At 38.9% G+C, this 72,089-nt stretch overlaps 1 protein-coding gene across 1 annotated transcript; it reads left to right on the top strand.

Moving 5' to 3' along the window:
- Window positions 1-24,726: 24,726 nt before the first annotated feature.
- On the top strand, window positions 24,727-44,022 carry CD55 (CD55 molecule (Cromer blood group)). Its single transcript, XM_069459498.1, has 9 exons — window positions 24,727-24,952; window positions 25,752-25,937; window positions 27,776-27,967; window positions 28,561-28,660; window positions 29,848-29,933; window positions 33,929-34,120; window positions 39,827-39,970; window positions 40,991-41,071; window positions 43,958-44,022. Exons 1-9 carry the CDS (start codon window positions 24,865-24,867, stop codon window positions 44,020-44,022), a joined length of 1,134 nt encoding a protein of 377 aa, XP_069315599.1. The 5' UTR covers window positions 24,727-24,864.
- The last annotated feature ends 28,067 nt before the right edge of the window (window positions 44,023-72,089 follow it).

Raw genomic sequence — 72,089 nt, 5'->3', positions numbered from 1 at the left:
CCAATCAGTGGATGAACAGATAGAGAAAATATACAATAAGAATATTATTCAGCCTTAAAAAAAAGAGACTCTGTCATTTGCGACAACGTGGATGAACTTGGCATACATTCTGAGTGAAATAAGGCAGGTACAGTAAGACAAATATTACATGATCTCACTTACATGTGGAATCTAAAAGAGTCAAGATTGCTTTTAAAAGCTCCTCTCCCTTGTTCTCCACATCTGTGTTCATTGAACAAGGACAGACAAAAGTGTATCAAATGCATCCTGAAATAATTCCTTCACTGCTTCCCACTGTGCAGGCAACAACCATTGGGTTTCAACTTGCTACCACAGTATTTTTTTGTTCATCATCTTTATCCTATCACTCAGGACACACCCATTTTATATAAAATAATGTTTTCATCCTTCATATTTTGCCAAACCAATGAATACCACCAAATCCTCAGCTTCCTATAAACACCTGCTAGATATTTCTGGAATATCTTCAGAGTATTCTGCAAAATGTCAAAGAATAATACATTTAGTCATCGAGAACCTGAAGGACAGGAACCCAGTCCAAAAACCCATTGACTCTCCTCTTTGCACGTATGCATTGTAGAATATAACCTGGTGAGAGCAGAATAGTTCACTCAACGACTTCTGTTCTCGTAGCTCTCTGAGCTACAGGCTAGAACCAGGGTGAGGCCAGTGAGGCACTTACCTTGGGCATAAAATTTAAGGGGGGTGGGGCATCAAAACTCAGTAACCGAGGTAAGTAATATTTCAGTGTACTATTCTAACACATTAACTGCCATGAGAGTTGTATCTAACTCACTCTAGTTTTGACCCCAGGGCCGTGTGAAGCATATATAAAATCTTACTTGTTGATGTTCTTATTATTACAATTAATATTGACAATTTAATTGTAAAAACATGGATTAAATGAATACAAGTCAATAAATGTCATGTTTCTATTTATGTTTACCTTTAAATTACACTCGAAGTTTTTATTCTATTTTTGTAATACAATGCTGTGCCCCCAAAGAAAAGTTTCTGTTCTCTGTGTGGCAGTCAATGTGTTAAAAAGTCAAAATTATAGTCCCCCCAAATTATGATGAACAGTTCTAGAAGGAATTGATGAGACTAATAACTAGTAGTAGATAAAAATAAACATGAATGAGTAACCAATTCAGTAATCAATTTATGAGAATTGATGACTCTATATTATAAATTGTGGGTAATGGGTTGGGAAATGAGGATTAAGAGGAGTAAAAACAACAACAACAACTACAACTAGGATTTCAAGCCTGCTTGGAAATGGCACCATTACCAGGATAATGGACGCCCATTTGGGAGTAAATTAACAGTTCAGTTCCAGACCTATAAAGAAAAATAAAAGCAGCACTTAAAGAGTTTTATATTGAAAGGAAGAAGAAAAGTAGGATAATACATGAGTGGGCACCAGGTCAAACAAAATTGATTTCAGGTTCTAGAATGTTTTAAAGTCAAGGAAAGGCAGTTAATGGTAGGTATATGGAGGGACAAAGCTCCAAAAGGAAGCCCAAGAGAAAGGAAATGAGAGAGGTATTGTTACATGAGCTCAGGGTGAGACGCTTGAGTGTGGTTATAGACATAGAAACAATCTCAGGAAGGAATCTGGGTGAGGCAACACTGACCACATTCCACATCTACTAAGTAGGAGGTGAGATTACCCAAGAATGGGTTGGGTAAGAGGAGCAGAGTCATGGCTTAACTCTAGCAAGAAATGATGGGAAGTGCCTTAGAGAATACACAGACTCAAGAAAAACGCATAACCTTTGTCTTGAAAAACAGATAAACTACAGGGAAAAAAAAGATTAAGAAAAAACAGAGGATTTGTATTACAATCTCAGAACAAAAATTGGCCAAATACTTTAATTTTTGCTGTCTGGTGTCTATCTCCATAAAAGCTGTTTTTTTCCTACCACTTTCTTCTTTCCTCTTTCGTGGGTTACAACCTTTTCTCAGAAGGGACTGTAGGTTGGAGTCAGGGATGAGGAAAGAATATACCCATGGGGTTCTGGACAACTCTTCCTCTTGTTGCTTCCCTCAGCCCTGCTTTCCTATCTTAGACACTGACTTCAAACCACCAGTGCTGATTTTCCTCGTGGGTGGCCACTGTTGATCTTGTGGACTTTGCCAGAGTGCTGCCCTGGTCACATGTCCCACAGTTCCCATTCTGCTAGAAGTTCCTGTTCCATACATTGCTAATCAATAACCCCCCCACTGAGATCCCCAATTCCCTCTGCTTCAAGTGGATGAACATTTCTCCATGAAGCGTCATATCTTTAAAGTCCAATTTAGATAATTCAACCTCAGGCAATCATATCTCTTTTGATCCTTAAAAGGTAGCCCTGCTTTTTGAAAAAATCTAGCCCCTTCTGTCTATGAACAAATCCCCCTAGAGAATGAATCTGAGTGAGGAATACTTGTATTAAAGCACTCTCTCATACAACTTGAGCTCTCCTCATGCCTGTGATCCGTGCTAAGGGCAGCCTTCCACTTTTTATTTAGGTTTTTTTTTTTTTGTTTGTTTGTTTTTTTTTTTTTTTGAGACAGAGTCTCACTCTGTTGCCCAGGCTAGAGTGAGTGCCGTGGCCTCAGCCTAGCTCACAGCAACCTCAAACTCCTGAGCTCAGGAGATCCTCCTGTCTCAGCCTCCCGAGTAGCTGGGACTACAGGCATGCACCACCATGCCCGGCTAATTTTTTCTATATATATTTTTTTTAGCTGTCCATATAATTTCTTTCTATTTTTAGTAGAGATGGGGTCTCGCTCTTGCTCAGGCTGGTCTCGAACTCCTGAGCTCAAACGATCCGCCCACCTCGGCCTCCCAGAGTGCTAGGATTACAGGCGTGAGCCACCGCGCCCAGCCTATTTAGGTTTTAAATGTAGGCATCCAGGTACCTCAGGAGGTCAAGACTCTCTCCTCCCAGAGTCTTAGATCTCCATCATTTTCAGCATGTGGCTTCCAAAGTCACCATATTTATTTGCATCGAGCTGTCAGAAGGAGAAAGAGAGCATGTAAAGAAGATAGACCATTTCTTAACCACCTCTCCCTGAAAGAAGCACACCTCACCTATGTTCACATTCCCTTGCCTTTGAAGCTATTAGCACAGCTGCTCCATGGCTAACACTGCTTTCTAAGGAAGGGGATCACAGGTATTTGGTGTGCAGCTAGCCATTGTAGTCACATATCAAGTGAGGCAGATTTTCATGACTCTGGATCCTTCCCAAGGGCAGAGTACATAGACATAGGTACGATACTAGGGGTGATCCAGTTAGGAAATGGCAGGGCACATGTGGCAGAGGGTGGGCAGAACTGCCTGCTTGACATCTCTATCTGGGAAATTTCACAGACACATCAAATTTAATGCGTCACAAAAGGAGTCCTTTACCTACTCTGCCTGCAATGCCCAGCCTATAGCCACCGACTCTTCTCCCTAACCATGACCATGTAAGTAAATCTCAGCCAGGCCCAAGTGAGAATCCTAGGGATCATCCTTGATTTCTTCCCTTCTGGATTCTCCATTTAATCTATCCTCAAATTCTGTTGCTTCCACCTCTAAAATATATTTAAAATACTTTCACTTCTTTCTATCTCTTCTGCCATTTCTCTAGTCCAAGCCACCGTGATCTCTGATTCATATCTACAACAGCCTCATAATGGTTCTCCCTGCTTCTATTCTTGCTTTCTTTAATTCATTTTCTACAAAGCATAGCAAGAGAGCTTTTTAAAAGGTAAATTTCATCACATTAGCCTGCTGCTTAATCCCCTAATATTAACTTTCCATTGCACAACAAATTCCAAACACCATAACGTGGGCAGCGAGATTTTGCAAGATCAGAATCCTGTCCACCCCTCCAACTTTATCCAGAACCACTCCCTTGCTTGCTCTTGCCATACTGGCCTTTCCTGTCCTGAAAAACTCCCAGCACTTTCCTATCTCAGGCCCTACACACGTGCTACTCCTCTTGCTTTGTAGTTATTTTCCTCTCTCTTACCTGGATATTTCCTACTCATCTCTCATACCTTAGCTTAAATGCCACTTCCTCAGAGAGCACTTCCATGACCAGCCCAGCCCCCCTATCTACGTTATCTTCTCTTGGTAGCCTTCATAGATCGTCATTTGTAACTTGTTATTTATTTACACATTTCCTTGTTTAATATGACTCTTCTGTTAGACTATAAATTTCATGAAGGCAGAGATCATGTCTCTTTTCTCTTTTTTTTTTTTTTTTTGAGACAGAGTCTCACTCTGTTGCCCAGGCTAGAGTGAGTGCCGTGGCGTCAGCCTAGCTCACAGCAACCTCAAACTCCTGGGCTCAAGCGATCCTCCTGTCTCAGCCTCCCGAGTAGCTGGGACTACAGGCATGCACCACCATGCCCGGCTAATTTTTTCTATATATATATATATATATATATATATATTTTTTTTTTTTTAGCTGTCCATATAATTTCTTTCTATTTTTAGTAGAGATGGGGTCTCGCTCTTGCTCAAGCTGGTCTTGAACTCCTGAGCTCAAACGATCCGCCCACCTCGGCCTCCCAGAGTGCTAGGATTACAGGCGTGAGCCACCTCGCCCGGCCGTCTCTTTTCTCTTTGAGCCATATCCCAGCACTTAGCCTAACACCTGGCACCTAGTGAGTACTCAAGAAATATCTGTTACAAGAAAAAAATGAATGTGCAGATTATAGGGAACTGTTGAAAAACATGGACTCAGGGTTAAACTGGGAATTGTGTAACTCGAACAGATTGAGAGAAAAAAAAATTGAGACACCAGAGATCCTGGTAACAGTCAAAAGTTGGTTCAGTGGTGGTGGGGAAGTGGCGCAACTGTGGGTAAAGACAGAAAGAAGCGAGGGGATGGCTCAAGAGAGGCACGTGGAGATGGAATTCCGGGGCTTTGAGATGATTAGGGTTAGAGTGGACATGCTGGTGTCAAGTGCAGAGCAGATGAAGATCAGTGAGCTGAGAAATAAGAATCGGGACAATAAGGTGTCAGAAAGGCCAACACAGTGGATGCAAATAGTCTTGGCACCTGGGGGGGGGGGTGCTTTAAAAAGGCTGTTCCATGAAATAAATGATAATAGCAGGAATCTGGATGGAGGAGAAAAATGGGAGAGCAAATCCCAGTCAAAGTCATGGGGATCATGGATTTATATTTTGGAAATAAGTAAATGTAGGAGGGGCTGGGTGGACTGAATAAAATTAGGTTGATGGGCTAAAAGGCACAACAGGATATCAATTTTTCTTCCACCATAAAACATGTGGGAGTGAAAGGTGGGGATTCCCAGGAAAGGGCAGCCAGACAGGAACGTGGTGACACCTTGGTTTCTGCTTTATCTGTAAGATAAGAGGCAAGACAGGCAGACGTGTTCAACAGGCCAGGTGTGGGAGTGGGCCTCGCAGCTGGAGAGCAGGTCTGGAGTCACTTGGATTATTCTAAAGGGAAAGCAGGAGTGATGGTTTTGGTGGGTTTGTTTTCAGTTCTGTTCTTTTTTTTTTTTTTTTTTTTTTTGAGACAGAGTCTCACTTTGTTGCCCAGGCTAGAGTAAGTGCCGTGGCGTCAGCCTAGCTCACAGCAACCTCAAACTCCTGGGCTCAAGCGATCCTCCTGCCTCAGCCTCCCGAGTAGCTGGGACTACAGGCATGCGCCACCATGCCCGGCTAATTTTTTTTCTATATATATATTTTTAGTTTTCCATATAATTTTTTTCTATTTTTAGTAGAGACGGGGTCTCGCTCTTGCTCAGGCTGGTCTCGAACTCCTGACCTTGAGCGATCCACCCGCCTCGGCCTCCCAGAGTGCTAGGATTACAGGCGTGAGCCACCGCGCCCGGCCCAGTTCTGTTCTTTTTAGGAAGTAAGAATAGATAGCAGAAATGAAAGAAACTGAAGGCTTAAGGAGTAGGCTGGGAACAAAATTCAGCATGAGGGCAGAAAGGAAGCAGAAAGTTTGCTGTGAGTGGCAGGGAAATGGCAAGTTGATTCATGGACACATAATTTATTGGAAATAGACACTCCCTGTGAGTAGATATTCAACAGCTAAGCAGTAAATGTTTTCTGAAGCTATTTCCTTTTCTGATGAACAGAAAATATTTTGTTTGAATTCATGTTTATGAACTCTGTGGGGTCATGGGTCATATTCTGCTGTTCTCAGGTTTCAGAGGCCAGACATGAGAAATAACGCCTTTCATTCCAGCTCAGTTGTCACCGTTTTCAAAAGAGGAAGCTCTTGCGGTAATTCGACGGGTTCCATTTCCTACTCATGAGCTTTCTGACATTTGTCATAAAGGTAGAATAACTGCATTTGGAATGACAAATATACCCACCCTCAGTAATAAAAAAATATCAAAGCTTCTATTTTGGTAGCTTGACCTCGTCAATTGCAAGTCTAATTTCTCCCGACTCCCATCTCTTCCTTGCAAAGGCTTACCCAAGCTTATCAGATAGATTCAGGATTCTGTGTAGGTTTGGGCAAGCTGATCTCATGAGAACATAGAACAGTAAAGACTGCTAGTGGTGGAAATCTTATGCAAATAAATCAGTAGTAGTCATTTTGTATTAAAAATATAGTAGTAGAAAAGTCAGCAAGCCTCTTAGCTTTAATAAGCACTCTAAAGACATAAACTCACTGATGAGCTACTGGGAAAGGAAAAATGAGGTAGTTTTCAATGTTAATTTGGGGGTGAGGGATCGCTTATCCAGATTTTTATAGGGCAAAGTGCAGTTCTTGAGTGGCTCCATGTCCATACTCACTCTCACTGTATGGACATGGGAATGTCACATTTATTAATAGTTTATGATATTTTATGTTATTGAATCTTTACGGGATGAAGGCATCTTCTGGTGTGTGGGTTGGGGGAATCTCACCTAAAGGGTGAAGTCATTCGTGGCATCCATCACTTGGCTAAAATATGTGTTTCCAAGGCCAGAGCCCTGCAGGAGGCCCTGTTGGTGCTGGCTAGGGAGGGGAAGAGGTAGGCCTCGGTGGATGAGTGGAAATCTGTCTCTCTTGATCTTTTCCACAATGTAGCCAAGATGTCTAGCAGGAGTTTCAGGATGTTCAGATGATTCCCTCCTTAGGAAGCTGAACCAGAACTTTGGAAATACAAACACAGGTAGAAGGCTATAAATTTGTGCCAGCCATGTAGGGTTAATTAAAACCATCTCAGGGAGAACATAAAATAAAACAAGGTCTATAAGCTCTGGGTGCACACCAGCTTATATAAAATCAGAAATTGCTATCTATGTGCCAGAGAGTTTTCATGTATTTATATATTTTATGCTCCTTTTATTTATCATTGTTTCACTCAATATTTAGAAAAGCTTTGTGAAAGTTACGATCTGTCTATATTTGTGTATTTGTATTTGTGTCTACACTTTGGCCAAAATTAAAGGGCACAGAGTTTAATCAGGGGTCAGTACCGGGTGGCAGAAACAACTGAAATGTGAGAGCCTTAGCATAAGGTGGATGGAGAGGCCAGCTGTTGGGCCCCATTGGAAGATTCCCTTATAAAAGCATAGAGGTGCTGCATTTCCTTTTACTAAGGGATTTGGTTTTCCCTTTCCAGGCAAACCGAGACCTCTAAAGTGAAAGTGTCATTACATGGTCAGGACTAAGATTCATTGCTGACCTTTTAGTTGTTTTCATTCCAGGATACCAGGTCATCAAACAGCTGGGTGAGTTGACCTCTCCCTTTCACAGTAAAGCAACCCTGAGGGATTCGGGCAGTAGTATTTGCCATCTTATTTTTGCAAGAAACATTTATTATGATTACAGCTGGTCTTACTGTCAGTAGTTGCTTATCCTCAAATAAAAAACAGATATATTTTCATCTGGACTGGGCTAATGCTTGAATTACTGTCATTAACAATGTATTTGTGTTAATCATCACTCTTTTTCTGCATCTTCTTAAAAAGATTTTTCCTCACAGGGGAAAAGTTATCAAATCTCCTTTGCTTGTAACAACAAGTGCTTTTTTTTTTTTTTTAAATAATCAAGAATAATGTTAAATACCGGCCAATTTATGGTAAAGGAAGCAACAGAATTGCGAGCAGGAATGGAAGAGTATGTGAGGTGTACTTAGGACAAACTTTCCTTAAGTCTAGTCTGCCTAGAATTGGTCATAGTTGTTTTTTTATACCAAATTTCTTTTTTATAAATGGGAACAACCTTTAGATTGCAATCAGAATGACATAGGAAGAATATCATTTAATAAGCGTTTAACCCAACTTTTATCATAATTTATGTAACCGCTATATTATCTGTTTTACTTTGTTTTCAATGTCACTGGAGCTGGAAAATAAGTTCTGTCACCTTCCTTCCTCTAAAGGTTGTTGCCAGGTTAAAGGATGAAAATTGAAAGAGCAAGTTGCGTGTCTCATGTTGAGAACCTTAGTGGCCTGCTCTTCCCCAGACGATGCCTGTTTGATTTTACTGCAGTCAGTCTTGGGGAGATTAATAGCCAGAGCCACGAAAACAGTTTGCTAGTTGGACTCCAGAATGTAAAACGTTGAGGGAATCAATGGAGTCTGAGGGGACTGATGGAAGGGAAGGGAGGGAGAATCGTTCATTAAACAGGTATTAAAGAGCATTTAATATGGGCTTATGGAAGCAGGTGTCACTAGGACATAAAGGGAAAGCTAAAACGAGCCCTCCACCCTCTCACAACCCAAATCCACTTGGACAGACAAGATATCAATAGCAGAATAATGAAGTGGAAGTTCAGAGATGTTTTGGTTGAATGTCCATGCTGTATATAGGAATTGGGGGCCTAGAGAGACTATTTTAGTTGGAAGACTTTGTGAAGGAGGGGTTTTTTTTTTTTGGCCTTGAACTTTACACTTGATAATTGCCTCTTTCCCTTGATTGTGCCTAAGAATTTTGAATATTGTAATTTTTTGAGACTCCTCTTAGTTCAACTAAAGACAGAACAGAAGCAACATGGCACTCCTGTGGGTCAATGGGATGGGTGGCAGAAGATTACCTGTCACTGACATGATTATTTTACGTTTACTGAGCCCTGTTGATGCTCAAACCGCAGGGGGAAAACACAGTTTTTGTCTTCTGAGGGGGATTCAGGACAAAGCAAAAATCTGTCTTTTTTTGACTCTGGTAATATAATTGTATACAGCTGGAGCTTTTCCATCTCAGCTTCATCCAGCTAGGCCTTGAGCTCAGCCAAAGGCATTTTAAGATGCCCAGCAGTGTCTCTTTCCACAGTTGGGAATTAAGATCAGATGCTTCTCTGTATTTTTCACAGGAACCTCTTCCCGTGTGAAACTGGGCAGACTTGAGCCTTCCAAAAGGCATGTTCTCCAGATGCTAGAAAGAAATATGCAGAAAAGGAACATAACTCCATGGTGGGCACAGCAATGTGAATTCTACAGATGTAGAGAGTGAAAGAAGTATGGAAAAAACACAACAATGACTTGCCCAGCAGAGGGAACGCCTGTGGATTCTTTCTTACTTCTAGAACAATGATTGCCACATGGAAGTAATGATCTCACTGGTATCTTAGTTCTTCACTGTACACCTGCCTTTATCTTCCTGTGTGATTTTCTCCTAGTTCTAATAAGGAAACCAGGTAGAGGGTTGAGTTATTCAGATGTGTGTACTATGCATGGTACACTTTATAACCACTTTCCCTTAATAACAGGTAGCTCTGTGCCTCTCTCCCCACCTTCACTAGCAGCTCATACTTCTTTCCTGTAATTTTGTTGGCAAGCCCCAGAGCTATGAGTCTGCCAGGAACACATCAGGTTCAGCATTGACTGAGCCACTGTGAGATGCCTGGTTTAAGTGGGCCTGGTTGTTTTGGCCAGAATCTGCCCTCCCCGAAGCTTCCCACTTTAAGTATTTGTGGTAAGGGATTTCTCAGGCAGACAATAAAAAATTTGCAGTCACGAGAAAATGCATCAGTGAAATGGAAAGATGGGTCACTTGGACAGTAATTTCTTTGTGGCTCAGAGTCAACAGTATCCACATTCTCAGCTTTCCACTTCTGGCAGTTAAGACTGCAGATCCCAAACATGGCTTCATAAAGTATTTATACAGACACAATATGGGTGTGTCTCTCTCTTTAAATTCCCTCCTACAGAGTGTTTATTTCTCCTTACTTGTTCTCTTCTGGATTTTGGTATATCTGTTTCAAAGGATTACAAATAAAAACCAAACCCTCTCCATGAATTAGCCTTTTATAAAAGTCACAGATTTTTTTTAAGGAAAAGATATTCTTCCTGCAGATTTTCATCTAGTTTACAGATTAAAAAGGACTCGCTCAGCACAGTTGTCTCGGGGTGGGCTGGTCACATTCAGGACACCAGAAACAAAAGGAGAGTGCTATTTCTGCTGTGAAATATTTTATCTTCTGACATTGCATCAGCTTGCTTAAATTAACAAGAAAATGAATGTTTTCATGCCATTAGTGTGTATAGCTTCTTCCTTCTCTAAACTAATAATGCTTCTAGACTTTGCAACAAAATTCATCTGCAAAGCAGAAAATTTGTTGTAGAATGGAGAGAGGTTCCAAAGTTATTTGGTGCTGATAGCATGGATCAATAGCCATCACCTGGTGTTTGTACATTGCATTACTCCGCTTCATAAGGACTAGATATATTTGGGCATTTGGACATGATATCATCACGTTATACCATTCTATACTCCTAGATCAACAGGGAATTTGGTAACATATCTTCTGCCCAAAAGACCCATTCTCCCAATAAAAAATAAGTTCACTACCAACTTTCCCATCTTTCCAGGAATATTTTGGGCAGAACATCCTATAAACTGTACAACAGTGTATGGGCCTTGATGTATCTAAAGATTTTTCAGAAGCTGCTATTTAATACTGGCATGATTCTTTCCAGTGTTCTGCATCAAAGGTCATTAACTAAAGGTGATGATGATGATGATTCAAGGAACCTCAAATTTGTGATGTCAACAGTTACTCCTGAAATTGATGCTCCAATCCCCGGGACACTCACGTACACACGGTGCACTTGAGCTCATGGTAAGAGTTTGAATCCATGTATCAGCTTCAGGTTAATTGAAGACAAAAAAACTCTTCACTCTCCCTTAAATCTTCCACTCAGGCTGCTGCTGAGCAACCTCTGAGGATCCCAAGGGCCGAGGCGGCCAGCGGGGCCAGGGAAGCCATTTGGCATATACACCGTGGGGAATCCACAGAGCAGACAGCCTGTAATTCCCAGAGTGAGAGTACGAGAGGGAAAGGGGAAATAAATAGATCTCGCTTAAAGTACATTCTAACCAGTCACAGCTCCCTCTGGAAGAAATCAGCTCAGAATGTCCCTGGGAGTTGAGTTGAGTCCAGTGATTACTGCACGAGGGTACAGCAAACATATAGGTCGGGTAAAATTTGGGTAAGATGCTCTTAACACCACCAAGGTCATTGGCCCAAACAGGCAACAGACTGGAGGAAACTTTTACAATGTGGTCTGTGTGTAAATGGGAGATTTAAAGTTTAACCTTTAAAAAAATTGTCCCCAGTGGTGACCCTCTCCTGAGCCAGTTGAGAGTTGCCAAGCAACAAGAGAAACAAAGGCAAGTTCCAAGAAGTTCATTAAAATCCACAGCCGCAGGGTTTTACTGTAATGTTCTTCACCCTAGTGGAAAAGACACCTAATCAGAACTGATAGCTCCTCTCTGGTTCTACCCTCAGCCCTCTCTCCTCTGAGCTGCAACTCACTCTGGTTACACTGTTAACTTCAGCACGACATACATTTTGCCTTATCAGTAGCTTTTAGTATATCTGTATGTTTCCCAATTAGATCTCTGGCCCTTTCAAGGCAGAAACCATGTCTTACTTTTCTTCTCACTAATACTAGCTTAGTACTTAAAACAATTCTTATATCTTCCTGTACATGCTAGGTTGACAATCAATTGAATGTTCACTGCACATGAATGATCTCTGCCTATGGAAGGAAGTTCTAGCTTTCCTTTAAGGCCTGTCTCAAATGCTCCCTCTTTCAAGAAGCCTCTTCTTACCTCTAATGTGCTCTGAATTTCCCTCTGAATTCCTACAGAATTTTCTGTCTCTCTTTTGTGAAGCTTACTTTGCCTGTATTACAGACATTCTAGTTTGACCTTAACTGTGTGCTCTTTCAAGATAGGAACAAGGTCTTACTTAACTCTTATTTCCTTGGATACAAAGACTTTTACACAGTCTTGCTCATTCATTGTATTAATTCACTCCACAAACATAGCTGAGGATCAACTACGTGGATTCTGTTCTAGGACAGCAGATATAAAGCAAATAAAATAGACATGGTTTTTATTTTCATAGAGCTTAAGGTGTTAAGGGGAATTTGGACAAGTAAATAGAAATTAAGTCTCAGTGCTTTGATGAGGAAGTATGCAGACCATGAGATCACTTGATCTGATTCGGGGATCAGAGAAACTTCCGTGAAGAAGTCTGACACTCACCCTGAGACCTAAAGAGTGAAAAGAATATATTTTCAGGCAAAGACCAGGAAGTGGTGAACACAGTCAACAGACTGGAAAAACCAAAGCACAGGTGGGTTTCAGCTTTGGTTTTTTCAGCTGCTGTAAAATGAAATGATGGGATCAAGAAAATTCTAAAGTGTCTTTCATGGCTGTAATTCTATTATTCTTTGGCCTTCCTAAAGGTCAAAGGCCTTCTTTGTCCTACTAGTTAATGTGAGGTTTGATACCAGAACTCACATCTCTTGATTCTCAGCCCAGGACTTTGGGCTAGGCCAAAAGTGCTTAGGAAGTGGGAGAACCTTGCTGTAAGATAAATGAAAGTTCCATTTGCGCAAAAATGTCCTTGTCCTTTTCTACTGGCAGCATTTTCACACAGGCCTAAAATCTCAATACAATGGCCTTGGCAATGTTTGTTCAAGAGTGCTTATGCATGAATAAGGATTTCCACCTTCAGACATGAAAGTGCTTTCACAGTTGCAATTGCACCCAATTCCTGCTGTTGGCTCAGTTCTCTTTCACAATCCTCCATATTTAAGCTTTTCCTCGTGCCAGAAGAAACACAGCTTTCCCCCTCTTAGACGTCCTTCATTTCTTTTTAGTTGTTTGCTCTGTTAAAATAAGTCAATCTTGCTTTCCAAAAGAAATATTTACACTTGGAGTTCCAATATTCTGTCAAAAGACAAAATATACTACCTAGCAAAAGAGCAAATTATACCTGTAGCATATTAGTGTTAGAAGCCAAGTATTTCTATTTGTGGTTGCATCGGTGTTTACATGCCTCTGTGTACTTTATGGTTGATTTCTTTAAACTCCAATTTGATCTGAAGTCCAAAGTGGCCTCAGCTCCCTCAAGACATTGGGGCCTTATTTTGTTCCAAGAGACAATGCCATAGCAATGTCATGTTTGCCTGGTTACAAGGACTTCCACAGAGGCCAACATATTCCTGGCAAGGTTTTAGCAGACACCGAAATAGAAATAACTATAGCATCACTATAATTTGATTCTTCTTGCTTTAGTCAATGAATATGGATGTATTAATATATAGTAAATCCCTATTATTTGGATAAGAGGGAAATATACTTGACTAATTTTTTAAAATGTTGGCTACATTCTATTTGCAGTAAAGGTAAAAGAGCTACCTTTGTAGGTGCTATTTCATCTATTAAAATATCTACCATTTTATTATATTTATTAGATTATAAGCACCTTGAGGTGTGGAGCTTGTTCTTATTGCCTTCATTCGGTACATGGAATAGAAATTGTTACAGCAGGGGTGCTACATGATGTGTGAGCCACACAGATGCTGAGAGGACTAGGACAGATGACAGCAGACACTATGGAGTGGAAAAATTAGAGGCCTCCAGGACATGTTCAGAATCCAGGTTCTTTTAATTACAAACTTTGCAACCTGACCAATGCATCAATGTCTTCCTATGTAAAGTGGTGATAACAGTAGTATTCTCAAAGTGTTATTGTGAGGACTCATTGTGACGGTTAAATGTAATTCTGCATGGATGTGCCTTGCATAGTCCTGGGCCCATAACAGGTGCTAAATAAAGTTGGTTAAATCTCAACTTACTGAAGTTAAAGGCACATACTGAAGAATGGGCATGAGAAGTTTCTTGGATGAAGAAAGTGCTGAAGAATAATTATCAGAAATAAGGAGGAATGTAACCTTGTCGTTGGGATGAAGGAGGCTGGCAATATCTCAGAGGTAAATGAAGACTGAAACAAGAAGGAAAGAAGAGGGCAAGCTTGGCAGGAATGCAAAGTGAGTCCCAATGAGGGGCTGCAGGGGTTTTAAGGGTTCTATGGATCTTCATTCAGTGAAACCGTTTTCTGCAAGACAAATTGATATTTGAATTCATGGTAGTTTTCTTTTATCCTTATGTATTTTTTAATCAAATGATACTAAAAAGTAAAACTCCTACCTATGTTTAATACTAAGATCCAGGTTTTGACACTCAAAAAGGGTTGTGGTATAGGGCTAGAAACCACTGGTTCAGAGTGACAGCAATTGAGGGAATGACTGTAAAACCTCGTAGAAGACCACACTGGCCCAAGAACATCCTTGAGTCAACTTATGAGAGTCAGTGTGTTTCCCAGTAAGTCCAATAATACATTTTCATAAGAGCATGCACAAATGATATGTAAACTTGTCATATTTATGTATGAAATTTTAAAATTCCCCCATATCAACAATGTGGAAATGGTGTCACATCAATTTTTATAATATATAGCAACCACACACAGGGCCATATTGAGGCCAAAAATGGTCTTAAGACAGAACAAACTGAAACTTCACACAAACGGTGGTCAGAGGGAGTAATCAGAAAATAGTGATACTGAAAAGCCCAGAGTGCAGAAGGGGAATCCCTGTCTGTCTCTGTCTCATACAGAGATGGGCTCAGCTCATTCCTCTGAGCTACAAAGTTGTTTGTTTATTTTGCACAGGTCCTAGCAAACCACAGTGGGAGTTTCTGGTCTTGCAGTTAGAGCAGGCAGTTGGGAGTCAAAAGCTATGGGCTCTGTTAGCATGTGTAATGCTGTTAATGACTCCTTTTCTCCCTTCTCTTAGCTTGTCTCTCAGTTAGAAATGCAAAAGAACTGCTGCCTCTCCAAATGTTAAGCTTCTTTAATGAGGATGTGTTTGTATGCCAGCAGGGAGGGGACAGACCACACAAATTATGGAGGAATGTTAACATTAATTTTTTATAACACTTGTGGTAAACATCAGCAATACAGCTCTCAGCAGGGATGACAGATAAATGACAGAGTCCACACTTACTCTGCTAGTCATAGGTAGACCAAGAACTTCCAGGATGAAAAATATTAATAAATGGACATCTGTAGGAGGCTCATTTGAATTCCAAAGGGACTAGATGGGAAGCTCAGGAAAAGGAGATGAAGTCAAGGATTGTCTGCATTTGTCAGAAGAAAACACAAAACATACCCAATACACAACTTAGGCAAAGTCAACGTGGAGACTGTTTACATCTTCTTTCTCTGCTGCCTCAAATACTAATTGAAATCTTACGATCTTCTGTGCTTTGTGCTAGGTCTTAGATTCCCAGGGGGAACAGACCAGACATGACCTCTTCCCTCCTAGACCTGCTGCTGCTCCCAGTTATGTCCACACATGCATTGCCTGGGGACTGAGGAATGGACTCCATGGCCAAACCAAAGCCCAAACTGGGGGGTGGGGGTTGAGCTCCCTTACATTAGAATGGATATTTACCCAGGTTTGAGGAAGTAGGAGCTCTCTGAAGGCAGGACTGATCTGCAGCCATGTAGGACAAGGGACCAATGCTACTAACGCGATCTGTTCGTGAGGGCACAGAAAATAATTTAACGTTTTCCTTGTCTTCTCTTGGACTATGGTACAGTTATGTTTAGCAAGAGTTTTTTGTTATTGTTTTGTTTTTATTTATTTCTTTTAAAAAAACTTTCTGTCATACAATAAAATCTCTATCTACTACCAACTCTTCAGAATAATCTGATATATCAAGATGGCTTTACATGAGAATGTTGCAAGGAATAAATGGATGAAGTTAAAGAAAGAAAAAAAAAGGAAAAGTGTGGCCTGCCTCATGAACGTGAACTCCTCTGACGAACCATATGCGTGACTGGGAGGAGGCCGGGGCCCCTGTGTTCCAGGTCGCCAGCAGCAAAGAGAGACTTGTCCTCGGTGGAGTTGGGAAAGGTGAGAAGCGGGCAATGCACAAAAGCAGCTCACAGGGGCCTGAGACAAGCCTTCCTTCTACAACACTAGGGAAGTGGATCTTGAAGAGTCTGTTTGTGGGGAAGCCAGGTGCTTGCCTTACATCTGCTAATTAGAAGGGGAAATCTTCTACCAAGGGTGAGAGCAAAGTGTGTTGCAGGAAAGGGTGGAGACTTGAGAAAAGGGCAAAACATATGAAACAGGTGAGGTGGAGGATGGGAGAGAGAGTTGATGAAGAAACATGGGCAGTACTAAAAGTTCAGTGAAGATGGACTAGTGTCCATTGGGTTCTCTTCTTTTCTCCAGCAGAGCATCTGAAGATTCAGAAATGGGCAACAGTGGGTTCATCCAGTTTCGGTATTTTGCCAGGCAGGAACAATGGAAGAACAGCAAGGTAGGAAAGGTAAGGGCATTGGAAAGAAAGAGGGAGAAGTGAAGGGCCATAGAATGTCAATCAGGAGAGGAAAGAATGAGGACAGACAGGAACTGAGAGGCAGACACAAAGTAGGAAATCCATGAATTGGAGGTCTCAGTGAGGACAAAGAATGGTAGGTTGAAAGTAACTGATTAAAGATTATGCTCGGAGAATCTGATGTCTGAAAAACATGTTTTCAGAGTGGGAGCAATTCCAAGTGACAACAAGTTCCAGGGTGTGTTTATGGGAATGAGGGGTGGAAGTAGAGGCGGTCACTGGAAATGAGTAAGTCAGGGATGTAAGTGCCCAGGGTGACACACAAGGATATGATGTCACCCTAAAAAATGGGTGGATGTTGGATAGACAGGAAGACTATAAGTGTACCAATCTTTCATGAATCAAGAGCAGTGGTGAAGAGAGGTCCTTAACTGCCGGCAAGCAGCAGCTCAGAATAGTAGGATAGTAGAGCTCAGAATAGTATTGTCCCTATCTCCGTAGGAGCAGGGACACATTTTCACCAGTGGTAGAAGAGAAATGATCTGAAACTGAAAGTGTGGAACAAACAGAGTTTCAATTTCGTAATAGAAACCATAGAATTGGTGAGGCTGGGTTGGTATTTTTAAACCTTTCCTTTTAGAAAATCTTAAATGGAAAATGAATTAGCATCTTGTGAATGGCATGTAATTCTCTTGCTTGCATATTTTCTTTGAGTCATGTTTTCTGACCCTTGAGTTGATGTTAGTGTTAGGCTCTCTACTGTCCTGCTCTGTGCCTGGTAGAATGGATTACTTATTTGTACACATCTATCTATCTATCTATCTATATAAAATTAATATTATGATGGAGCATATAATAGACCGTGTCTGGATCCTATGACTCACAATTCCTAGGAAAGACTGAGAGACATTGAATCACTCATTTATAGCTAAGCGATCTGTTACTGTATTATTTTATTGTTATAAAGCTATACGATGATGGCTATTATGTATACAACCCCTGAGACAGAGATCACTAACAAAATGAAAGAGAACTGAACCAAATCTCTGTCCTTGGCAGCTTCACTCATTTATCCATTCATGCATATGCTTATTGAATGTATCTCATATGTCACATACTGCATTAGTTGCTAGAGATATAAAGATGATTAATTTCTAATCTTTGCCCTTGAGAGGCCATGGTCTAGTGGCATAAACAAATAATTACATATCTTTGTTAAATGCTGTAACAGAGTATTGTACAAGGTGTGCATGAAGGTCATGGAACATTTCATGAAGCTGGCAATAGTGAATCTGCATTCTAAAGTCAAAGGAGTTAGGCAGGTATGTACGGGAATGGCATCGTAGGCAAAACGCAAAGCAGTTGAGGTGAAAAGAGCACAGAACATAGAAACGTGCAAGTTCTTCAGTGAGGCTTCAGCACAGTGTGTGTAGAGGGAAGCAGCGAGTGACATAAATGGGAAGGTAGACACAGAGCAGATCCGGAAGGGCTTTGAATGCCTTGATAAGGGGTTTGGATTCTAATCTATAAAAAGTCAAGGCTACGCAGGATTTCAAGTAAATCTTTTTAGATGGTAATGCTAGGAATATGGATGCGAATGGAGTTGGGGTGAGGGTAGGGGGAAGTCAGGCCAGATTACTTAAGAGAGTATTACAAAAGACCAAGGCAGGGGTGGCGGAAAAATGGTGTGGAAAGAAAAAAAGAGATAGAAAAAAATAGGAGGTGTTTAGGAGGTAGAATTCCTAAGACTTAGTGAAGGAAGTGCACATTGGGAAGCAGAGAGAAGTAGAGTAATTCTAAAAGGACTCTAAGAGTCTGGCCCACATTTACTCTGTGTCTTGTGGTCCATTAATTATGATAAGAAACGGCAAAGGAAATGAAATTTTGGTTGGGGGATGAAGAAGAGGCTAGAGTGGCTAGTCAGGGAGGAAGATGAAAATGATATTTTTCTGGGGTGGATCTGAGAGATGGCTCTGACAACTCCCAGTGGTGGCCTCTGTTAAGTAGTTGGTTATGTGGATCTGAAATTCAGCAGAGAGTTCAGGCTGAAAGTATAATTTAGAAGCCATCATCTAAGTGTCCACCAAAGATATAAAAGTAGATAATTACCTAGAAAGAAGGCACAGAGCACAGATGTTCAGCCTAAAAGCCCAAGATGAACTTTAGAGTATCCATGAAACAGATAGAAATGAGATTATTATTTTTCTTTTATTTCCTTCATACTACTTTGAAAGTTTTCTCTGTGAAAGAAAAACAGAGAAAAAGAGAAAGTATTGTAGGACAGAAATGGATGCTGTAGAAAGTCAGATAACGCACAATCTTCATGGGTGAAAGACAATAGGAGTGATGGAGCATGAATCTTCCAAAGGAAACAGCCCCTACACCACTCTGAGTGATCGTTAGGCTGGCATGGCAGAGCCCCAGTGTTGCCAAATCTTCTGATATTCTAAGAGAAACTATTACCATGGTGTTAGGAGAAATTTGCAGGTTTTAAAAGCCCTGTGCATGAATTCATGTATTCAAGAAATATTTAGTGAACATCTACTATGTGCTAGGCACTATTCTAAAATATGGAGATTTTTATGGTGAACAAAGAGACAAAAGTCCCTCCTCTGGATGAAGTTCACATTCAAGTGTGGGAACATATACAATAAAACAAAACAAATGAGTAAAATCTATACTGTGTGATGTGGAGAGGCAAGCATTGAATACATATAAAGCAGGGTGTGGGATAATGATGGAGTGGGTTGCAAAATCAAATACAGTGGCAAAGAAAGGCCTTCCCAAGAAAGGAACATTGGAGTAAAGGCCTTGGGGAAGCAAAGAAGTGAGCCACACAGATACACGTTTTCATAGTCACATAAAGAGAAAATAGCAAAGTCAAAGTCTCTGAGGTGGGACTTTGCTCAGTGAGTTCAAAAAGGCCAGTGTAGCCAAAGCAGTGAGACCAACAGGCAGCGTCTAGGGAGGGAGGTCAGAGAAGTAAGGGAGAATGGGATGCTACAGGGTCTTGACGGCCATTGTCAGGGTGTGGGCTTCTGTCCTACATGAGCTAGGAGGCCACTGGTACAATTTGAGCCGAGTGACTCTATGCTTGCTAGGTTGAGAACATAGGAAATAAGGACAGGGATAGGAAACCTGAGATGAAGGTGCTACTGCAGTCACCCAGGTGAGAAATGACAGCTGCTTGGACAAGACTGGTCCAGTGGAGGAGGGGAGGCAGGGTCACATTTGGGCTGTATTTTGAAGACAGAGACAACAGTATTTGCTACTAGATTCTATGTGGGGTATGAGAATAACCAAAGCATCCAAGAAGTCTCTCAGGTTTTGGGCCTGACCTGGAAGGATGGAGTTACCAGTAACCAAAATGGATAAAACTATGATGTTGCGGGAGGGGTGTGAAATACAGGAGCTCATTTTGTTCTACCTGTTAGGTTTGAAATGTCTATTAGACCTCTAAGTGGCATTGTCAATTAGGCAATTGGGTATATATGTTTAGCATTCAGGAGAGTGATCCAGAATATATAATTTGGGGATTCATAGCGTTTAATACCATAAGACTGGATGTTATCAGGGAAGTCTCCATAGAGAAGGGAACAGGTCAAAGGGCTGAGCACTAAAGCACTCTTTTTAGAATTTGGGGAGATGAGGAGGAGCTGGCAAAGCCAACTGAGAAGACACAGCCAGTGAAATAGGAAAAAGAACAACAACAACAAAAACCCAGGAAAATGTTGTGTCCAAAAGAAAGTGCTGTAAGAGGAAGGAAGAAGTCAACTGGGACATTTGCCTTTGCCAGGCCCAAGAAGCAAGCACTTAGCAACGTGAGGATCCTTAGTGGCCTTGGAAAAAGCAGCGTTAGTAGAGTAATAGGGGCAAAATTCTGATTGGAATAGGTTCAATTAGACCCCATAAGTACATACAAGTCTTTTGAAGACTTCCAATGGAGGTAAGAAATGGGGCAGTGGCCAAAGGGAGAAGTAGGTCAAGAGATGATTTTTGTTTTTCTTGAAGATCAGAGAAGTAACAATATGTGGGTATATTTGCAGGAAAGATCCAGTTGACAGAAAGAAGCAATGATGCAGGTAAGAGAGGAGACAATGGCTGGAAGAATGTCCTAGAGTAGGAGAGATGGGATGGGACCAAGTGACTGAGTGGATGGGTTGGAGCCTAGGCAAAAAATGCAAACCATGTTCTGGATCCTCGTCCAGGCTGCCAGTTTGCAACCTCTGCTCATCGTATCTTCTCATCCTGAAAATATCCTGGACATTGTGGCTCCTTCACAGCAGAAAAGGCTTCATTTAGAAACACTGAGATACTACCCATATTCAGATTTTCTTCAAGGTAAACACTGCCAAACTGAAAGACACTACCCATCATTGGTGGGGTTCTAAGAAAATCATGTGCTCTGGAAATGTTCAGTAGATTTTTGATTTGGAAGAAATAAAGACAAAGCCTAAGTTGACCTCAAATTGTACGATCCACGCTAGAACGGTTTACATTTCTTTTCACTGTTTTGGTGTTAGTCCATGAGGAGTAGATAGCCATAGCATGTCGGCTACTAGATTAAAACTATCGGTGTCTCTCAAAGAAACTGATTTGTCTGTTAAGTACACGCTGATATCATCACACAAGAACTCTTAATTTGGGAACCCCTGTTGGAAACTTAGACTCCAGTCACATATTTGAAATGGTGAAAATACTCTTTTTCAAGTAGCACTTCAATTAGAAACAGAAACCTTAGTGCTCTGGATACAGATTGAGCAAGTGTGAACCTTGGCAACCCTTCTGGATGGGCTGATTCAGAGAAGGAAGACACAGTGGGTCAGCACGCCCCACTACTTTACCCATGGGAGGCACTGGCATCAAATGCCCAGTGGTCCTAGTTCCTTGCACAAAATAGGAGCATGATCAAAAGTTGCTTATTTAATGATTAAAAATTAGTCCTATTTAACTAGTTCTGTTACCTCCATCAAACTCTGGGCCTTGAATTTTCATTTCATCAAGTGATTTTATTAAGAACTAAGAAATGTGACTAGAATCTGAAAGTTTTTTTTTTTTTAATAACTCACAAGTTAATTGGCCTTGTAGAGGACAAGTATTGATGCACTTTGTTGCATTTTAGGTAGCATTTTGGATAAGAAGAGCCCGCTCTCCAAGCTGTTTGAAAGGAAAGAGCTGATTCACAGTTTGCCTTATTTGTTAGATATTTCTATCCTAGGGGCAAAAGAGATTTTTCTTATGCCTCTTCTCTCTATTTGGAAAAATCCAGTTTGTTTCAAAGTGCCTAACTAGATGCTAAATAAATATTATATGATAAGGGAGTCTCTGTTCTTTGGTGATACTAGAGAGCATTACATAAAATGGGTAAGTAGTAACACATATATCTCTGTGTGTGTGTCAGCCTATATATAGTGATATCCATTTAAACACAAGAGAATGACAGTAGCAGAAGAGATGCAGACAGGTGGTTGGATGGTTACTGATTTAGTGGAGTACAGAAAGTCAAAATCTACCACCTGCAGCAAGTCTGTTTATAGTGCAGAACCCCAGAAAGCCTGAGGAATTAGAGGCACCAAGAACCTCTGAAGTTGAGGATGAGGGATTAAACTGAAAATAGGAGGCTCCGTTGAAAGTTGATATAAAGTAGACAGACCCAAGGAGCCTTCTCACATGCAGAGCATTCAGGTGACTCTCCTCCCCTACCCTGAAAGAAGGCAGGAGTACTAAGTGGAAAAACCAAACCAGAATTAGTTCCCAACTCTAGGATGCCAGAGAGTGAAGGCAGAGGGGCAGGAAAGGCAAACATTGAACGGTGAGACCCTTGATTCCTCGTGAGACTAAGATCCTGGAATTTTGGTAGCAAGGCTTATACCACTCTGTTCCACCCCAGGCAAGACTTTAGAGGATTTCTTTCCATGGAAATAAATGTGTCTGAGAGAAAATACTTTCATATGATAACATATGGGGTTTCTTCCCACACTGTCAAGTTCCCAAACCAATAATCCTATACTCAAGCCAACCAGGAAGCCAGTCTGGACCACAGGTGTTTGAGGTTGCTGTGCGATATGATGACACCACTGCACTCTAGCCAGGGAGACAGCAAGACTCTCTCTAAAAAAAAAAAAAAAAAAAAAAAAAAAAATCCACAACAAAGTGTTTTGGAAGGTGAATGCTTAGAAAATTTTGTGTAGCTAAGCTAGGTGATAGAGATAAATTTTTTTTGACACTTTACAGATATCATTATTTTCTCTAGTTAAAAAGCTACGACATTCACTTAATAAACACTTAGCATTAAATGGCCTCATTGTTAAGTATTCCAACAGCTCCATAACTGGTCTTGATCTTCAGTTACTTTTCATAATGCCACCTTGCCTTTCATACCAACTCTATGAGCCCACGTAGGAATGAAGACTACCTGTCTATAATGGCATGGCAGAAGGGAGTGATGGTTAAGGTTATGAGAGGATCTTAGCATAAGTAAATGAAGACCTGGTACCACTTCTAAAATACTGCTGGGCCCTGACATAGTTTGTTTATAACAAATATGGGAGTAAAAGATATTTTAATATCAAATATGAGGATCATACTAGATGGTTTTAAAAGCACCTCTCCCCCACCCCGGCAACTTCTAAACTCTAAAATATTTCAATACTGTTAGGTTTCTATGAAAGCCTATAGGATGTCCCTTTCCTGGAATCCCTGTAGGATTGATTCCAGCACTGGTCCGGTTCAGTAAGGTAAGCATGAGTCAGAGAAAACCCTATTTTTGGATACTGTTGTTTTCCTCTTTATGAAGGTCATACTAACCATAAGAGGTACCAGGAAGCATTCAGGAAAGAATAACATGATAGGATATAACAGACACTCCCACAGCTGGGCTGTGGACCAAGGCACAACTCCAAGTGAGGGATTTCACCTACCCAGGTAAAGCATTTAAGGGGAAAAGAATCTAGTCAAGGACTCTGTTAACCAGACCTAGGTAAATTATTAAAGGGAAACATGTTCTTGAGCTATTGTCCACGAAGATGAGCAACCCATCTTGCCATCAGTATCCTTTAGCATTTTTGACAAGGGCAGTGCTGGGCTGAACAGACCTTTACTCTGACCAGTACTGTATAGATGTGTGGTTCTCAAACCTAGCTGCACAGTGGAGCACTGTAAATGATCCTGATACCCCGTCCCATTCCCAGAGATTCTGATTTAATTTGTCTGGGGTGCAGCTTGGATACCTGGATTTTTAAAAAGCTCCCCGTGTGATGCTACTGTGTGGCCAGCCTTGCAAACCGCAGGCTGTTCTTAGGGTCTTGTAACAAACCTTCCTCTTAAAATCCACCAGGGCAACCTTTAGCCTTCTGGGGCTAGTTTGTTTTTATTGTCATCTTCTCCCACCTGTCGCACACAAACCCTCCTGGGGTGGAGAATTTCTCTCTGCAGTCAGACTAGAACAATCCTAAGGTGGAATTCAAGAGGTGTCCTTGCTAAATAAGGAGAACCCAGGTGAAGAACGTGATTCCCACCCAAACATGGTATGAACAATGATCACTCCCTGCCCGGAGGCAGGACCTGCTTTCTTAGGTCGTTTTACACTCGCGGTTTTTAGATGATGGAGTGTCTTAGCAGACAACGCATTCAGTCGTTTTTTCCCCAACCCTGACCTTGGCAGTTGACAGACCTCCCAATTGAAGGCACATGGCCCTGGGTGGTCACCTTCTCTCAGCCCCTGAATTTCACTGCTCAGCTTCCCTGCACTGTGGCGCGCTGAGGTCCCCTAAAACCAATTCAGAGTCCAGGTAGACGATGCCTGCGTTATTTGAATCACTGGCCTCTCCCATGTCCGCTCCGGGTTGTTTTTTTTTTTTTTCCCCTTAGCAAGCAGATATTTATAATACCTATCCAGCCAGCAGCTCATTGCAGGCCCCACCAAGCAGTAGCAATAGAAAGTCAGCGTGTCTGGTACGTGAGCGCTCTCCCCTGGTCCCGGAACCAGTCTTCGGGAGTCCGGGTTCCCCGGGGGCGGGTGACGCGAGAGCCTCGCCCAGCGGCTCTGACTTCAACAAACCCCTCCTCCTTGCCCCACCCTGTCGGTAACACGGAGCCCCGGCCCTGCCCAAAGCGTTAGTACAACCGCCCTCGGAGGGCTACTCGGCGGTGCTGTTACTCTTAGCTCCTCGCTCCCGCTGGCTTCCTCTGGCAGCAAACTAGGCGGAGTCGCGGGGCCGGGTCCCTGCTCCCGCCATGAGTCTCCGGCGGCCGAGCGCCCCCACAGTGCTGCGTCTCCTCGGCGGTCTGTGCCTGCTGCTGCTGTGGCCACCAGCTGCACAGGGTGAGTGGGGGCCCAGGGACCCAGCCCGGTCTCTTCAGCCCTTGGGCTCCGTTTGGGGTGGGTAGGAGGGGTTAGGTCGGTCTCCGTGACTACGCAGAGGGGCTGGGGACCTGGGAGGTAGGCACAGTGGACATCGGTAATTGTTCCCGTAATCCTCTAGCTTTAAGGCTCAGGGCTCCTACTTTTTGGGACCAGCAGAGAAGCTCCGCTGCCAGCCAGCTTTTGGGAGATCTTGCTGTGCGGGACGCCAGCTGGCGTGGCTTTAGGGGTAGGCGTGGAGGGTTAAGGAAGCGTGGGCTGAGTTTGCCTAGTAGCCACACCTGGGAAGGGCAAAAGGGAGGGCTCAAAGAGGGAATTCCCACCCCCCAACAAGCTGGTCTAAAAGGGTGGGAGGACAAATAGCTGACCACTCCCGCTTCTCGGCCCAGAGTCTAGTCAGGTGCCACTCATGGGTCTCCCAACTTTCCTGTCATTTCCTTCAGGTACAGCATACCAAGGGATCGTCTGTCTTAGCGTGTGCCTAGCAGAGGTATCTACGTGGACACTGGATAAATTCTAAACCACTTTTTTTTTTTAATAACGAAGGGGGAGGGATTTATTTACTCTGGGCTTAGTCTTCAATTATTTGACAAGACACGAAGCCTAGCATGTTCTCGATGTTTGTCGGTTCAGCACTGGGTGGAAATACTTTATGTTTATCAAAAGCCATTGTTGCTTCCTTTATTCTAAGTCTTGGGGAAACAGTGTTGCCATGCATTTAAAAAAGGTATTTCCTTCAGTTCTACTTTTTCCTGCCTAGGTGACTGCGGCCCTCCCTCAGAAGTACCTAATGCCCACGCAGACTTGAGAGGTTTTTCAGGTTTCCCTGTGAATAGCACGGTAACATACAGATGTAATGAAGGCTTTGTAAAAGTTCCTGGCCAGACAGACACAGTGATCTGTCTTGAGAATGATCAGTGGTCAGAGATTTCAGAATTCTGTAATCGTAAGTTGTTTTTGTTTTTGTTTTTAAAGAAAAATTGTGCAATTGGAATGTATCTTGTTTATTTTTATCTCTCTTTGGAGTGATTGGTAATTGATAGTTTTCTAGCATTATTAAATCACAGGGGATACCAAGTTGATAGTTAACACTCCAGCTAATTGAAGGCATTACTTTCATGAGAACCCCATGCCTCTTCATTAAGAGTTTTTCTTCCTAACAGTGTATCTCCTGAACAGGCTAACAGAGCAAATAAACAAAAGGTACTGCTTAAAGAGTAAATTATGAACATATTTGGCAATTACCTTGAGACACGTAATGTAGGTGATCTGTTTTCTTAAATTTCATTTTGTAAAGTAGGACTTACCAAATCCAACTCTATGGTGGCATTTTTAAAAAGTCTGAATATTTACTTTAAAATCTGTTAGAATAATTTGTACATATTTATGAGGTACATGTGATATTTTGACACGTACATACAATGTGTAATGATCAAATCAGGGTGATCAGGACATCCATCACCTAAAACATTTATTATTTCTTTGTGTTGAGAACATTCTACATCTTCTGATTGCTGTGAAATATATATATGAATTTTAAAAAATGAACGAGAGGCCCAGTGAAGAGTCGTTATAGAGTCAACACAGTAATGGTGTTCAATGCTAACATAGCCAATAGAAATAAAAGCAATGACGATTTCTTGGTTTGGGTAAATATACATTGCATCATCCAGACCTCATGGGCCCTTTTGTTCAGTAAAATATATGTTAGCATTATCTTGGAGGAAAAAATCTATTATACATACAGTCCTCCATTAAGTTTGTGATATACAAGTAAAGATAAAGATAAGACTTAAAAAAAAAGATAAGATTTGATACCTGCCTCTTAATAGCTCGGAAGCTACAGTAAATATAGCAACTTGCCACAAATACTTTTTGAAACCATGTGTGAAATGGGCTTTAACTTTTTATTTATATGTATGCATGATAGAGACAGTATGATGAAGTACACAAACCTTTACACATGTATCATGTTTCAGAGTTTATAACGCTTCCACATGTTATTTTATCTAATCCTCCAAACCACCTCATGAGGTTAGTAGGGACTCTTATCCCCATTTTAAGGTTGAGAAAACAGGTCTCCGGAAGGTAAATAACTTCCTCGAGATCAGGAGCTTTTATGCCAAAGAACCAAGGCTCAAACTTAGGCCTTTTGACAACAAATCCAGGGCCCCTTCCACTCTACCATGCCTTTCTAGATTCACATTTGCCTGGCTGTTTACAGTTTGTGAACACTTTATGTACACAATTGGCTCGTCTGATCCTTGTCCCCATGGCTTCTTGGGGGGGGGGGGGGCAGTTAAATGAGTTTATGTGTAAAACATCTAGATGTATTCAATAAAATTAGCTATTGTTATTACTCTTATTGCTGTTGTGCCTAACGTTGGTCCAGGGGTCTGGAAATATCCATTCTCATCTATCCCTGTATCTTGTGGTGCTCTGTAATTTCTTAGGGCAGGTAAGGGAACCAACATTTATGGAATGCCAGAACTGTGCCAGGCAACTTAAATGGTTTACATTTTTTTGAAAAGTGGGGATAATAACATCTGTTTACCAAATATTCTTCCCAGACCTCTATAACTAGGCAATAAAGTATACATGTGAATACATTTGATACATTGCAAATGCCGTAGTGATATAAATATACTTAAATACCAAATATGTGCAGAGAAGTAAAGAAAAGGGAGGGATTTAAGGTCCAGATCATTCCAAATAGTTAAACATAGATTATAAAATAAAGAGTGATACTACTTATTTTGTTGTTGCTTTTGTTAATACTTTTAGGTAGCTGTGATTTTCCAACCCAGCTACAGTTTGCAATGCTCAAAAAGCCTTATAGCAGCCAGAATTATTTTCCAGTCGGGTCCACTGTGGAATATGAGTGCCGTTTGGGGTACAGAAGGATCTTTGGTCTATCACGAACACTAACTTGCCTTCAGAATTTCGAATGGTCCAAACCAGCTGACTTTTGTACAAGTGAGTATAATTTTTAAAAGTATCCCCTGTGTTGGAAACTTGGCGCCCTGCCTCCCAAATAAAGTATTCCCAATCTTTGGTGTTTTGGGGCAATAATACCTCTTCCTTTGTTAATACTAGAACTCTATGTGTATATGTTATTATTTAAAATGACTCTTATAAGAACCGTGATTATTTTAAATTCGACAAACTAAATATTTATGTGGTAGAAATATTTATGCACTCACAAATTTCACATGTAATTAGTTTGAGGTTACCCTAAATGAAATAAGTATATATTCTTCATCTGTTGCTTTTTTTTGAATCTTACAAAGGTAAAAATAAAGAAGTCTAAGCATACATAGGAAATCTCAATGGTTGAGATGATGAATTTGCATATATGTGCCTGATAACTTTTTCAAACCTTTTTTTCCAGCTTTATTGAGGTATAATTGACAAATGAAAATTATATTATTTAAGTGTACAACATATATGTTTACATTGTGAAATGATTACCATAATCAAGCTAATTAACATATTCACTGCCTCACATAGTTACCTTTTTGTCTGTGTGCCTGATAATTTAATGAAAAAATATTTGTATTCTTATCTAGAAAAATCATGTACTAATCCTGGAGAATTATTAAATGGTCACATCAATGTAACAACTGACTTCTTATTTGGTGCAACCATCTACTTCTCATGTAATACAGGGTAAGTTTTAGCATACTAAAACTCTTTATTTAAGAAATGAGAAAACAAATTAGGACTTAAGATGAAGATTGTTAGTTTCATGACTGGCATTCACAAGCAGGTAACAGCAAAAACAACCCTTCTCCTGACAGATTGTTTGTCATGAACTCATCCCAGTTAAATTTAGTAAAATGGGGCAAGAAGGGAAGATTTCTGAGATGACCAAATTCTCTAAATTGTTAGATTTCAGTACATATGTGATTCAATATAAAATTTTACAGGTAGAGACAGAAATTTGAGTGTTGATGATACTTGCCAAAATAATCCTTCAAGTGTTAAATATGAAACCAGTCTTTGAAGTGGCCTAAATAATGAATTTGCATCTGGGTTATTCCATATGCAGACAAACTTATGAAATATCATAGACCAAAGACATTTATTCCTAGTGAAAAAGTATTCTAACCTAAGTTCTTTTAAGTTCTCTATGCAGGGAAAAGGAACTCATTGAGTAACATCAATGTCTCAGACACTGTTGAAATGTTTACATTTATTTTCTCATTGCATATATCCATACTGAATTATGCTAGTTTACTCTATGTGTGTCCCTACTATTTATGAAATAAAAATATCAGTGTCACTAGTCTCGTAGAGTAAACACAGATGTCATTTGGGTCATTAGCATAAAATCTCGGGCTAGGCATGGTATAATCCTAGGACTTTGGGGAGGCAAATTGGGAGGATCACTTGAGGCCAGGAGTTCAGGACCAGCCTCAGAAACATAGTGAGACTGTCTACACATACACGCACACACACACACACACACACACACACAAAATCTGGGAAGTACTCTGAACCCTTTAAATATAAGTCCATTCTATTATTATATGAAGCTTGCATTAATCTTTTAGAACTCAGAAATATAAAATAGTCAATCATCTATATCATTTAATAATGTTTTAAAACACTTTAATATTTTCTAACGTATACCCCATGCACATAAAAAATTGTTCTACTGTTTTACCCTTTGGTTGTCACCTTCTTAAACTTAGTATTTTCTTTTCCTTTAAATTGCTATATGGACTTGTATCAGCTATTCTTTTGTATCCATCTACTGCATCAGTAAATATTTTAAAATAATATTCTGAAGAATTGGAGGAAAGTCAAATGTGTGAATGTAACACACTCTTCTTCTGTCCCTATTGCTTTAGGTACAAACTAGTTGGTGCAGAATTTAGTCACTGTGTTATTGTGGATGATGATGTTGGGTGGACTGACCCACTTCCACTTTGCACAGGTAAGAGTTTTTAAAAATCTAAGCACTCAGGTTGTGGGGCTGAATGATAAATAATAAATTACTCTCTGCTAATTAAGAATTATTCACAGTATATTTGTAGCACCCTCACTTTTCATTGTGTGAGTGTCTTTGCAAATTTAAAGACCTTTTCTAGTGATGTTCCTTAAGGTATTAGCTATGGAGATAAACCATTAAGCTTTTCTGAGTCCCATTTTCTTACTTATAGGATGAAAATTGAAACCAAATTAGGTTTGTATTGTGCTTGGTCATTGCCTATCTAACCATTCTCTCTAAAATCAAGTAAGTTCCATAGGGGATTCCCACCACAATTTTATGGAAGAAAATACTATCATTCAGACAGTCAATGTCATTTGACTCCACATCCTAAAATAATGTGGCAATAGAAGGTGTTTAAGCTAGGATTCTTACTTCAAACCCATCATTTTTCTAATACCCAGTGATATCTCCGTGCATCTTCTTAGGATTATAATTATCAACTGAGATAATTATCTAGAAGTGTTTTAAGTATGATATATTTTTTTCATTAGAGTAGTAAGGCTATACAATAAAAAAAAGTATGGTTTCTGCGCTTGAGAATCTTCTCAAAGAAAGATAGGACACAGAAATAATATCATAAATGGATATATCCAGTCAAATTTATGTCCATTAGAGACACATGTCTCCTGAAAATTGAGAGAAGAAAAAACATGCAAGACTTTTAAATGTAGGTTTATTTCTCCCATCCTTTTTTCTTTACACTCAACTTACCTTTCTGCAAATGACTTCTGAAAACCCTATTGTCAAAATCATTCCTACGTTCAAGTTTTTTGTGTTACTAGGAATAGGAAGCTTGAGTAGAGTTAGGGTAATTCCGTAAAGAATTTATTGATTGACACTGTATAATAGGCATCATTTGTGGTTAACTGATATGAAGGCAAATAAAAGGAACCTTGCCATCAAGGAGTCTGCTGTGACACCCACCATGTGCCCCACCCTTCTAGATCTATTGCTTCTCCTTTTTTCTCATTATGGTTGTTTTTAAATTGTCACCATTACTACCCATTACTGCCATTCCCATATCCACTATCCAGTAAAAGACATTGTCAATGATAGTAAATTAAAGATGGAAAGCAAGGAGGAGCTGGACCATATTTGTTTTTGTCCCAGGCAACGTGTCACGAGGTTCAGATGAGCAGTCTCCCATCTGAGGCCAGTATTTTCACCAGCAACTGGTGTCATGAATTTCATAGGAATGTGGACACCAGCATATATTGTAGCACAAAAGAGCTTTTGCACTGCAAACCCACTGTGTTTTTGTGCTTGTCTGCATCTAGGCCACAGTTCTCCTCCCTGTTTGGTGTCTTGAACTCCATGGTGTATATCCTGATGTTCATATTTTCCTCCTAGACTCTTCTATCCATCTCTCCAACTCAGCAACCACTGACATCTGCATTCTGCAGGAAAGAGCCCCTTTTCCGAAGCAACCCCAGTGTCTTAAACTGTCCCTAGAAAGCCCTACTTCTTTTAGGATCTTACATTTTTGTTTTGGTCATACCAAAAAGATTGAGTGGAAAGTAAATTCTTAATGAGCTGCTTTACCTCAAGTACGCAGCCCTGGCCTATAAGCTCTTGAAGTTGCATTGATGTCCATGTGTGAATATGGATATGAAGATCAGGATATAAAGAAGGGAAGAACAATGCACACGTTCAAGAATTGTCCCTAGTTATACATCAAACAGAGGTGGTAATTGTTCACCTCTGAATGACACCTCACTATCAGAAGGACCCATTTTCTTATCTCTCTGCCAATGTTTTCTTTCTCCAAATTACTTTCAGTGGACTGCTGGTACCTGCTAGGCTGGAATGACTTCCTGGTGTATAGGGACCATCATCCTAGACCCCTCTCTTTGTCTTAACTCCCACATGTAATCACTAATTCATTTTGCTTTATCTCCTCAATATATTTTTCAAACCTATGTTTTACCCTCCATCTGTATACTTCTAACATAGTTTATCATTCCCCATCTGGACTATTGCAATCAGGGCCACTGCTGATTATTTTCAGGGCCCACGCAAGAGTTTAAATAACCCATCCTCCCTCAAATAGCCCTCCCTCTTCCCCCACTGTGAGGGGTCTTCGGTATATCTAAGTCAACAACTCTGCCTACATAGCCAAGTCATGTCCACCATGTCCCTCATGATACTCACCCAACTCCATTGTCCTTTGGGTTAGAGGTGAGTATATAAGCAGTATAGACCACCCTCAATAACATGGACCCAGGGAACGGACCTCTCAGGTACTGGAAGGGGTGTTGGCACAGGGAATTCTGGGTGCTAGTTCCTGGAGCATATTCTGGAATGGAGGAAGGGGTGGTAAGATGGGCTCTCATGGAACATATGCTCTCAGCCCTACAGATGTCCCACCTACTGGGGAGAGACACAGCCAAGGCAGGGCCAGGGCACAGCCTTTTAAAGTGTGGGGCCTGTGGAAGGAGTCTCAGTTGCCTGTGTTCAAGGGTGATACTGAGGCAATGGCCTCATTCTTCCATTAGGTTAAGGTTTCATTCATATTTTACCCAAAGTGATCTATCTGAAACACAGATATGACTTGTCTCTCTCCTTCTTAAAGCTTATTAGTATCTCCCATCACTTACTAAGTCAAAACTCTTTAGTGTATTCTACAAGGCAGCCATGGTCTACCTACTTCTCTGCACTCAGGTTTTGTGTTTTATCCATGCAAACTGCTTATTGTTTTCCATGGACCTCGTGCTTTGCATGCCCCTGCATGATTCCTTATGTTGGTGTGTCTGCCTGGAATGTTTTTCAGCCTCTACTTGGCTATAATTTCCTCATTAAGAGTCAGTTCTAGTCCTTTAGGAAGGCTTCCAGGCTGGTTACTTCTACGATAACCCTCACATTTGTGTTGCAATTGTCTCTTTGAATCTCCTTCTGCACTGGATTTTAAGATAGGAACTCTATCTTGTTCAGTTTTGTGCTTATATTTATAAAACCATGCCTGGTATGTATTATGTGCTCAGAAAGTGTTTGTACTGAACAGATGGTATGTGTACAGTCCCTGCACACTCTAACTTGGTATAAATCAGAATAGCTCCTTATTTTGATCAAAGTCTTAAGAGTAATTTATAAATTTGCTAGTATTCTCTTGGTACTTAGGTACATTTGGTGTAATATAATTTGGCGTACACATGTGATTGCATTGCATTCCTTCTTAAGAAAAAAACAACTTCATGACTCTAGAGAATTTTGAGCCATTAAATTTCTTATCAGGGCAACTGCCAGGGAGAGGCCAATTTTTACAATATCACTAAAGCATAATGTTTGTGTTTATATTAGCACTTCAGTTGCTCAGTAAGATTTATTTTAAATAAAAGTCTCTTTGAGTCAATATGTGCTAAAAAATGTTGCTCTGGAAGTCAAAATGTAATTTTGACATTTAAGATCTTTTTTCTGTCCAAAATGTTCTGCATGGATTTCTCAAGCATGCCACTTCAATTCCCAACACCTTTCATTTGCATCATTTCCCCTGGGAATGAAGAGCAGTGCTCTCTTCTCTGTTCTCTGTCAAAAGAACGGTACCTCTTAGATTTAAACTGAAGTTTAAAACCATTTCCTCCCTAAAGTCTCTCTGACAGGTCTACTTTGGAATCTCTGAACTCCTGCAGTATTTTCTTTTTCTAGCATCATTTTGATATGTAACATGTTGTAATTTTTGTTTTCCATGTGTATTCTAAATCTTATTTCTGTGAATTGGTCTCACATTTAGCATTCACGTTCTACATTTGCATTCAAAGCTTCAAATATACTACCAGTTACTTCATAGGCATTTATAAGCATGTTTTCTTGATGATACTGACTTTAGAAAAATGGTAGATTTTGATTTTTAAATAAAATCATTAACATGTTTTAGTCTGGTTTGTAAAACATACCTTACCAATTTTATTTATTTAAAAGATGTTGGAATTTTTTTTTTAAAGAAATTCATTGTCAAGAACCACCAAAAATTGAGAACGGAAGAATAGTTCGAGGAGAACGCGACGTTTATGTATATAATCAGGCTGTAATGTATGCGTGTAATAGAGGCCTTACCCTGATTGGAAAGGACACTATTCATTGTACTGCAAGAGGCGATCAAGGAGAATGGAGTGGCCCAGCACCTCAGTGCCGAGGTAATTATGTTTTGTATAGTCATATTTTTGCTTTATTCTTACTCTTATATGGGCTGCAGAGATTCTGTGAACTCCCTGAGAAATGAATGTAAAAATGTTTGACGTGTGCATATTTGCATTTTTCTGTGGGGTCAGTGTTTCATGAGATTCTCAGAGGGGTCTATAGCATGTATACACACAGATATATATGACGTATATATATAAAGATCTCATTTTTATCAAATTAGCTTAAATTTGCCGTTTCATACCATGTTACTTTCAGCAAGTTAACATAGATAGCTATTTGTTTATAAAAAGAGTGTATGAAGTGATTTTAATTTGGAGGAGGAATCTTAGATTGAACTGAGGGCTCCGGGGTAGTGATATACATGTTGTGACAACTGAGAAACTCTGGCCTAGCTGTAGATGTCATTGCATTACGTTCATTTTTTTCTGCCTCCAGAATTTCTCTCTCTTATTGACCATCCTCGCTTCTTTGTCCTTCTAGACTTTTTTTCCTCAACATCTCTTTATACCCAGTCTGTACTCTCAGAATCCTTAGAACTGCTTTTTGAATACATTTCAAAAGAGATATTTGAAAGATCAGTGAAGCTGGATTAAACATTGCATAGTACCACTAGGTGGCATGTGTTTAGTGATGAATGCCAACATGTCTCAAAAGTATGATACTACTTTTATAATTAAAATTCTATTAGCATGAAGTTTTCAAAATTATTGCTTATTAAAAATAGTTTAGTATAAATGTTCATACATGTGGTGATATATTAAAACCATGTAAATGAGTATAAAATAAGGAGTGAAAATCTCTTCTCTATCCCTAGTCCTACTCTCAAAAATCACTATTTTTTATAACTACTTGTGTTTTATTCTAGATTATAAATAAACATACACAAAATTCTTTTATGATATCAATTGTATGGATATAATATTTATTTAACTGGTCGTTCGGAATTTATGTGTTTTTCTTCTAGTTTGATTTTTATAAACTATTACAAATGATGCTACAATAAATATTGTACATCTGTCTTTGCACACATGTGGAAGTACATTTGTACAATTAATTCCTTGTAGTGTAATTACCGTAGCAAACGTAAATGCATTTTCTTTCTTTCTTTCTTTCTTTTTTTTTTTTTTTGAGACAGGGTCTCACTCTGTTTCCCGGCCGAGAGTGCAGTGGCGTCATCATAGCTCACTGCAACCTCAAACTCCTGGGCTCAAGCGATCCTCCTGCCTCAGCCTCCTGAGCAGCTGGTACTTCAGGCACGCGCTACCACGCCCAGCTAACCTTTATAGTTTTTGTAGAAACAGGGTCTTGCTGTGTTGCTCAGCATGGTCTGGAATTCCCGGCCTCAAGCGATCTTCTCGTCTTGGCCTCCGAAAGTGTTAGAATTACAGCCATGAGCAACCACCTGGGCCCATTTACATTTTTCATAGTTACTAGCAACGTTGTTTTCAAAGAGACTTTACCAGTTTACTCTCTGACTAATATTACATCATTTGTGCTATTTGTACTTTTGATGATAATGATTATTATGGTATGGAGATTTGACAATGTAAGTGGTGAAAATCTTATTGCTTGAACTCATTTCATTATGACAGAATCTGGTGTTGTATGTGTTTTTAATTAGGCAATTTATTTGATCTACTTTGTATTTATTTTCCCTAGTCATTAAATTGTCAGTTATTTGGATCTTAAAACTATACAGTAGTGCCCAAGTAGGTCATGGCAGGTAATACTTCCATTAAAACAGCTACAAAATATGAATATACTTTTAAAAAATCATATTTTTAAAGACATAAGATACAGCTGTGGAAACAACCAGGTCTGAATGAAGTAAAATTCCTGGGGGTAGGGAATGAAGGCAAACCACTCTGAGCGGGGTCAGTCGTATCTTTCCCTGGGGATATTTCCTGATTCTGGGCTGAGGATCCATCTTGACTCAGACAAAAGACCCCTTCCAGGAAAGAGAGAAACCAGCAAAGCTTTTCAGTGGTTGTGGAGGGCTAGAGTAGAACACTGGAAATTGAGGTCCTCACATGCAAAGCCAATTTCTTCCACTGGCCATTAGCTGATTTCTAGGGCTACATGTGAGCCTGCGAAGCTGGATCCGATGATTCAAGGATGCCCAGTAAGATCTCTCAGAACCTGATAGTGTTTGGACAAGAAGTGCCCATCAGAAGACCAGGCCGTTACCAAGCACACGTCCACACTCCTCCTTAGGACACCTGTGCTCATTTTGAAGCTGTGTGGGGAAGGGGGCTAGCTGGCTGGGCTGGAGGAACTCTGAAGCACAGACCTGGATCTCCTGCAGTCCTTCTGGGCGGAGGCAACAAAGCTCCATCAGGCTCTCAATCCAAAGCCCCGAAGGGCCACTCCCAGGGAACAGAGACAAGAGCGGAGGTAGCCTGAATCTTACTAAAACTGTAACCCAGCTCCATCCCTGACAGGTCGAAGAGATGATCATCTCAATACAGTCGGCTATCAGGAAAGCACATCTTATGGTACCATCTGGATGTGTATATACAATGCCTGGCATACAATAAAAAACTATTAGATACGGAAAGAAGCAAGAAAATACGACTAAATCAAGAGAAAACCAAATCAAATAAAGAAGATCCAGATAATTGAGTTAGCTGACAAGGACTTTAAAATAAATGATTAATATATTTAAGATAATAAAAGGAAATTCAGAGAACTTCAGCAGAGAATAGGAATCTATAAAAATGGAATAAAATGAACAATGTATCACTGGAAAATATCTGAAATTAAGCACACAATAGATAGGTTTTAACAGTGACTTGGACGCAGTGGAAGCAGTATTACGAACTGGAAGGCAGGTTAATAAAAAATGTCCAAACTGAAGCAGAAAGAGGAAAAAAATGTAAAATATAGGAAAAAGTTTGAGACATTGAAGACATGTTAAGCTGTTGTAACACATGTTGGAAAGAGAGGAGAAAGAAAGAAGGTGAAAGATGACAAGAAAGAGGGGGAAGAGGAGGAGAAAAGAGAAATAGAAGCAGAAGAAATATTCGAGAAGATAGTGACTGACAGTTTTCCAAACCTGATGAAATATATCAGCCAACAAATTCAAGAAGCTCTGTGACCCTAAGCAGAATAAAAACGAACTACTAAAAAAGGTGCCTCATAGCAAAACTTTGGAAATCGAAGGCAATGACAAGACTACTCACAGATTAAAAACAAACAAAAAAACCTTCAAAGGAACAGCAGTAAAACTGATCACTTTCTCAACAAAAGAATGGTGCAAGCCAAAAGACAAGAAGAAATCTTTAAAATACTGTAAGAGAATTACTGCTCATCAAGAATTCTATACTCAAAGAATATATTCTTCAAAACTGAATGCAAAATATAGATGTATTCAGAGAAAAACTGAGGGACCTTGTCACCAGCAGGCCAGACCTGTACGGAGTGAAAAACTAAAGGAAATTCTTCAAGTAGAGTGAAAATAATGCCAGGTAGAACAAAAACACAAAAATGCGAGAGGAAATGAAGATGAGTGACAGGGGTATATGAACACTGAGTTTACAGAACAATGAGTGTGATGTCTTTTGGGTTTGAATTCTATTTAGAATACAAATGTACCATATTCATAAAGCAAAAGGCAGAAAGAGGTAAATTCAATGTAAAAGTTACAAGATTCTAGCAGTATTAAAAAAGTGGTAAAAGTGAAAATTTGCATAAGTGACTGATAGTCTAGTACATACTGTAATCTGTAGGGTTGCCACAAAAGAATGGTAAAAGAATGCATAAATCACAAGCTAATAAAGGAATCATAATAAATATTTAATCCAAAAAAGAACGAGAGAGGAAGAGAAACAGAAAGGAACATTAAAATAGATGGGTGAAGTAGAAAACTAATAATTAGGTGGTTGCTATAAAATCCCACTGTATCAGTAATTGTATGAAGTGTAATTTCACTAAGCCTGTCACACTAGATTTAAAAAGAAAGTATATTTACTATTTACAAGAGACACAGTTTGATTATAAGAATACAGAATAGCTGCAAGTAATGAATGGAGAAATATATCATGCATACATTACCCCCCAAAATAAACTTGTGCAGTTATACTATTATCAGTGTGTATTTTGAGATGAAACAGTTTATAATGATAAAGAGGCCAACCGAAACATGTAGATCTCGGAAGCTAAAATCTGTATACAGTTGATAAAATAGTTGGTGAATTCACACATATCTCAATAGCTAATAGAACAAGCAACTAAACTTTACTAAGAACATAGAAGATCTATGCAACAATTAAATAAATTACATATAAGAGCATTGAATCTCATAATGACAGATGGTAAGTTTCAAGTACCCATGGGACATTTACCAAATTTGACCATGCACTGAGGTGTAAATTGTAGTGCATTGCAGAAAATTGAAGTTATTTAGAGCATGCCTTCTGACTGCAGTGGGATTAAACTAGGCAACAATAAGAAAAAGATAACTAAAAAATTAGTTTCTGGGAAATTTAAACTCTATGGTAGTATGTAAATTCTCTGGATCAAAAATGAGAACTAACTTAGTAGAACAAAGAATATATGAGGGCCTTAGAATGAAGTCCATACAAAAACTTCACTTTATACCCTAATCATCATATCCATCATGTTTTGAGTGCCTGCTAAGTGCTGCGTTACCCGGTGGGTATTTTACCGGAGTTATTCCTTACAGCATCCTGAGAGACAGGTAAGGAAGCAGAACAAACAACATGCACCATCGGTGGGGTCTATAAACGAGGGCGTGCTGTGTGTGATGGGACTGGCAGCAGTAGTACTGGATGGTACAACCTGTTGCTTCAGGGACAGACACTGTGTGAAAAACTTACTGAATTATTTCCTTAAACCTTAAACCAGATTGCTCTGCAATCTGCTCTGTTTTTATCCTCATTTTACAGATGAGAAAGGTTCAGAGGGATTAGAGAACTTGCCCAAGGCCACTAGGATGTGTTGAAACGAGGGTTTAGCACCACTTAATAGCTGCCTTACCAGACTTTGTCTAAGCGACCCAAAGACAAACTGGCTCTGAAGACTAGAACAGTGCTGTGTCGTTAGATTTGTTATTCTCAGAATATGTTCTTAATGGAAGTTTGACATGAATGGTTATCTCACCTGAAATCTAAAGAGGAACTAAACTAATACAGGTAAAGTTGATAACTAGCACAGGAGAAAAGGGAGTGGTTTTTATCCAGACTGACAGATTACTTTAAAAAAGGAGTACAACACGACAGGTTCTCAAGCTCACTAACGTGTCCCGAAAGCAGGGGGAAAAGTAACTGTGCTGTGATTCTCTCTGTTGGTCCAGTGATGGCATCCTGTTTTTCTTTGGTCCTGGCATGAGCGAACGCAGGCAATTTGGGAGAGAAAATAAAGAGAGATGTGGCACAGAATAAGATCACCCTGACTCCAACTTTGGTTTGGTTTTTTTCTCAAGGAAACTCCTTAAGGACCTCAATCTTACTTTTACATAACTCTGCCTTAGTCACCTCTAGGCATAATTTATATCAAACGAAAAGCAGTGCGACCTTTCAGCTCCTTGGGAAATACGCAGTAAGACTTGGTTTCTTAAAAGTCATATCTAGGTGTTTATGGAGAGGGAAAGACAATTGCCATAGAGCAAGGAATGGCTAAGAAATCTTAAGTTGGCCAGCAATATATACCTAATTTTTCTCAATATTTTTTCTCCACAGGAAGATCTCCACCTGCCACGTTCCCACCACCAGTTCCTAAACCTACCACTGCAAAAGTTCCAGGTACAGTGACTTCTCACAAACCCACCACAGTTCCAGGTACAAAAGTCACACCAACTTCTCGGAAACCCTCAAAAGCTCCAGGTACAGAAGCCCTATTAATTCTTCAGAAACATACCACAGTAAATGTTCCAGCTACGGGAGTCACACCAACTCCTCGGAAACCCACCACAGTAAATGTTCCAGCTACAGGAGTCACACCAACTCCTCAGAACCCCACCACAGTAAATGTTCCAGCTACGGGAGTCACACCAACTCCTCAGAAACCCACCACAGTAAATGTTCCAGCTACGGGAGTCACACCAACTCCTCAGAACCCCACCACAGTAAATGTTCCAGCTACGGGAGTCACACCAACTCCTCAGAACCCCACCACAATAAATGTTCCAGCTACGGGAGTCACACCAACTCCTCAGAAACCCACCACAGTAAATGTTCCAGCTACAGCAGTCACACCAACTCCTCAGAACCCCACCACAGTAAATGTTCCAGCTACGGGAGTCACACCAACTCCTCAGAACCCCACCACAATAAATGTTCCAGCTACGGGAGTCACACCAACTCCTCAGAACCCCACCACAGTAAATGTTCCAGCTACAGCAGTCACACCAACTCCTCAGAACCCCACCACAGTAAATGTTCCAGCTACGGTAGTCACACCAACTCCTCAGAACCTCACCACAGTAAATGTTCCAGCTATGGGAGTCACACCAACTCCTCAGACACCCACCACAATAAATGTTCCAGCTACGGGAGTCACACCAACTCCTCAGAACCCCACCACAGTAAATGTTCCAGCTACAGGAGCCTCACAAACTCCTCAGAAATCTACCACAGCAAATAATTCAGCCACAAAGGCCCCAGCAACAGCCCAGACATCTCTCACATCGAATACCCTATCTACAAAGGCTCTACCAGCAGCTCAGAGTCCCATCATGACTAATGCCTCTGCTACACTGGCCACACCAACAGCCCAAAGACTCACCACAGCAAAGGGTTCACTTACACAGAGTCTTCCAGCAGCACAAAAGTCCACCACTGTACGTGTCCCAATGACTAAGGGTCCGCAGATTATACAAAGATTCACTTCTGTTCATATTACAGCAACCCAAGGTGAACTTCTTCCCAGGACAACCATGCGTTCTCATACAACAACTGTACCTAAAGGAGGAAACACCCCTTCAGGTCAGTTGACACTGTTCAGGTCTGGTGAGAGCAAAGTATGCTTTAGGCTTCAGAATACCTGCTGAATGAATGAAAGAAACCTCCTTACTAAGTGATGCTGCTTCAGGCCACCAGTATGACTTCTTGCCTCACAACTTGCCTAATGTATAGCCATTTTTATAGACATTCTTGCTCTAATGGAGACTATTTGTTATTTTATCTTTCTTAGAAAATAATCAACAGGACTGAGCCAGGAGATAATTTTTTTTTTTTTTTTTTTTTTTGAGACAGAGTCTCACTCTGTTGCCCAGGCTAGAGTGAGTGCCGTGGCCTCAGCCTAGCTCACAGCAACCTCAAACTCCTGGGCTCAAGCAATCCTCCTGTCTCAGCCTCCCGAGTAGCTGGGACTACAGGCATGCACCACCATGCCCGGCTAATTTTTTTTTTTTTCTATATATATTTTTAGCTGTCCATATAATTTCTTTCTATTTTTTAGTAGAGATGGGGTCTCGCTCTTGCTCAGGCTGGTCTCGAACTCCTGAGCTCAAACGATCCGCCCACCTCGGCCTCCCAGAGTGCTAGGATTACAGGCGTGAGCCACCGCGCCCGGCCTATTTTTTAAAAATTGTTTTCACTTTTATATATTTATTTTTTTTGAGACAGAGTCTCGCTCTATTGCCTGGGCTAGAGTGCCATGACGTCAGCCTAGCTCTCAGCAACCTCAAACTCCTCGGCTTAAGTGATCCTCCTGCCTCAGCCTCCCGAGTAGCTGGGACTACAGGCATGCGCCACCCTGCCTGGCTAATTTTTTCTAAATATTTTTAGTTGTCCAGATAATTTTTTTCTATTTTTTAGTAGAAACAGGGTCTCGCTCTTGCTCAGGCTGGTCCCAAACTCCTGACATTGAGCGATCCTCCCTCCTCGGCCTCCCAGAGTGTTAGGATCACAGGTGTGAGCCACCGCGCCTGGCCTGTTTTAACTTTTAAATTGAAGTCAACACATAAGTAGAAAACTGCATAAAAAAGAAATGTACAGTTCAGTAACTTTTCTAAAGTAACTATTTGTGTTAACTACCACAAATGTCAGGAAATATAACATTACCAAGCCCTTATATTTGCCTCCGTAATCTCCAGATGCTCTGTCGGGCCTGAACTCCATCCTCTGACGTCGCAAGCTAGTGAGCCTGGGGCTCTCTGCTACCCACACCACGTGCTTAGGGTGGGCCCTTCACTGCATGTGTGCATGTCTCAGTCCTGCCTGTACACCCCAGTTAGGTCCCCTCTTTAAAAGGGGAACTTCAATTCCTGCTTTTGGGCATTTTCAAGTGGTATCAAATAATTGTTTTTTAAGTATATCTTTTACTTTATAACCATATTTTTTTAAGGATTTCATATAAGTGTTATCTTGAAGCCTATTTTGCCATTACCTACATATTTTTAAGAATTTAAACATTACAGATATTATTGTTAAAGTTCCCTTGTACATTTCCCTACCCCCACTTTTTTCCCCCTAAGACAATTACTGCCCTGATGCTGGTGAGCTTACTTACCTATCTATGTTTTCATTCTTATACTACATGTATGTATCCATAAGTAGATCATAATATTGTTTTGTATTTTTTAATAATTTACATAAACAGTATGTCATATGTTTCATGTCTAACTTTTAGCACTCAACATTGGTTTTGAGGTTCACATTGATTCATTTAGATTTAGTTCACTAATTTTAACCCTTATATGGAGTTTTTGACCTCTTAAAATTTTATGACATCTCTGGGTCTAAAATGTTTAGATTGTATGTACCCAAATTTTAATAAGGCAAGGCAAGGAGAAATAAATTTCACTTTTATATAAATCTGTTGTAGACCTAACTGTTGAAATATTTCTTTCTGTAAAAAAGTACAGGATAATTTAACAAATTTAAACCTAATGAGTCAATTAGTGTGATAAAAATATAATAAACATAATTATATAATAAAATAATACAAATATATAATAACTATAATAAGTATATCAAGTTTTTCTCTCATGTAAAATTAATTTATTCTCTCAGGGCACAATATAATATAGCATATTTAGCACTTTGTGAGAAATTATAGTAGTAACCACTTACTCGGTATATACTATAGCGTCATATACCCTGTACCGCCTATTTGTTGACACTAGTCCCTACAGCAACCTTGCAAAATAAGTATATTTAGTTCCATTTCATAGATGAAGAATCAGAGGCTTAGAGAATAACTTGCACAGCTCACATCCAGTGCATAGTTAATGGGGAAGTTTAAACACATATTGGTGGACTCCACATCCAGTGCTTTTTCTACTGTGTACTATTGCCTGTTCTAAATGGTACTCTGAGTAAGTTTATTCACCTCACTTGAGAGCAGCTTATTTATTATGAATGTACTTATTTGAAAGTAAAGTTTATTTTACAGTGCCTCATCCACAGTCATTGAAAGATAAAAATAGTAAGGTGACACGTAATTTTGAGTTTTGATAGAGTCTGCTGAAAGGGACTTGAGTTTCTTATAGTTTCTTGATAGTAGGATTGAATCAGCAGTTATTTACTATTTAAGCCTCTCAAACTTCTTTCTTGTCATCAAGTCGTACAACCAAATTTAGATGGTGTTTGTTTTGGCATTCAGTAACTGTTTATTATAATTTATGTTTATTGTGTTGTTGATTCTGTTGAACAGATATAGACACTGGTGTTTACGTTACTTGCTTAAGTTACTGTTTAATTGTTTTCATAAATTTATTTACAATTCTTTGACTTAACGGAATTTTGAGTTGCTTTGGAGATTTCAAGTGTAGTTTCTTGATATTATATTAAATTGGTAAGCAAATCAATAACTTTCTAAAATTTTTATTTTTGTAATTCTTTTTCTTTCCCCTTCTTTTTCTGTAGGTTCTTCCTCACTGATAGCCGGTAAGTTTGGCTCTCAGGCAGCGATTGTTATCATTATGCGATGAACAATCCATATTTCTGGAAGAGAATATTGTTGTTTTTTTTCTTAAATTTCTCCTGCCATTTATTTATTTATTTTTAAACTGACTATTATGGAAAACTTTAAACATCATACAGGTAAGAAAAACAGTACAGTGAATCCCTGTGTACCTACTCTAATTCAACAATCATCAACTCGTGGATACCCTCTTCCCCCTGCCCCCACTGGGTTATTGTGAAGACAGTATCAGACATATCATTTCCGGTAATCCGGCCTTGTAGAATGAGTTTGGGAGAATTCCCTCCTTTTAAATTTTTTGAAATAGTTTGAGGAAAATTGATGTTAATTCTTTTTTGAAAGTTTAGTAGAATTCAGCAGTAAAGCCATCTAGGCTTGTCTTTATTGAGGGACTTTTCATTGCTGATTCAGTATCATTATGCATAAATGATCAGGTTTTCTGTTTGTTCTGATTTCAGTCTTTGGAGATTCTGCACATACAGGAATTTATCCATTTCCTCTAGGTTTTCCAGTTTGTTAGTGTATAATTGTTCATAATAGTCTCTGATGATGACCTTTTGTATTTCTGTGGTATCAGTTGTAATGTCTTTTTTATTTCTGATTTTGTTTATTTGGGCTCTTACTTTTTTCTTGATTTGTCTAGCAAGTGGTTTATTGATTTTGTTTATCTTTTAATACAACCAACATTTTGTTTTCTTGCTCTATTCTATTTTTTTTTTTTTTTTTTAGTCTCTATTTCATTTAATTCTGCTCTGATCTTTATTATTTTTTTCCTTAATTTTAGGTTGGTTGGTTCCTCCTTTTCTAGTTCCTTGAGGTGCATTGTTAAAGTGTGTGTTTGGAATCTTTCTACTTTTTTGATACAGGAATTTATTACTATAAGTTTTCCTCTTATAACTGCTTTTGCTGTATTCCTTAGGTTTTTTTTTTTTTTTTTTTTTCTTTTTGAGACAGAGTCTCACTCTGTTGCCTGGGCTAGAGTGCCACGGCATCAGCCTAGCTCACAGCAACCTCAAACTTCTGGGCTCAAGCAATCCTTCTGCCTCAGTCTCCCGAGTAGCTGGGACTACAGGCATGCACCACCATGCCCACCTAATTTTTTCTATATACTTTTAGTTGTCCAGCTAATTTCTTTCTATTTTTAGTAGAGATGGGGGATCTTGCTCTTGCTCAGGCTGGTCTTGAACTCCTGAGCTCAAACGATCCACCCGTCTCGGCCTCCCAGAGTGGTAGGATTACAGGTGTGAGCCACCGCACTGGGCCATTAGGTTTTGATATATTGTGTTTTCATTTTCATTTGCTTTAAGAAATTTTTTATTTTCTCCTTAATTTCTTCCTTGACCTAACAGTCATTCAGGAGTATATTATTTAATTTCCATGTATTTGTACAGTTTCCAAAGTTCTTTTTATTGACTTCTGGCTTTATTCCATTAAGGTCTAAGAAGACATTTGACATCATTTCAGTTTTTTAAAATTTGTTAGGATTTGTTTTGTGTTCCAGCATATGTTTTATCCTGAAAAATGTTCCATGTGGTAATAAGAAGAATGTGTATTCTCTAACTGTTAGATGGAATGTTCTGTAAATGTCTGTTGGGTCTATTTGGTTTAATGTTCAGTTTAAATCAATGTTACTTTGTTAATTTTCTGTGTGAATGATCTGCCTAATGCTGACAGTGGGGTGTTGAGCTGTCCAACTGTTTATTGTATTGGAGTCTATCTCTTCCATTAGATCTGATAATATTTGCTTTATATATTTGTGTGCTCTGGTGTTGGGTGCATATATGTTTGGAATTGTTGTATCTTCTTGTTAAATTGATGCCTTTATCATTATGTAATAACATTCTTTTGTCTCTTTTTGCTGTTTTTGACTTAAAGTCTGTTATATCTGATATAAGGATAGATGTTCCTGCTTGCTTTTGGTATCTGTTTGCTTGAAGAATCTTTTCCATCTCTTAACTTTCAATCTATGTGTTCTTAAATGGAGTTTCTTGTAGGCAGCGTATAGTTGTGTCATTTTTTTCTTTTATTCATTCAGCCAGTCTATTTCTTTTAAGTGGAAAGTTTAAGCTGTTTATATTCAAGGTTATTACTAATAGGTGAAGGCTTATTCCTGTCATTTTCTAATTGATTTCTGGTTGTTTTGTTTCGTTCTTTCTCTCTAATTGTTTATACTTCTGTTTTGATTGTTTTCTGTTATGGTAACATTTGAGTCTTTTCCTTGTGTCTTTGTTTGCTCCACCAGTGGTTTTAATACTTCCATGTTTTCATGATTGTAGGTATCTTTCTTTCTTTTCCAGGTGTAAGACTCCCTGAAGCATTTCTTGTAGGCCTGGGGTAGTAGTGATGAGTTTGGTCAGCTTTTGCTTGTCCTTGTTATGAAGAATAACTTTTCTGATTATAGTATCCTTGAATGGCAGTGTATTTCTTTCAGCACTTTGAATATATCATCCCATTCTCTCCTAGCCTATAAAGTTTCTGGTGAGAAATTCGCTGTTTGTCTGATGGGGGTTCCTTTAAAATGACCAGATGCTTTTCTCTTGCTGTTTGTAGAATTCTCTTTTTGTCTTTGACTTTTGACATTTTGACTTATGTGCCATGGAAAAGACCTTTTTAAATTGAATCTATTTGAGATCTTTGAGCCTCCCATATCCGGGGTTTTAAGTCTCTTACTGGGGAAGATTTTATATATTATTTTGTTAAAAAGGTTTTCTAGCCCTTTAATTTTCTCTTTACCTTCTGGGATTCTGAAAATTTATATATTTGGTTGCTTTATGGTATCTCATATGTTACTTAGGTTTTCCTCATTCTTTTTTATTCTTTTTTCTTTATTCTTATTTGACTGGGTTATTTCATAAACCCATCTTCAAGTTCTAAAATTATTTCTTTTGCTTCATGTAAGCTATTGTCAAAGTTTTTGAATGTATTTTGTATTTCATTCAATGAATTTTTTAGTTCCAGAATTTCTGCTTGTTCATTTTTTGATGATGTCCTTGGTAAATTCATCATTCATACCCTGAATTTTTCTTCTGATTTCCTTGTATTTTTCAGCATTGTGTTATATCTCACTGAGCTTCTTTAATATCAATATTTTGAATTCTTTTTCCAGGGATTTTTAAATTTCATTTTGATAGGGATCCATCACTGGAGAATTATTATGTTCCCTTGGTGTGCCATTTCCTTGCTTTTCCTGTTTCCTGTGTCCTTAAGTGGATATCTGCACAGTTGGTGTAACAGTCACACAGTCCAGTGTTTTGCATTTGTCTTCTTAAGGGAGGACTTCTTCCTGAAGATACATGTGTGGTGTTGGTAGAATATGGCACTTTGGGTTTGATTCTGGGTGCATGCAGTAGTGTAGTCTCTGTATGATCTTCGGCTGTAAATAGCGTTAGTGGTGTCTGTGATTTTCTTGGTGGTTTTAGGATGCGCTTGTTAGTGGACGCTGTGGCGAAGTTTTGCTGTGATCTGTAATGCCAGGTGGGCAAGTCTTCAAGCCTCAGTGGTGGCAGTAGTGAGTTTCACGTGCCTGTCATTGCATCCCAGGGCAGTGTACGCTGGCACTGGTGTTAGAGGGCCTATTCTTGGGCCTCCAAGTAGCTTGCTTGAGTACTGGTAATGGCAGCAGTGGGTTGGTTGGTTGGGCAGGTTCTTGGACCACTGAGCAGCAGGCATGGCATGGGCAATGGCAGTAGCAGAGGTGGGACAACTCTCTAGGACTCATGTGGTCAACAGTGGCTGTGATGGACTAAGTAGGCCAGTCCCCAAGGCCAAAGGTGGTACATATGGGTAGGTGCCAGCTGTGATGATAGTGACAAGTATGCTGGGCCCAACCTCAGATCCCCTGGAAGAGTGCTCAGGTGCCAGTGGTCGTAGACTGGGCTGGGTGATCCCCAAACCCCTGGACAGGTGCCAGTGGTTGTAGACTAGGCTGAATGATCCCCAATCCCTTGGACAGTATGCTTGGGTAAAAGGGGGATGTGGCTAGGCTGGGCCTAAGCTGGGTGGCGCATGGAAGCAGTGGCTGTGGTAGGAAGGACCAGGATGATCCCCAGGCCACCAGCAGAATACTCAAGTGAGGACAGCCTTCACTGTGCTGCAGCCCTGCTACAGGGCAGGGCAGGGTTGGTTTCAGTGGGAGTAGCTGCAGGCAAGCAGCTGGAGGGCATTTGGTGTGCTCATGCCTTTGCCCCACAGCAGCCCACTGTGGCTGTGGGCTGTGGGATTTGTCCTTGGGTAGATGAAAATGCCCAGCTGTTGCTCTGCTGGGGCAATGGGGGTTGCTACCAGTGGCTCCTGCTTCAGCCCCAGGGCAGGACAGAGTCTGGCGGGGGCTGGGCTTTCAAAAAGGTACTGGGCTGCAATGCTTAGGACTTGGGGGTTTGTGGGACTCAGTGTGAGCACCCTCTCTGGAGCAACAGCATCATGCAGTCTCTAGGCAGCTCCCTGTGTTAGACTCAGGGCCCATGAGGAATGGTGGGCCCTCCTGTGGCTAGGATAGTAGCAGTCCCACAAGGGGAAAGTCTTCCTTACCCTTTCCCCGCATTAGGGAGCCTCTCCCGGTTCCCAGCTGATGCCAGCTGAGCAGGCTGCCTCACTTTCCTCTCTCTCCTTCCTTTCAGTGCTTCCTCTCACTTCTTTGTTGAATTCCAGTATTCTCCGTTTGATCTTTTCGAAGCGTGATTATCTATTTGCTAGTTTGGTTCTTCTCCATGGACGAGACGAGGACCAGATGCATCTAGTCAGCCACCTTGAAGCCCCTCCCCAGAATATCATCTTTTAACTATCTTAGGAAAACTATCAAAATGCAGTGTTTATGGTACCTAGGGGAAAACGGGTAAATATATTTCATCAGCGTGTTTTGTGGACACCATTAGGCACTTGATACGTTCCTGTGTATTCCCAGTTATGTTCCTGTTCCAAGGTAATTGTAGGACAACTTCACATCATTTGACCACTTAGTCATTATTGCGGGCCCATCGTCTCAGTGCAGCATTCCAGGGGCTACAGGACCACAAGAAAGAAACAGTTATCAATACAGTTTCTATCCTCACGTATTTTATAATTAATCATAAACTACTCCTTGACCATTTCCAGATTTCTGTTCTATCCCAAGTAAGACAGAGTGCTACCTTTGATTACATCTTCCTCCTTTTCCAGGGTTTGTTAGCTATTTGAAGTGAAGTTATCTTTAAAAAAATTCTGTTGCTGTAGACATGAGGCCAAAAACGTATATCTGTTTTGTAATTTCTTCTAGGATTTGGTTCATTTTTTTGTCCATAAATATAATATTTAATGTTACGCATTAAGAAGATTAATAAACAAAGATGGCAAGAGAAATGTTTTTTAAGGAGCAGTACAGCTAAACTGGCATAGCAATAAGTAATGTCCAGTAGAAAGTACACTTTTATAAAAATACATATTTTTAAAATATGTACTTAAAAGCTGAGGTCCTCCATCTTACACATGCATGAATGAGCCAAGAGATGATATAACTGACAGCAATATTACTGTTATTACTATTATTATTTATTATGGTTATTTTACACTTTGAATGAACCTCTTGTAAGTGAAAAGATTTATCTTGAAGGATTGCAACAGTTGGAATTCACATTGCTCATTCTGTATTTTAAGCAGAAATAAACATATTGTAAATGAAAATTTTATGTTTTAATGATTTAATGTTCACAAAAGTGATGAGTTTAATAGATGAGCATTGTCTCATCTGCTCAGTGGCATTCAGTGAAGCTTTGAAGTACTTATTTTTTTCCTTTGAAATTCTTGAAGTCTCTGTGACTTTCAGGAAAACTCTGTTTAGTGTTCCTTGTAATTCCAGCTTGTGCTAAAAATAAAAAGGAGCTCCTTCCTTCTTAAATCAGACATATGGCAACATTGTTTTGTGATCCTATACTTGTAAGATGTAAATCTGAAAATTATCTCTATTTCGTTAATTTATTGTGTGAATCAGGTTACTTTTCTCACTTTAAAGATAAGTTAACTACTGCAAAAAAATTGTTTTAGTCATTATACTGCAATATAAGTGAATGATACACATGATCTTCGAACTTTGGAAGTATTTGATTTTTTCCCCCATTTAATTCTGCTGAGAGAGAGAGACTGACTGATCTTCAGAGAACTTCCTGATTTGCCTTATGACAGAACCTTGTGCTGTGAGTTGTAAAGGTTTTCTTCCGCTGGCTGTTTCATTGTTGCTCAGTTTCTTTTTTCATTCTTGCCCTTTCTTCACCAAGGACCTTTTTAGATACTTTTTCTTAATTCTCCCCCCCCACACATGTGCTGTAATTTGTTTATGTACCACATATGTATCTGTACTTTATACGTTTTCAAAAGTAAACTTTGTTTTCACCTTCACATGATCACACCCACCGAGAATATGTGCTGTATGGTTTTGTTGCTGTTGCTGCTGCTGTTTTTAAGACAGTACCATGTAGAAGACAGACTTTGTCCTTTGGAGTCAAAGCAGTTAGACCTTGGTTTTTCTTTGTTTTCATTTAGTAATTATTCAAGCCAACTGATTAACTTAATCTCTGAGTCCCAGTTTTCTCATTTATGAGATGGACATTGTGATTCCTATTTAAAGTTTTTGAAGCTTAATGTGATATGAAATGAAAACTCCTAGCACAGTGGTAAAAGTTGACTAAATATTAGCTTCAAGGAGTTATGGCATGTAGTCACTATTATTTTCCTAAGGTGGATTTCTGACAATTTTGTCATTTCCTCTGGCCACACCAAAGAATAAGAATGCTCTTTTATTTGGGTAACATTTTCATGTTTGTTCTGTGGCGAATACTATAGCACTGAGATTTTTGTACGTATTATTTTATTTACTTCTCACAACAATCCTATAATGTAGCATTTATACCCCACTTTCAGCTAAAAACACGGGGGTTTTACAAGATTAATAACTTGCCCAAAGTCACAGAGCTAGTAAGCAGTAAATAGAGGCCGATGAGTAGTTTCTCTAGTACCAGGTACTTTAAAGCATAGAAAGATTCTCATCCTAGTGACAGGCCTAGAGATTGCCCAAGTGAAATTGGACAATTATATACTCATTAGTAACATTAGCTGCAGTTGCTTTTCCAGTGTCCCCTATAATTTCCTTTGTAGTACAGATCAAAGAGGTAGAGTCCAGGGTTATTTGCGGGTGGGAGGTGTTGGGGAAGGAAAGGGAGGATGAGGATGGTAAGAGAAGAGGGCAAATGGGGGTTATAAGACAGAAGAATATAAAGGTAACTGCGAAAATGATTTGATGTTGAGCAATGTATTTGACAAATTATTTGCTATTGTTTGACTCAAAAAAGGGCTTTTAGGTTTAAAAGTAAATATAGCTTTCCTAAATGAAATTTCATCTCTTAATACAATACACTGAACACTGAGAAGCATATTCTGTAGGCAAAGTAAATATATTTTGCCCTCTAAATCTCAGATGATAATAGTACAGGCATCTTTTCTATGATGGGGAAATGCCTACATATCTGTTACCTGTACTATGAACTAAGTAAGTGGCCTTCCCATTCACCACATATGTGACTTCCATCTTTCTGAGACGTGGTTTACTCATCTATGAAATGAGAGTGAACTTTATGATACCTTCTGTTCTAAAATGATATAATTCCATCATCATATCTGAATGATCAATGACCAGAACATTTAAAATTGAGCATGGTTGGGTCAAAACATTTTAGAATCCTCTAAACCTGTCAAAAAATTTGTATTTGAGCATTGTCACCCTTTACTTTAAATACTTCATTTCTTTGTCTTTCAAAGAAAACAGGACAAATAACATGCAGTATTATTGTTCAATCTTGTCATGTAAGGAAGCAGTATACAAAATGCAATTCATGTCTATTTTTTCTTTAACTTTATAACCAATATATAGATCATATGAAATTACACTAATGTAATGAAATATGTAATTGCTCATATTTCTATTAACTGTGTTACTATATTTTTCCCCCTCAAGGAATTGTTGCTGGTATTTTCATAGTTTCTACCCTAAGTCTAGGCATTGGACTATGGAAATTGAGGGTGAGCAGAAATTCTGATGACTTTTAAAAATTTATTCTTAGCTTCTTCCCAGTAAGATTTTATACTAATATCAGTACATAACTCTGTTAGTTCTATTGCGTTTTTTGTCATGCTGACTCTTCATTGCTAATACCTATAATTACTATCCTGGATGAGTAGACTTGAGTATTTTATATTCAAGAACACTAACCACATTTGAAAGGCAAGTGACTTGAAAGCCAAAGTCTCAGTTTGTGATCTACTAACCAACTCACCCTTTTTTCTACTCGTTATAATCTATCATAGTGTCTTTGTGTTATACAGAAGCAAAGAAAGCTAGGAATGTCAGCCTCAAACATAATGTGAAATTGCCTGTGATTAGGCCTTTTTCTGAGTTATATTTATAAATAGATGGCAGTCCAGGCCCAAACAGCCCAGTGGTTGGGAAGGCAGGCTCTGGTGTCTGACTGCTCAGTTTGAATTCAGGGTCTACCATTAAGGAGCTATGAGAGTGTGAGCAATTGAACCTCTTCGTGCCTCAGTTTTCCCATCTGTAAAATGGAGGCAATATAGTATCTACCTCATGAGATTGTAGTAAGGATCCAATGAGTTGCCAACCTGTGAGGTGCTGAGAACATTAATGGGCGCATAGTAAGCACTCAGATGTTAAAACAGAAACACACACACGAAATCAGTATTATTTGAAATATCTAATCTGCATTGAGTCTACCTATGTTGAGTATAAATGTCATGGTTGGCTCTGATGTATGTATCCTGTAAACAAACAGAAACATTTAAATCGATGCTCTTCTGTTTGGTCGATTTAACTGTTCAGAACACTAATTGTGGAGTTCATACAAACTTGAGTTATTTCCAGGCTGCCCATGACTGTTCATTGTTTTCATTAATTAACAAGAAAAACTACATTTTAATGCTGTTATTAAATTGCCTGTTTTAATTCTTTGGATGATGTGAGCTATTTACTTTTTCACCCCATCACTCTTTCCTTTCTCCTTAAATTTACAATATTACTGAAGCCTGTTATAAGCTACAGTATGTAAATATTTTTTAAATCACTAAATGGGTCAGTCTTTTAGTAAAATATTTGACCATTAGGTCCAGGGGGAGGAGTGGCAGTTAATAGTTTTTACAAGTATTTGTTTAAACCAATAAAATATTCTAGATGTTATAATAGCAAATGTAGTAAGAGATAACTTTTTCTCTAGATTTTTTAGAAACTTTTTAGGAATGTGGTTTAGAGCCCAGCAAAAATTAAAGGAGTTCTAAGTCACATAAAGTGAGTGAAGTTGGTACAGATGCCTCAACAAAACTACTCCAAAAAAAATTAAACCACCAATCTTATGTACATTTTTGCATTTGCTCCACATCTCCTTTTGAGATAGTATTATTGATTTATCAAATTATAAATTACCGATTTATAGAGTATTACCAGTTTACCAAAGCTAGTGCTTTTGGGTTTTGTGGGTCAGGAAGGGGTGGAATGTGATTTGCCAGGTCTTCTCTGGCTTCTGTCAGTTTCTTCACGTACTTTGGTAAAGTGATTGGCCATGATACTTTTAATAGGACAGAAAGTGCTAGAATGTAGAAGGAGGGAGAATACTGTATCCCCCGTTTACTGTAGGGCATACGTTCCAAGAACCCTTGTGGATGTCTGAAACCACAGATGGAACCTGACCCTGTATATAATGTGTTTTTTTTTCCTATATACATATAACAATGATATAAAGTTTAATTTATAAATTAGGCACAGTAAGAAGTTAATAGCAACTAATAGTACAATAGAACAACTATAACAATATACTGTAATAAAGGTTATGTGAATGTGGTCTGTCTCTCTCAAAATTTCTTATTGTACTGTGCTCACCTATTTTCAGGCTTATCGTCGCTGCCGGTAACTGAAACCATGGATGAGGGGACTACTGTATTTCTTTTGCATTGTATTTGGGAATTTTGTGGTAAACCTAGTTGTTCAATTTCTGAATCAGAGGGAAATTCTTGGAAACCTCTAAGAAAGAATTTGCCTTTTACGTGTACATATAAACACACTCCACTTGCCTTATTTTAGAAGTAGAAGGTGTTGAACATAAGAGTTAACTTTATATAAGCCTGGTTGGCCTTTTGATCTCATACTCATTTAATTAAATATTTCATTTTAATTAGAACAGAGGATATAGTTACTGAATATGAAAGTGAGAATGTAACTTCATCTAGCAATTCTTTGTGTTTGTCTAGCAAAGGATTTTATTTATTTATTTTAGAAACATTGCATTTGTATGATAAATTTTAGTTTAGGGATGGGAGTGTAAGCAACTGCTTGATTCTGCTGTTTGACTGAAATTAAAATTATGTAATTCAGTTATTTTTTTCCTTCTTTACTATTCAGCTTTTATAAAATACATAAGAACAACAAAATACTCAATGTTATGTTTTATATTTAAGTGTGACTGTTGGTGCCTCAGAAGTAAGATCTGGTAAATTATAAAAGGTATATGTGGTTTAATAAAATCATATTTCTGTATGTTGTAAAATATCCACTAATACAGATGTATTGAGCTTTCTCCATGACTTTTAAAGGCTAACAGAGGCTTAAATATCTCCTATTGCCAGAACTATTTCTTCTTTATTGAATGCATAACTAACACATTGAATCTCCCATTACTGTGACACGTAATTAGTTCTGGACTTCCTAGCAGTATGCTTATCTCATCCTGTGCTTTGCACTCAGTTTACTGTAGTGTTACAATGGCACAAATATTTTGGGGGGGAAGGGATGATACATTAGAACTTACAAAGAATGCCTTCATTATGACAGTTTGTGTCATGAGATGCTTGGCCTGTCTTGTATGTATTTCTCCTTTTGCTTGTTGGCTTTTAGAGTTTTCAGCGTTTAAGAAATATGACAATATATGTTAAGATATCTTTTTTGTAGGTCATGTTTATAGATCTTAAAACAAATCTCTTTTATGTCTTTATACAAAATTATTACATAAAAATAACTTGATGTAAATGTATCTTTAAAACTTTCTAAGTCTCTTAATGACTCTTTATTCTACATGTAGTATTCAGGGGGTTTTTGTTGACTTTTTAATTTTTATTTATTTAAATATTTCTTAACATATCCCTCAAATAGGAATTCATTGACTTTTAATCTGAATATATGTCTTAATTTATTCTAGCTTGGCCACTGTTAATCTCAAGAAAAAACTCAACTGTCACATTTTAGTTGTTGCTGTACCTTTACTAAACTATACCTGTAGAAAGTTGTTATTCTCTATAACTTACTAATTTTTCATTTGTTTTGCACCCCACATTAACTGATTCTTTTTGATAATTTATCACATAGTAACTAAAAATCAATGTTTCTCACTAGTAAATAAAATCATTTTGATTTTAACTTTTTCTTTTTTTTTTTTTGTTTTTCAGGGCACGCATATTTAACTTTGACAGTTTTGCTTATGATGCTAGTAACCACTGGCTAGCTGACCTAGCCAAAGAAGAGTTAAGAAGAAAGTGCACACAAGTACACAGATTATTTCTAATTATTTAGACCTGTCTGCAGGAATGGATACAATAAATGCAATAGTGCTCTTCGTTTCGAACGTTATCATTGTCTTTAACGTGTATTAGGAAACTCAACAAAGCAAGGAGAAAGAAGTCCACCCTGGAATCACACACTTAACATACTTAAGCCTCTTGAAAATAGAACAACTCACAGAATTGAGAATGATTATTTTCCTAAAAGTGTAGCAAGGTGTAGACATTTGTTCATACTTACAATGGGAGCATGAAGAAAAGAAAGTAAGTGATTTTTTCCACTGGATTTGTAATATTCTTACTTAAGAAAGAAATTTAAAAAATATAAAACATTAATTGGGTAGCAAAAACAAACAAAAAGCTGAATCTAGTCTCTTCTAAACAAAGTTGCCAAGGAGCGATGAACCACAGTATAAAATAATCCTTGGCTGTAAGGCATTGTCTTCTTTCTTTATTCCATTAAAATGAGCCTGAATGGGTTGGCAAAATATTTTGAAGGCAAAACATGCTAATGATCAAGGAGTGTTGGTGGTGGCAAGGGAAGAGCATAGAATGAAAGACTAATTCTTCCTTTGTTGTATAAACACAGCCCATTATGTGTAACATGAATATGCTACAATCTTTTCTTTTTTTTTTTTAATTGAAAATGAGTCCTTTAGGTAAAGGTATCTTCTTTGACTTAATCTCTTTAAAAGTATCAGGGATTGTTACAAATATTAACATAAGAAAAGCTTCTATGTTTCTGAAGTGAGATGTTCACAGCCAAATTGTAAATTGTATTCTTTTGTAACATTAAGATTAATTTATTTATATTTATTTCTGTCAGTAAACATATTGGTTTTGCATATAAAACAAGAAAACTTATATGTAAAGGAAAATTTATTTTCCCAAATAGAAATAAATAATTTATCACAATTTTTGGTCTCATGTAGTATTTGAAATTTATTTCTTAGATGTGAATATTTGGTTTCTAAATAAGGTATTCCCTTCCTGCCTCCCATAAGTAGTTTAGAATGCTGTCCCTTGGTTATCCTAGTGTGAATCATTTTCAGTTATTTTTATATTATGTTATATTCACTTTCTCAAGCATGTACTATCCTCTCCTATTAGAGTGTTGATGCTATTGATTTACCTAAAGGCAATCACATTAATTTCTAGGTTCTTCATATATTCTTGTCATCTTGCCAATTACATTTTAAGTATTAGCTTGGACTAGAATTCAGGCAGTCCCTGGGTTACGGATGACCCGACTTACAGTGTTCCATACTTATGAACAGGCTCCCAAGGCTCTCCATGAGGATAATTTATAAATTAGGTTATTAAGTAGGACATGTCCAATTTCCTTAAGTACTAAGTTTGACAGTTGATATCTCTGACATTTCACTTTGACGCTTCTTGTTTTAATTTTATTGTGAAGGTACTTCCTTTTGCAAGTGCATGTTTTGGCCTGTGATTATCTGTCAAATTTATTTTTAGAGCAATTTTTTTGGAACCACGCATAAGTCAAAAATTCGTGCTATTTTGAAATACGATGTCCCTCATGGAACCGATGCAGCACAGATAGCAATGAAGTGTTTGAGAAGAATGTGGCTAATGAACGCACAGTACTTGGATGGTTTCAGAAGTTCCATTCTGGTGATTTTAATCTTGAAAATGAGCCACGTGGGTGACCTGAGACCAAGGGGATAATGATGAGCTGAAAGCTGTAGTGGAAGCGAATCCAACTCAATCTATGCATGAATTAGCAGCAAGGTCTGACATTACCATTCCAACTGTACTGGACCATTTGAAACAAATGAGCAAGGTAAAGAAGTTGGACAGATGGTTACTGGATGAATTAAACGAGCATCAGAAGAGAAATTGTCTGGAAGCCTACCATTAAGATGACAAAACTGTGTCAATAGTTTAGGCACATACTTTGGTTAATTGTACTGCTTCTTGAGATATATTAAACTACGCTTTTGATTCGTAATCGGATGTTTCATATTTAATGACTTAATAAATGAATAATTCAGGACCTCTTTTCCTCCACACGTGTCAATGAACCCACATGGCATAGGCGGTTCATTGGCGCAGTGTCTCTAATCAGTTTAGTTGAGTACTGATATTAACATTTACATAAATTCAAATAGTAGTATAGATAATAACTTATCAAAATCGATGTTTCATTTAATTTAGCCTTTTTTATTAAAAAAATCTTGGCATATACTAAAATCAAGACCAGCTACATAATTTATAAAGCCCAATTCAATACAGAAATGCAAGAATTTCAAGATGGTGACAGCCGAGCATTAAACCCAGGTTGCATGCCCATGAAGCCAACCCTGACTAACCTGGCATGTTTGTATTGATCTTTATTCCATGAAACATCAGAGAGAAGACAGCTTTTATTTCATATTCTGAATTAACAAACCAATTTAATTTATCAAATGATTTGTCTTGAGTTAAGATTAGGAATGAACTGGGATTATAAATTTAATTATATTTATTTGGCATGTGTACAGCTTCATAATTCTTGGTATAAAACTTATTTCAGAACTTTTCAGTCTTTAAGGATATAAATTTGAGTTTCAAATTTACCTTTTTACAGGAAAAAAGGGATGTGGGCTTATGGTCTTCCATACTTTTCCCCTTACACTTTTTATGATTACTAAGTTACCGGCTGTTCTCCTTTTGATATCTTTATATATTTCTTCATACTGTTGAGGTAGAGAGATTGAGGCCATTAAAGAAAAGCTCAATTTCCTTTTCTTATTCAAATACTTTTTGAAGGATAGAAAAAGTTTAAATTCGGGAAAATAAATAATTTTTCAATTAGTTATTTAGATTTTTTTTGCATAGACTTACGAGTATTTTTCTTTTTTCTTGTCAAAATTGTAATATCCATCTTCAACTAGATACCATTAACTAAGGGTTTAAAACTCAATTGAATAATGTTCTTTTCAAATGAATTTGGAAGTTATTTCGAAGGGGAAAAGAATATTGAGATAAGAGTTGATTACATTAATTAACCTATTTTAGTTAACGTAACTCAATTACAGTGACTGGGCAACTGCAGAGCCTTTACTTCCCCCCCCCCCCCCCCGGCACGTGTTTTCTTAGGACAACCAAATATGAAGAATTAGAAAGTTTTGCTTAATTTCTTAATTTTTTTGCAAGTTTGTACAGTCATTCTAAATTTAGATTATTAAGTGATTTTTAATGCAAATTAAATTAGGAATTTTATTGTTTAAAAGACCCGTTTGCCTTTAAATTTCAGAAATATCTAAAAACACTCAAACTAGTCTAGCTAGGTGTTAAAGAAATCCTCCAAGCACAGCGTGTACCCTGGGATTATTTCATCTCTTAAGATATCAGCAGCACAGTCATAGTGCTTCATCGTCAAAGGCAGGAATCTCCCATTCCTCAGGATGGATTTGAATTTTGTTGGACCCGAGGGATACGTTTTAAGAAAAAATACAAAACTATGAATTCAAATTTAGTTTCTACTGCCTTGGAAGGGACTATGCAAGGAAAGTCCCTTGAAGCATTGGCATTAAGGTTAAGTCCTCTGGCCGTGCCCTGTCTCTGGATTCACATTGGCATCCATAAAGAGTAAGTAGCAATTACCCTCAGACAATGACTACAAAACTTTTCTTTCATGGAAAAGAAAGAACTGTATATATTCTGCATAAGTTTAGGTAAGCTGATAGAAGGTCCTTTCCGCCTGCCTGCTTGGCACAAGGCCCAAAAGGGAAGCACATCCTCAGAAGGAAAAAAAATCCTTTCACTCAGCAGCCCTGAACTTCCATGTTCACTAAATCAGACCTTCACTTGCCTCATCCTCTAGTTGGTGGCAGTTCCTTGTAATGAGGAACAGCCATCCACCTACGAAGGAGAGGGTTCTGCCTTTTATTGAAATGACATACTTAGTTATCTGGCTTACTTAAAGTGTGGCTCACCTTTCAGCCCTAAGTTTCATTGGACACTTTAAGATTCACCAATTTGGAAGAATTTAAAAGTTAATTCCATTTGTTATTTTTGTTATCAAACAAACGTATGCACATGAAATTCATTTGACATTTTTATAGTTTTTCTTTTAAACTTGATTATTTAGTTCTGTTCTAAAGTGTATATCAGATCTATTTCTGTCGACAATAGCTTTCACGTCTCATAATTTTCTTCATTTTGCTTTAATGTATATTTTTATTGAATTAATCTTTCATTGTAATAACTATATTTTTCTTATAACCATAAAGGACTTTTTGACATTGCGTTTAGTGTTTCATGGGTTAAAGCTGCATCTCTTAAGAATTCCTCTTCCAAATGTTTCAGTGCTCGGAATTCATTCCAAGGCAGTATTAACGTGAATCCACAGAGTTTGAATGACTTCAGAGTGGCTTTTGCAGCTCTAGCCCCTCAGCCTGCTCACCAAAATCCAAATCATCTTCCAATTTTCATTATTTAGATGCCAACCTCTTTATTTTGTTCCTATTTTATCTAATGTTTATTGGATGTATGGAAGTGAATTTAAAAAATTTTTGAGAAGTGATTTGTTTAAGTCTTGGATTGAATCATTCACAATCACTTAAATGTGTTGACTTTTAATGCTAAATTAAAAATTCTGGAAGTTTTTCTAAAATTTCAGCCAAAGTTCCAGACATTCCTCCTAGTATGACACTGGTGCTGTCTGTACAGAATTCAGTGATGTTTTTAAATAAATGTTTGTAATTGAAACCATTAGTATCAGGAAATAAATATGTTAATCCAGAAGTTATTTATATTAATTATGCTAATTGAAGCTCTACCAAAATCATTAAATTATAGGAAACTTTACATTTGAAGTAAGTAAATAAAATATATTTATGTCAAGTAAAATTTTGGGAATAGACTCAGTTCTGTGAGAGATCTTAATATGTGATGAAGACATATAGCTTGTGGTATGGAAAGTGTGGTTTATTTAATTCATAGTGCTGCCATAATTGATGATTTGTTAAGACAATAATGCTTTGTAAATTTTCATAAAAGCTATTTTCTCATTTTGGTAGAGTATGTATTGTGATAAGTGGTCCATAAACTTAGATGACACTGAAAAGCCTTTATCGATAATTTTTGAAGCTATATTAAGTATTTTACCATGGAAATGCTTTAGTGTTTTAAACTACTTAATCCTAGGGTTAAAATTATGATGGTTTATTCTATTTTTTCATTTATTTTACTAATACATTGATAAAATTTGTTTCAGAAACTATTTAAAATATTTTAAAGTAGAATTTATTTAATATGAGCTTTTACATTTTTCTTCCTAATGATTACAGCTATTCCTTATTTGAGTATAAACCTGAACAAAAAATTATAGTCCTGCCTTGATGAAATCTAACTTAAGTTTCTGACTTAAGACTTTTGCTGTATGTTTTGTACGGTATCAGAGGATGTTCTAGACCATAGTACGTTAATATCATCTCTTCCTTATTTTCTCAGATATTCAGAAGATTCGTGTTAGTAATAGTTTAAAAGGAATATTAAGAAATATATTCGGAATTTGTCAGATATTTATTTTCAATATTAATATACAATCTTAACTAAATATCAAAGTACTACATATTTACTAATCACAAAAAATTTCACTCTATGAACTATAATATCAAAACCAAACTATTTAGAAATTGTAGCCATTATTTGGGGCAAGAATAGAGGGGTGAGGATACACTAAGCACAGAGTTGCAAAGAGCAAGTAGTCCCATGGCTGCCTGCATCTGGACCACGCCCCGGATACGCTGCACATCCTCTAACAATTAGCTTAGCCAATGGGTTTGTAAGAGGATATATATATATATATATATGTATGTATTTTTTAAAATTTACCTCCTATTGCAGATATAATTGGGTACTGTCATGCTCTTTACCCACTGAACTATTTTATGTGTTTTACTGCTCACAATGCCTATGCTGTTGTAAATTGGTTCTCTCCAGTCATCCTTCTCTTTAATGTGACTCCTAGTCAAATTCACTGCAATGTATATATAAACACATTCATTGACTGCCCTTTGGAGAAATTTTTTGATACCAATGCATGCATTTTCCTTTACCCTATGAAAGAGAGGCTCAAACTCTTTTTCAGGGGAAGAAAATGACAACAGACTGCCTGTAAGTACTGAATCAGAGATTCTGACTGTCTGGCTCAGAAATCCAGTTTAACAAGTTCTCAGGGTGCCTATGATAAACACCAGAGTTTTAGAACTCCAAGGTTACATAAAGATTAAAAACTTATATGGTAAAAGTAACTCAAATGGTACAATGTGAGGAGATATTTACAACACATCTGAGAGATAAAAGATTAATATTTTGGTGTATCTGTTTTGAAGGATTATAAATAAAAAACAAACCCTCCCCATGAATTAACCTTTTATAAAAGTCACAGATTTTTTTTTTTTTTAATGGGAAAGATTTTTTCCTACAGATTTTCACCTGGTTTACAAATTAGAAAGAACTTGCTCAGCATAGTTGTCTCCAGGTGGGCTGGTCACATTCAGGGACACCAGAAACAAAAGGAGAGTGCTATTTCTGCTGTGAAATATTTTACACCAGATGTGAGAACGTTGCATCAGGTATGCTTAAATTAACAAGAAAATGACTATTTTCATGTCATTAGTATGTATAGCTTCTTCCTTCTCTAATAATGCTTCTAGACTTTGCAACAAAATTCATCTGCAAAGCAGAAAATTTGTTGTAGAATGGAGAGAGGTTCCAAAGTTATTTGGTGCTGATAGCACGGATCAATAGCCATCACCTGGTGTTTGTACATTGCATTACTCCCCTTGATAAGGACTAGATGAATTTGGGCATTTAGACATGATATCATCACGTTATACCATTCTATACTCCTAGATCGACAGGGAATTTGGTAACATATCTTCTGCCCAAAAGACCTATTCTCCCAATAAAAAATAAGTTCACTACCAACTTTCCCATCTTTCCAGGAATATTTTGGGCAGGACATCCTATAAACTGTACAACAGTGTATGGGCCTTGATGTATCTAAAGATTTTTCAGAAGCTGCTATTTAATACTGGCATGATTCCTTCCAGTGTTCTGCATCAAAGGTCATTAACTAAAGGTGATGATGATGATGATTCAAGGAACCTCAAATTTGTGATGTCAACAGTTACTCCTGAAATTGATGCTCCAATCCCCGGGACACTCACGTACACACGGTGCATTTGAGCTCATGGTAAGAGTTCGAATCCATGTATCAGCTTCAGGTTAATTGAAGACAAAAAAACTCTTCACTCTCCCTTAAATCTTCCACTCAGGCTGCTGCTGAGCAACCTCTGAGGATCCCAAGGGCTGAAGCGGCCAGCGGGGCCAGGCAAGCCATTTGGCATATACACCGTGGGGAACCCACAGAGCAGACAGCCTGTAATTCCCAGAGTGAGAGTACGAGAGGGAAAGGGGAAATAAATAGATCTCGCTTAAAGTACATTCTAACCAGTCACAGCTCCCTCTGGAAGAAATCAGCTCAGAATGTCCCTGGGAGTTGAGTTGAGTCCAGTGATTACTGCACGAGGGTACAGCAAACATATAGGTCGGGTAAAATTTGGGTAAGATGCTCTTAACACCACCAAGGTCATTGGCCCAAACAGGCAACCGACTGGAGGAAACCTTTACAATGTGGTCTGTGTGTAAATGGGAGATTTAAAGTTTAGCCCTTAAAAAAATTGTCCCCAGTGGTGACCCTCTCCTGAGCCAGTTGAGAGTTGCCAAGCAACAAGAGAAACAAAGGCAAGTTCCAAGAAGTTCATTAAAATCCACAGCCGCAGGGTTTTACTGTAATGTTCTTCACCCTAGTGGAAAAGACACCTAATCAGAACTGATAGCTCCTCTCTGGTTCTACCCTCAGCCCTCTCTCCTCTGAGCTGCAACTCACTCTGGTTACACTGTTAACTTCAGCACGACATACATTTTGCCTTATCGGTAGCTTTTAGTATATCTGTATGTTTCCCAATTAGATCTCTGGCCCTTTCAAGGCAGAAACCATGTCTTACTTTTCTTCTCACTAATACTAGCTTAGTACTTAAAACAATTCTTATATCTTCCTGTACATGCTAGGTTGACAATCAATTGAATGTTCACTGCATATGAATGATCTCTGCCTATGGAAGTTCTAGCTTTCCTTTAAGGCCTGTCTCAAATGCTCCCTCTTTCAAGAAGCCTCTTCTTACCTCTAATGTGCTCTGAATTTCCCTCTGAATTCCTACAGAATTTTCTGTCTCTCTTTTGTGAAGCTTACTTTGCCTGTATTACAGATATTCTAGTTTGACCTTAACTGTGTGCTCTTTCAAGATAGGAACAAGGCCTTACTTAACTCTTGTTTCCTTGGATACAAAGACTTTTACACAGTCTTGCTCATTCATTGAATTAATTCACTCCACAAACATAGCTGAGGATCAACTACGTGGCTTCTGTTCTAGGACAGCAGATATAAAGCAAATAAAATAGACATGGCTTTTATTCTCAGAGAGCTTAAAGTGTGTTAAGGGGAATTTGGACAAGTAAATAGAAATTAAGTCTCAGTGCTTTGATGAGGAAGTATGCAGACCATGAGATCACTTAATCTGATTCGGGGATCAGAGAAACTTCCGTGAAGAAGTCTGACACTCACGCTGAGACCTAAGGAGTGAAAAAAATATATATACACGCCAAGACCAGGAAGTGAGAGAGGGACTGGTATGTTTAGGAACTGAATAAAGTTCAAGAGTTCAAACTGGCTCAAGTGAAGAATGCTTTAAATTTACACCATAACTTTCCCTCTAGAAAACCCAAGTTCACATACATGGCTAAACTATTAAGGGGCTCACGTATTTTGCCTCCCAGATCAGTTCTGTTTCCACTAAATATTTCTATAAATATTTGTGCATTTCTGTCAAGGTCAAGCCTCTCTTTCCTCATATAACTCATGGAAACCTGCTGATGCAAGAAATATGTATACACAAGCATTCGATGTAGTTTTTTTTTTTTTAATTTTTTTTATTTCAGGAAATCATGGGGGTACATTTTGGTTATATGTTATGACTTTGCCACATCCCAACCATGATTTGAAACGTACCCTCCTCCCGCCACATTGCTCACTGTGTCCATTAGTTGTGAATTTACCCACCCCCAATGCCCCTAAACCAAAGAATATTACTACTGTGTGAGCACCTTAGTGTTGATCAGTCAGTGTCAGTTTGATGGTGAGTACATGTGGGGCCTGTTCTTCCATTCTTGTGATACCTCACTTCGGAGGATGGGCTCAAGCTCTATCCAGGAAAATATAAGAGGTGCTAGATCACCATCGTTTTTTATAATTGAGTAGTATTCCATTGTATACGTATATGATATTTTATTAATCCACTCATGGATTGACAGGCTGTTGGGTTGTTTCCACATCGTTGCCATAGTGAATTGTGCTGCTACAAACATTTGAGGGCAGATGTCTTTATTATAGAATGGCCATGCTATTCTTGACATGGTGATCCCGTTGGTTCTCTATTGCCGAACCCTATCACTCTACAACTGAACGCTTTGATCCCATTTTTTGATTTTTAATCAACTTCATTGAGGTAAAATTTACATAAAACAAATGGAAACACTTAAAATATCTAGTTTGGTGAGTTTCGAAAATTTTATAGACCACAGAACCACTAACCCAATAAATATATAAAACTAGACCTTGGAACCACTACCCCAATAAATACATAGAACTAGACCATGGAACCACTACCCCAATAAATATATAGAACATTTTTGTTGCCCCCAAAAGTTCCCTTTCCCTATTTTGCTGTCAATTCTCCTAACCTCTTGCACTCCTCATTTCAGACAGCAATTAATTTGATTTCTATCATCATGATTTTGCTTGTTCTAGAACTTAACATAAATGGAATCCTATGGTATGTACTCTTAGGTGTCTCGCTTCCTTTGCTCAGCAAGTTTTTGAGATTCATCACTGTTCTTGTGCGTATCATTAATTTGTTCCTTTTTAATGCCAAGTAGTGTTCCTTGTTTATCTATTCAGTTTATCTATTTGTTTATCTATTCAGTTATTGATGAGCTGTTTCCAGCTTCTAGCTGTTATGAAAAAAGCTGCTATGAACATTTATGTACAAGTCTTTAGTAGATATTTTTATTTTCCCTGGAGCCAGACTTAGAAATGGAATTATTGGGTCATATGGGAAGTATCTGTTTAATTTTAGAAGAAGTTACCAAAGTGTTTTCCAAAGTGGTTGTTTTCAATCAAACCCTGACCCAATTACTACAGACCTTTGGGCAGAATGCATGAAGTGATACTAAGAATAGGCTGCCTGCTTTGGTAACACAAGGAGGAGGAAAGAGCAGATATCAGGGAAACCTTAAAGGAGGTGGGATTAGATGTGGGCCTTAAGGAAAGAGCAGTATTTTCAACAGTAACTGCAATTATTGTTTCTTTGAGGTAAATTACCTTCTTCATAGCCAACCAGTTGGCTTTATGAGAAAGTGCAATTTATCCTAAGGAAATATTCTTCATTTTGATAGATGGTTTTATTTGACAACTGGAAAAAAAGTGCTAGGAAAATACCTACTAATGAATACTTCTGAGAAAGATCAAGGAAACCTTTAGCTTTATTTATGCACTGACAAATACAAGGTAACACACACAGTGGAAGAAGCATAGTTGTAGAGCTCCCGAGACGTGGGTTCAAATCTTGGCTTTTCCATCTGTGTCATTTGGTCCAATCATTTCCCCCTCTCAACATCTGTTTCCACATGAGCAAATGGATGCGGTAATAGTTTACTCATGGCATTACGGGGGTAGTTAAGTGAGGTTAGGTCTCAAACTGAGAGTAGCACATAGAAGGTGATCCTTCAATGTAAATTTTTTCTTTCTTCTCTCCCCATCCTTGTGCAATTCTAATAAGCTCAGCTTGTAAGTCTACTGTTTCATTTGCAAACTCATAAATCAAGGCAAACTGCAGCTGGGACAATAGTGGAGGTAGGGAAAGAGTACAATGTTTTAACAGTTCTGAATCTTTATAGGTGACCTAATCTTTGCCAAAGGACAAATTCTATTTGGGTAGAAAGAATAAGGACAACAACGGGATGATCTCAACACTGTTAGCATCTCCTCTGAGAATTTTAAATTGCTTTCATAGATTTTTCAGATTGTATGTCATGACGTGTCCTTTTTATAGATTACATGAAAAGTGGGCAAGTCCTGTTATATGAAATGTCCATTCCTATCAGTTGCTGCCATTAATTATTGCTAATATGTCTTGAGTATTTTCTATGGGCCAAGCAATGTATGAAATGCATTACATAAATTATTTCCTTCAAGAAATTTTATATTCTTCAAGAAAACTGTGACATAGGTGAAACCATCACATCTCTTTATAAATGAGGAGTTCGTGTCATAACTGAAGAATTCGTGTCACAGAGCGGTTGAATACTGGGCCAACCAGAAGGCAAGGGAGCAATGGCAGGAATATTTGAGCCTAAGTCTGTCTGAATCCCAGACCTCCCCACTCAGTCCCTGTGCTGTGTTGTCTGCCATCACACACACACATGCGCACACACACACGTTTTCTTGATACTGCCTCTACCTCCACTTTGGCAGCAAAAATTCACTGCTATCTCAGAAAACTAGGGTTCAGCTAACAAACATTTGCCCAGGAAAGTCAAGGAGAGAACCCAGCTGCAGGTGAGCATGCTATCCTGTCATGTGGAAATGTCACAGGGTATTAAGCCACTGCTACAACATAATGTCGAAACTACACCTAGTGGGGGAAAAAAATACTATGTCTGCAGCAGTACAATAATACCTTGATTAGGGAATTCCTGGAGAATACAACTCCTTTATAAGAAAGAGGAGTCTGCTCATTTGTTTTCAGTTATTTTCCAAAAATACACTTCACTTATTCTGCGAAGCAGAACTGCCTATATTTGCAGCTGCATGACAAAAACACCTCAACATAAAGTTTTTGTTTTTCCTTGGCTGTTTTAAGATAAGTTTTGGACTAATTCTAGGTTGAGTTATGAATGCACATATGAAACAGACTGGTTCCTCAGACGTGAGGAACTGATAGGCACATGGGGTACTTGGAAGAAGGTACTGGGGCATGATGTCAGGGTAGGGGGATTTCCTGGAAGAGTGATTCCTGAACTCTAACCGAGGTGTAAGGTCCTAAATCCAGCTCTATGGCTGGCAAGCCATGTGGTTTGGGGCCAGTTACATAACTTCCTTAAGCATCAGGTGCCTGACCTACAACAAGGGTGATTCATATTTGGCTCACGGTTTTGTAGTCTTTGGCATTCACAAAATTGCATTATCCCCTGCCTTTTCCACTGCTTTCTCCTTTCGCTTTATTGTTTGCACGTCTAATGTGGGAGTTCTTCAAGGCTCACCCCTTGGACCTCTCTGTGTTTCTATTTCCACTCTCCCTTGTTTACCTCACCTGCAGCCAGGTCTCTGTCCACTCCAGCCCAGTCTTGCCTCTATTTCAATCACCACTGTACATCTCCACGGAGACACCCTGCCAAGGCATTATAAATCCAACATGCATAAAGTCAAATTTGTTATTTCCTCCACCTCCTGACTTTGGAATAGATAGTCCTTTTCAATAGGGCTCTCAGGTTCACAAACTCCAAACTTCTCAGTTATCTCTAATACTTTTTTTCTTGTTCATTATCTAATCAGTCACCAAATTCTATGGGTTTTTACTTTGAAACTTTTCTGGGAAAGGAGCAATGGAAATTCCAACGCCTATAATTATTGTGTCACGGGTCTTTATGGAGTAACATGACTTACTTCTTAATATAGATTTAGTAATTTTAAAATTCTAAAATTAAAGACATTTCTACTCTCTAATCTTAAATGCAGGGACTATAGTACAGTTAGCCATATTAGGTCTTTGCTTACAGAGTTACTCCCACTCCATTATCGTGTATACAAGTTCCAAAGTAACCATGTGCTTCCCTGCTTACAACCTTCAACAGTTTTTTAAATTCTTCTAAATAGTATGAAAGGCAAAGGTCTTGCATTTAAGGTGGTCTCAAGTCTTTTCCCAGCCTCTCAGCCTCTTCTGCTCTTGCTCCAATACAGTTTTCTATATTCTCCCTACATGCCTTACTATTCTTGGAATCAAGAGAGCTTTTCCTGACCCCAAAGCTTTGCTCATTATCTCTTTTCCTCACTTTGCCCTATAGTGCTGATATTCATTCGTCACATTCAGGCGAATCACTAGGCCATCAGCCTCGCCCTCCCCAATTGCCAGGCTCCATTCTCTTTTTTCGGAAGCCCCATACCACTTTGCCTATGGCATTTGCACAGCATTTATCACAGAGAACCTCCCTACTAGATTATGGATTCTTGAATGCAAGTATTGACACTTTCTTAGTGTGCTTCTCAGTACTAAGCACTCCCTAGTTTACGAAACAGTCTTTGATTTAGTCATTGTATGGTTCCTGGGACAACCGTGAGAGTTGTGTTCTTCAGCTCTGACAAAATCATAAGCCCATTTTCTTTACCATTTTTTGACCTAATTACATAAATTTTTTGTTTTGGATTAGAAAGCTCTATGGGGACATTTTAGTGCCAAATCTTTTAAATCAACGTGGAAATGAGCCTCTGAAGGGGAGAGTGATGGCTTAGCTGAAAACACACAGCTAGTTGTTAACAGATGAAGCATGAAGCCTTGGGACTGCTGCTCACACGCAAAGCACCTGGGTTTCCAAGTCACCTGCTAAAATACCTATTTAGTGTCTTACACAGAGAAGAAATTTTTGCTGACTGATTCCAGTAAAAAGAATGTAGTATGGCAGGGTAGAAGAAGTGTAAGTTTTAGAAGCAAACTAGGTTTAGATTCTGTCCTGGTTACTTGTTAGCTACTTGTTAGACTTTGGGAAACAGCTTCTCAGCCTACTTCCTCATCTGTAAAATGGAGATATTAATAGTTATCTTCACTTCATGAAGTTGTGTTGGTGAAATGGTATATTGTGAATGAAGTGATTAGAACGTGACAAATTGAGGCCATTCTTTAAAACAAACTTCAGTAAGTTATAAATTTGCATATTTGACTTATCTTAATGCTAGATTTTTATAATAGGTCCCTTTTCTAAACTGAATAAATGCATAGTAGATTTCTTTTTTACTTTCCCTTCAGAATAGTGAAACTATTTGGGTGGGTCTAAGTATTATTTAAGAGTCCACCCAGTTATTTGTGATAAAAGCTCTGTTTAAAAACAAAAAATTCCCAGCCAGGAAGTGTGGGTCACATCTGTAATCGTAGCACTGGGGAGACTGAGTGCCAGGAGGATTGCTTGAGCTCAGGAGTTGAAGACCAGCCTGAGCAAGAGCAAGACCTGACTCTACAAGAGTAGAAGAAAATAGCCAGACGTGGTGGTGCACACCTGTAATCCCAGCTACTCAGGAGCCTGAAGCAGGAGGATCGCTTGAGCCCAGGAGTTTGGGGTTGCAATGAGCTATGATGACACTATTGCACTGTAGCCAAGGAGACAGAGCAAGACTCTCTCTATCAAAAAAAAAAAAAAAAAAAAAAAAAAAAAAAATATCACGAAGAGCTGATTGCTTAGGAAGGTGATTGCTTAGAACATTTTGTGTGGCTAAGCAGGGTGATAGAGGTAATTCTTTTGACACTTTACAGATCTCATTGTTTTCTCTAGTTAAAAAGCTATGACACTCACTTAATAAACACTTTGTTCTAACAGGCTTCGATGTTAAGTATTCCAACAGCTCCATAACTGGTTTTGACCTTCAGGTCTTTTTCAAAATGTCACCTTGTCTTTCACACCAACTCTATGAGCTCACGTAGGAATGAAGACTACCTGTCTATAATGGCATGGCAGAAGGGAGTGATGGTTAAGGTTATGAGAGGATCTTAGCGTAAGTAAATGAAGGCCTGGTACCACTTGTAAGGAATCCCTGTAGGATTGGTTCCAGCACTAGACAACACAGGGTCTGGTTCAGTAAGGTAAGCAAGAGTCAGAGAAAACCCTATTTTTGGATACTGTTGTTTTCCTCTTTATGAAGGTCATACTAACCATAAGAGGTACCAGGAAGCATTCAGGAAAGAATAACATGATAGGATATAACAAATACTCCAACAGCTGGGCTGTGGACCAAGCCACAACTCCAAGTGAGGGATTTCACCTACCCAGGTAAAGCATTTAAGGGGAAAAGAATCTAGTCAAGGACTCTGTTAACCAGACCTAGGTAAATTATTAAAGGGAAACATGTTCTCGAGCTATTGTCCACGAAGATGAGCAACCCATCTTGCCATCAGTATCCTTTAGCATTTTTGACAAGGGCAGTGCTGGGCTGAACAGACCTTTACTCTGACCAGTACTGTATAGATGTGTGGTTCTCAAACCTAGCTGCACAGTGGAGCACTGTAAATGATCCTGATACCCCGTCCCATTCCCAGAGATTCTGATTTAATTTGTCTGGGGTGCAGCTTGGATACCTGGATTTTTAAAAAGCTCCCCATGTGATGCTACTGTGTGGCCAGCCTTGCAAACCGCAGGCTGTTCTTAGGGTCTTGTAACAAACCTTCCTCTTAAAATCTACCAGGGCAACCTTTAGCCTTCTGGGGCTAGTTTGTTTTTATTGTCATCTTCTCCCATCTGTCGCACACAAACCCTCCTGGGGTGGAGAATTTCTCTCTGCAGTCAGACTAGAACAATCCTAAGGTGGAGTTCAAGAGCTGTCCTTGTTAAATAGGAGAACCCGGGTGAAGAACGTGATTCCTGCCCAAACACGGTATGAACAATTATCACTCCCTGCCATGTGGCTGGACCTGTTTTCTTAGGTAGTTTCACATTTGCTGTTTTTAGATTATGGAGCCTCTTAGGAGACATGCCTCAGTTGTTTTTTCCCCAACCCTGACCTTGACATTTGACAGACCTCCCACTTCAAGGCACATGGTCACCATCTCTCAGCTCCTGAATTTCACTGCTAAGCTTGGCTGCATTCAGTGGCACTGAGGTCCCCTAAAAACAATTCAGAGTCCAGGGGAGCACAGCCTCTGTTATTTGCACCAGTACAGTCTCCCATGTCGGCTTCCAGTTTTTTTTTTTTTTTTACTTAGTAAGCATATATCTATAATACATACCCAGCCGGCAGACCATTACAGGCCCCACCCAGCGGCGGAAATAAAAACTCACTGCACCTGGTACCTGAGTACTCTTCCACCTGCCCAGTACCTGCCTACCCCAGTCTGGGTTCCCCAGGGGCGGGTGACGCGAGAGCCCCGCCCTAGCACCTTTGACCTCAACAAAAGCCTATTGCGCTCCTCTTCTTTGCCCCACCCTTTTGATAACACAGAGCCCCGGCCCCGCCCAAACCGCTAATTTAACTGCACGCGGAGCGACTCCTCCCTCCCGCGGGCTTCCTCTTGCTGCCGACGGGACGGAGTCCCGGAGCCGGGTCTCTGTCCCCGCCCGTCATGCGTCTTGCACGGCCGAGCGCCTCCGTAGTGCTGCGTCTCC

The sequence above is a fragment of the Eulemur rufifrons genome, chromosome 27 (assembly GCF_041146395.1).
Source record: "Eulemur rufifrons isolate Redbay chromosome 27, OSU_ERuf_1, whole genome shotgun sequence".
Classification (NCBI taxonomy): domain Eukaryota; kingdom Metazoa; phylum Chordata; class Mammalia; order Primates; family Lemuridae; genus Eulemur; species Eulemur rufifrons.
The sequence above is the reverse complement of the archived record's forward strand: the minus strand, read 5'-3'. Positions and strand labels throughout refer to the sequence as shown.

Coding starts and splice junctions, on each gene's coding strand:
- CD55 (XM_069459498.1), top strand. CDS start 24,865: ATGAGTCTCCGGCGGCCGAGCGCCCCCACAGTGCTGCGTCTCCTCGGC. Junction 29,934..33,928: donor CCCACTTCCACTTTGCACAG/GTAAGAGTTTTT, acceptor TTTTTTTTAAAG/AAATTCATTGTCAAGAACCA. Junction 41,072..43,957: donor AGGAGGAAACACCCCTTCAG/GTCAGTTGACAC, acceptor CTTTTTCTGTAG/GTTCTTCCTCACTGATAGCC.